The 60,538-nt window shown below is 48.4% G+C and overlaps 4 protein-coding genes across 11 annotated transcripts; 3 read left to right on the plus strand and 1 right to left on the minus strand.

Moving 5' to 3' along the window:
* Window positions 1-364: 364 nt before the first annotated feature.
* On the plus strand, window positions 365-23,752 carry MVP (major vault protein). Its single transcript, XM_060255448.1, has 17 exons — window positions 365-435; window positions 1,045-1,210; window positions 3,611-3,806; window positions 4,558-4,681; window positions 4,763-4,894; window positions 4,978-5,072; window positions 7,107-7,343; window positions 11,109-11,234; window positions 11,325-11,483; window positions 13,256-13,494; window positions 16,481-16,678; window positions 17,813-17,948; window positions 18,650-18,861; window positions 20,127-20,243; window positions 20,329-20,455; window positions 23,039-23,227; window positions 23,405-23,752. Exons 2-17 carry the CDS (start codon window positions 1,089-1,091, stop codon window positions 23,525-23,527), a joined length of 2,532 nt encoding a protein of 843 aa, XP_060111431.1. The 5' UTR covers window positions 365-435; window positions 1,045-1,088; the 3' UTR covers window positions 23,528-23,752.
* A 4,592-nt stretch (window positions 23,753-28,344) lies between these two features.
* TLCD3B (TLC domain containing 3B) lies at window positions 28,345-39,519 on the minus strand. 3 transcript variants are annotated; one of them, XM_060255535.1, is made up of 7 exons: window positions 38,670-39,519; window positions 38,005-38,111; window positions 36,569-36,687; window positions 33,602-33,685; window positions 30,142-30,373; window positions 29,926-30,021; window positions 28,345-29,714 (listed from the first exon to the last, which is right to left on the minus strand). In XM_060255535.1, exons 2-7 carry the CDS (start codon window positions 38,032-38,034, stop codon window positions 29,397-29,399), a joined length of 879 nt encoding a protein of 292 aa, XP_060111518.1. In that variant the 5' UTR covers window positions 38,035-38,111; window positions 38,670-39,519; the 3' UTR covers window positions 28,345-29,396. The 3 variants fall into 3 exon arrangements, with proteins under 3 accessions (XP_060111518.1, XP_060111519.1, XP_060111520.1); XM_060255536.1 differs by having other exon boundaries at window positions 39,309-39,486; XM_060255537.1 differs by lacking the exons at window positions 36,569-36,687; window positions 38,005-38,111; window positions 38,670-39,519 and adding an exon at window positions 35,002-35,537.
* LOC132583845 (uncharacterized) lies at window positions 36,538-44,529 on the plus strand. Of its 6 annotated transcripts, none has more exons than XM_060255544.1 (5): window positions 36,538-36,655; window positions 40,718-40,794; window positions 41,271-41,408; window positions 42,879-43,025; window positions 44,150-44,529. In XM_060255544.1, the coding sequence occupies exons 2-5, from the start codon at window positions 40,789-40,791 to the stop codon at window positions 44,273-44,275; spliced, it is 417 nt and encodes a 138-aa protein (XP_060111527.1). In that variant the 5' UTR covers window positions 36,538-36,655; window positions 40,718-40,788; the 3' UTR covers window positions 44,276-44,529. The 6 variants fall into 6 exon arrangements, with proteins under 6 accessions (XP_060111527.1, XP_060111522.1, XP_060111526.1 ...); XM_060255539.1 differs by lacking the exon at window positions 36,538-36,655 and adding an exon at window positions 39,355-39,517; XM_060255543.1 differs by lacking the exon at window positions 36,538-36,655 and adding an exon at window positions 39,443-39,675.
* Window positions 44,530-48,781: 4,252 nt separating this feature from the next.
* Window positions 48,782-51,846, plus strand: LOC132584149 (crk-like protein). The gene is made up of 3 exons (XM_060255952.1): window positions 48,782-49,651; window positions 49,914-50,369; window positions 51,120-51,846. Exons 1-3 carry the CDS (start codon window positions 49,478-49,480, stop codon window positions 51,243-51,245), a joined length of 756 nt encoding a protein of 251 aa, XP_060111935.1. The 5' UTR covers window positions 48,782-49,477; the 3' UTR covers window positions 51,246-51,846.
* Window positions 51,847-60,538: the final 8,692 nt, after the last annotated feature.

Raw genomic sequence — 60,538 nt, forward strand, 5'->3', positions numbered from 1 at the left:
GATAAGCGCCTCCTCTCGATTTCTTTCTTGTTGCTTTCCTGTCCAGCAACACCTTCCCAGTCATAAGGAGGAGGGGGCATGCCATTATGCTAGTTTAACCACACCACCTCCTGCGACGGCTGCGAAGGCGCTCTAAAAATACACGTAATAACCAGCTCCTCTTCCAGACTTGGGGGCGGATGATTTGTCCCTGGTTTGATAACCCCACCCGTCTTTTAAGCGGCGCGATCCCTTTTTCGCCAACCCTTTTCACTTTAACAGCCTCCCCGCCACTCTCGATTTCGCTCCTCCTCTGCCAGGAACTGTGCGCTGCTGGGGTTTTCCCTGGCAGCCTATTTAACTCTTCAAAAAACCTCAACAAGCTGCCTGCCTGGTAAGTTTTCCCTTCCGTTGATCAGCGACCGACCCCTTTCCTCGATCGGAACGGACAATCCAGTGAGTCCTCGACCCTCAGACCCTTTTCATCCTCTGATTGTGGAAGATGCGCAAGCGATCGAGAAAACCCGGAGAGCTCAGATTTGCAAGGAGTTGCAAGGGGGGCGGGGGAGAGAGGGAAGGATTTTAGTACAACACTGAGAAATGTAGTCGTGGTTTTCCTGCGTCAGAGATCGAGGTCCATTTCCCTTTCTCGAAGGCTGTGATTTTTGCACTTTCCCGCAAAATGTGGGCCTGCCGGCAGGGGATCCTCACTGTTCTAAACCTTTAATGCGCGTAGTCCTCATGGGCTGGGCTACTAGCCACAAGTTTCCTTGCCATTGCCTCCGATATCCTGATTCTGCAGTGTGGGATTGGGTGGGGCCTTTGCCTAGCCGCTATGGGGCGTGGGCCGGATTAGCTTCTGGTTAAAACTCAACCTGCCCGATTGGTTTGCTCTGTTTGTTGAAGGCTCAAGTGTAAAAAGGCGCAAATAGTTGCCAGTGGTAGATACAAAAGGTGTCAACAGATTTCATTCTAGTTCTGGCCCTGCCGGTTGTCGGGGGTGGGGAAGGAGGATGAGTCAGAGAAAGCCCTCCTCCAGCGGTGACCTCTTCCCCGTGTTTTCAGAGTTCTGAACATTTGCGTGACTCTCTTCCTCCTCTGGAGACAAAATGGCAGCTGAATCTATAATCCGGATCCCACCCTATCACTACATCCACGTCTTGGACCAGAACTCGAATGTGACTCGAGTGGAAATGGGTCCCAAGACCTATATACGGCAGGACAATGAAAGGTGAGCGGGAGGGGAGGGGGCCTGAAGGGTGGGGACCCAGAGGAAGCCTTGCAAATAGGGTTGCCAGGCCCCCATGGCTGTCAGCAGGGGATGGGTTCCCAACTCCAGGCTGGGAAACTTGAAGATCTGGGGTTGGAGCCTGGGAAGGACAGGGACCTCAGTGGGGTACAGTGCCATAAAGCCCACCCTCCAGAGCATCCATTTTCTCCAGGGACACTGATCTCTGTAGTCTGAATTAGTTGTAATTCCAGGGGATTCCCAGGTCCCAACTGGAGTATGGTATCTCTATGTTGCTAGGTCTGAGTTGGGAAATACCTGGAGACTTTGGGGGTGGGTCTGGGACAGGGTGGGGTTTGGGGAGGGGCTTCAGCAGGGCTTTTTTGCAGAAAAGGCCTAGCAGGAACTCATTTGCATATTCAGCCACACCCTCAGATGTCACCATTTTTTCACGGAGGGGTTTTTTATGGAAAAAGTCAAACAGGAACTTGTTTGCATGTTAGGGCACACACTCCATGCCAAGCCAGCCGGAACTGTGTTCCTGCTCAAAAAAACAGCGGGGGGGGGCTCAGAATGGTACAATGCTGTAGACTAGAATCCACCCTTCAAAGCAGCCATTTTCTCCAGGGGAGCTTATCTCTGTCCCTTGGAGATCAGTTGTAAAAGCGAGAGATATCCAGACCCCATCTGGAGGCTGGCAACCCTAGAGAAGTGCAATGGATGCCCAGCAGGGTCTGAGCCTCAGCCTAATTTTGGGCCCTTTGCCCCATGGCTAGTAGAGAGCAAAGGGAAGCCAGGACACTGTTACTGCTCTTGCCTGGAAGTTTTCTCCCATGGCCAAATGCACCTTCTCTTTCTTCTTTTTATTTCTTGAGCATGCATTCCTTCTGACCAGGTTTTCCCTCCTTGAAACTATCTTCACAGTGCTGATATTTATTCAGTACATTTTTTTAATCCCACCTTTCCCTCCCAAGCATTGTGGATGGCTATGCGTGGTCCCTCCCCTCTTGTATTTTTCCTCACACCAACCCTGTGAGGTAGGCTAGGCAGAGAGTTACTCGGCTGGGATTCGTGGCAGAGTGGGGTTTTGAATCTTGATCTCCCAGATTCTAGTTTACCACCCTAACGGCTACACCTGCACCCCTGTAGCTTCTTAGCAGGAGTTTCCTAGAGCAGCAGTTCCCAGACTTACTGGTAAGGTGAAACAAAGGTCCAGATTTACCTGGTGTGGTGACCCAGCCAGGGCTGGCTGAATGTTTCCTGGGCAAACTATGATCTTAGCACCTGTCTGGTTCAGCATTCCTTTTTCTGCAGCGGCTGTCCAATAAACATTGCATAACATCCAATAAACATTGCACAAAAGGGTGCGGCCGGCCATACTATGAACCCCAAGCAAGCTGCATTTCAACACGCACAGCCTGTGCATATGGAGGTTTACCTTCCAGCTTTTGACTACCTCTAATCCCACCTCAGATTCTCAGAAGCTCACTCTAGTAACTGGCGGGACACTTCTTACTCGAACAGCAATATATGCAGTGAAGAAGAAAAAAATACTAGTTAATGTATGACATGATGATACTGTTTCCAGGGCCAGATTTTGGTTTCCAAAACCAGTGAAGGGCAATGGAAAGGGCAGGGAGTGGCCATTAGTGAGGATTGGCCCATGACCCACTTGTAGAGGCATGGGTCATTTTGGGTCCCAACCAACAGAGAAAGACTGTCTTAGAGCAAAGGTCCCCAACCTTTTCGGCACCAGGGACCGGTTTTGTGGAAGACAATTTTTTCACGGACGGGGGGGGGGGGGCGGGGATGATAGTTTCAGAAAGATACAATTGTGCACATTATTTCTGTTAGTTTGGTATAATGGTTAAGTGTGCTGACTCTTATCTGGGAGAACCAGGTTTGATTTCCCACGCCTTCACTTGCAGCTGCTGGAATGGCCTTGGATCAGCCATAGCTCTTCGCAGAGTTGTTCTTGAAAGGGCAGCTTCTGGGAGACTCTCTCAGCCCCACCCACCTCACAGGGTGTCTGTTGTGGGGAAGGAAGATAAAGGAGATTGTGAGCCACTCTGAGAATCGAAGTACAGGCAGGATATAAATCCAATGTCATTGTCTTCTTATTACTATTACTATATTGTAATATATAATGAAATAATTATACAACTCAAGGCCCGGTAGCTAACAGCTACAGACCAGGACTGGTCCACGGCCCAGGGGTTGGGGATCCCTGTCTTAGAGAAAAGCACTTTACTACCAGTGTTTTCAGGACTTCTCAGGAAGGACATAAATCCACCCTGGTAGAGATCTACTGCCCTGGAGCTAAGATCTACTTCTCCCAGCTAAAGGGAATCTACAAGCCTGAGAAACTAGTTGCACCTTTGTTCATTTTCCCTCCCTTTTCAGGATTGTCTTTACCCCCAAGAAGATGGTGATGGTCCCTCCACGCCATTACTGTATCATCGTCAATCCGGTGGTTTGGGGAGAGGATAACGCAGTCCAGTTCGATGCGGTGGGGCAAGTGCGACTCAGACATGCTGACCTGGAGATCCGACTGGCCCAGGACCCTTTCCCTTTGTATCCAGGAGAGGAGCTACAACAGGTAAGGGTAGAGTTTGAGTTCAGTGGGACCGTTAAGAACTTAAGATCAGGTGTGGTCAACCTTGCTTAATGTAAGAGCCACATAGAATAAATGTCAAATGTTTGAGAACCACAAGACATGAATGTCAGATGTTGGAAGGCAGGTAGGCAGGAAAGCAAATAGATTGGGAGGTGGAGGTGGAAAGAAAGCAACATTAACTTAAAGAAAGTCGCCCTGAGCCCATCAGGGGAGGGTGGGATATAAATATAATAAAATAAATAAATAAAAATAAATAAATAAACAAACTTTAAATGCTTTCTCCAAGCTGGCTGATTTGGGCAGTGGGGGCTTCAAGAGCCATACAATATATGTGAAAAATCCACATGTGACTCCTGAGCCGCAGTTTGTCCACCTCTGTTTAAGACTAACAAAGTTTTATTCATGGTATAAGCTTGAAAAAGCTCTGTACAACTGCAGGGTCCTTGCACCATGCTGACTTGCCAGGGTGGCCCTAGACTGTCTGGCAGTCTAGGCAAGGCTAACGTCTGGTGTCCTTCCCGCATTGATAGTCATCAAGTCACATGGGGGCACCCAGTTTGGCACCCCCAGAAGGCTGGCACCCTAGGCAATCATCTAGTTCGCCTAGTGGCAGGGCTAGCCCTGTCGGCCTGTGTGTGCCTAGAGATTTCTGGTTGTCCACTGGAGTGGACTCCTGGGATTGCTGCCTCCAGGACCTCCTTTGCCTGACATCTCCACCACTCTCCCTCTCTAGAGCGTTACACCTCTGCAGATCGTCTTGGCTAATACGGCCCTCCATCTCAGAGCTCTTCTGGACTTTGAAGATGACCGGGATGGGAAACACATTGCTGGTGACGAATGGCTCTTTGAAGGACCTGGTAGGCAGCGATCAGTTCCTTTTCTGCCCAGTGCGATTGGAGGCCTGGTCTGCTCTCATCACGTGCCTCTTTTGTTCACAGGCACCTACATCCCCCGCAAAGAGGCCGAGGTTGTGCAGACCATCCAGGCTACCATCATTCGGTCCAACCAAGCCATAAAACTTCAGGCCCGCAAGGAGTGTGTCGACAGAGAAGGAAACAGACGTGTGACAGGTACCGTCTCTGTCTCTTCCACAGCCGCCAGAGGGCTCTTTTTCTGTCTCTGATAGATCCTCCTCTTTCCCTTTTCTTGGCAGGTGAGGAGTGGCTGGTCAAACGGGTTGGAGCTTATTTGCCTGGAGTCTTTGAGGAAGTGGTTGACATTGTGGATGCTGTCGTGCTGACGGAGAAGGTGAGCGTCTTGTTTGCTGCCTCTAGTGGCGGGTGGAAGAAGTCCTCTTTAGGGAGTGTCCCAGGGGACTCTTCTTTTTTTAAAATCAATTTTATTAATATAAACAAAATAAGTTACAGGAATTACCAAAACATCAGTTTGGTTATTGCTTCATAATCCCAAGTGAGGAAGAATACAAAAAAGGGATAATACAACAAAGCTAAATCAAAATATTGGTAAATCTACATTGGAATAAAACCATTAACAAAATATTAATAAATCATAATACTTAATCCCATACGATGAATCTATAATTCAGTCCTCAAATTACAAAACTATGAAATGTTGTCTGAGCACTTCGGACTCCTTGGCTGCTCTGCTTATAATTGATTGCACATTGGCAAGTTGGGAATAACTTCTTTCTTTCCTAAAGCAACATACAAGTAAATTCAAGGTGAGTAGCCATGCTAGTCTGTAGCAGTAAAATAAAACAGGAATCTGGTGACATCTTTTGAGACTTACTGAACTTATTTCAGCATAAGCTTTTGTAAGTCAGAGTGCACTTCATCCGTTACACTGACATTTTAGTCCATTGCAACAATTAGTTTATATACCCAATTCATTTGCAAAATTCTGTGTTAATTCTACTTTGCCTATTGAACAGTTTTGCTCCCACCTACTCTTACAGTGCAAACCTAAATAGACTTGTACCCTTCTAAGCCTACTGCATTTATAAGGGCGTAACTCTGTTTACAATTGCACTATAAACTCTTTGGATTGGATCAAGGTTTTTATACCAGCCATTTTTTGTAACGTTTCCCCCCACCCATCAGTCCTCTCCTGTGTAGATTAGATCCAGCCAGTTTTTTCATTCAGTCTCCCAGTTTCTCTCCACACTACAGATCTTTTCCCATATGGCTGTTGTTTATGATCCCCAGCATAGCCTCTTTTTATTTTTTTGAGAGGTCAAAGTGAATCTCTCCTTAGTTCTTCACCAGCAGAAAAGCTGATTGTATCCAACTCTGTATATAGAGGAATGTGTGCTTTATGTGTCTAATGAGCTCTGACTCTTAAAACCTTACTGTGGAATAAATGCCACTGGGCTCACGTTTTATTTTGCTGCATTAACATTTTTGTAAAGGGAATAGACTGTCGTAAAATGGAATCGTTTGGGCGAATCCTGTTACAAAGGGGCATGGGTTATAGTTTATGGGACTGTTTATTGTATTCATGTCTTGTTTTTACTGCCTTGTTTTCTAATTTCTGTCATTTGGTTTTTGCATTTCTTATGCTGAATCTTAATCTGATCTTGTTCCATTCCCTTCTAACGTTGCATTCCCATTTGATGTCTCATGCTGTTCCTGCTGCGTTTTGCAAGCTGCCTTGAGTCTCAGTGAGAAAGGGGGACTACAAATAAATAGTAAAGAAATGTGGGCTTTTTCCCTCAGACTTAACAAACTAGAAAGATAACAATATGTAAGAGGAGGGGATGGTAAAGGCAGAAGAGGGAGATCTGAAGCTGCCAGCCTGAACAAAGGGAATGTTTGTTCGTATCCTGTTGGGGGTCAAGGCTGATCTTCCTTGTGATTTATAGAAAGGTGTTCTTATTTGAATGGACAGATGGGAACTCTTTTGTAGCCTTTGGGTGGTGAGGAAGGTGCCCTTCCCCTTGCCTTAGCCATCCCTGGGCAAATGGCAGTTCCTTTTTCCAGCGAGGAGGTGGGTTGGAAGAAAAGTCCCAGCAGCTTCCACTGGGCCTAGGTCAGCCTTCATCTTGAGATGGAGTTCTTCATACAGGATACTTGCCAACATTTGGATCCCCAGAAGTGACCTCTTTATAACCAGTGCTCTTGCATGGAGCCTGGTGTTTGCAAAGGTCTCTGAACATGCTGCTGTCATGAGCGCTCACTGAAGATCTCTGTGTTGTAGCAGCGATTTCCAGTCTGTGCATTGCAAGGATCCTGCAGATTGAATGTTTGACTCTCTGAGGAAGAACCTCAGTAGGGGGGTTCCTGCGCTTTAACATCCTTCCTTTGCCATATCTCTTCCTCGAAGAAAGCGCTACATCTCCGGGCCACCAAGACATTCAAGGACTCCCGGGGAGTGGCGAGGAAGACGGGGGAAGAGTGGCTGGTCACCATGGCTGACACGGAGGCCCACATCCCCGATGTTTACGAGGAAGTGCTGGGCATTGTTGACATCACCACCCTGAACAGCTGCCAGTACTGTGTGGTTTGTGACCCGGTGGACTCCAACGGCAAGCCACAACTCGGGCAGAAGAAGGTGATCAAGGTAGGTCTGTGCCCGGGCCCAGGTGTGCAGCAGGCTGGCTGGGCACCCTGGCTGAGCTGCCAAAAGTGTCACAGCAATCTTATCCCCACCATTCTAGTAGATCTACTTACACTTCCCTGGTGCCTTCATTTACATATGTTTGGCAGCAGGCCTGGGAGATACTGTTAGCAGCTTCTGTAGCACCCTGGTTCTTCATCCAGGAATTCTGTCTGCCTTAACAGGTCAGCCATAGAGTTCTTTGCATTGCCAAGGAGTCTGGAGCATATTCTAGGTGTGTCATTAATTCATGCAAAGGGATCTTGCCGAGACATGGTCTGTTATGGCTGTGTCTTCAGGAGATGATTTGTAGTGGCAGGCAAGCCCCCTGTTGGGAGAGCTTCTCTGCCACTGCCAGTCCTTCTCTAAGGATCCACAGAACACCATTTGAAAGGCAGTCTTGTAGCCTGAGTGCTTGGAAGGGAGACCTCCTTGGAATACCAGCAGTCAGGAGGCTTGGGCAGGCTCTATTCAGTCACCTCTCTGCATATGCTCCAGGCCCCCGGTACAGGTCAGTCACCAGAGGTGACCATGACTCTCAGTTGTGCACACGCAGGCACATGCACATACAAAATACCAAAAAAGAAAAGCGGTCTTGTAGACGATGCATCTATTCCCATCTGTGTGGAGATGGGCTACACTTGCACCCAGAACAAGGTCTCCATTTTACTGGAGGAAGGGGTGCCATTATTTTGTGCATGTGGCAACTGGATCTTTCCCACAGGTATGTAAACCTTAGTGCCAGTTGTAATGCACAGCTGCTGGATGAGTTCATGCCACATTTATTGTAATGTCTTCCTTAGCATTGGAGCATTTTGCTCAGCCATATTGGAGGGTGAAATTCCTTACCTACTTGAGGGGTCCAAGCCATCATCTCTGCATCCCCAAAACACCCTTCAGGCTTGGGGTAGGATCCTTGGAGCCCCCACCTGCTGCCCGTAACCCCCCCTGCCCCCTCCAAGCCTCCTTCATGCGTGCCATTGCTGGATTTCCAAAGGCCTCTCTTAGGGCAGAACAGCTGCCCCGTGTCCCTGCCTGCTGAAAGCGGTCTGTCATTGAGTCTCCTCTCTTTCCGCTGACCGAAGGCAGCTGTCGCCACTACCCTTGACACCCTTCTCTGCCTGGGGCAAGTGTTTCTCTGCATTCTTGGGGTTTGGGTGGGGAGGACCAGTGAGCGGGCTTCTAGTGTCCTGGCCCCACAGATGGACCTCCTGATGGTTCCTGGGGTTTTTTGGCCACTGTGCGACACAGAGTGTTGAACTGGAAGGGCCACTGGCCTGATCTAACACGGCTTCTCTTATGTTCTTCCTTGGCTGCCACCACTAGCCTTTCCATGTCCCTTGTGTGCTTTTACAAACACACTGTTTTTTAAACGTGAAGTGTTCTCAAAATCAGTCCATGGCAAAATGTTAAACAATGCACAGGTTGCCAAAACACATAAAGGCTCTTGAGGGAGGCCCTGGAAGGTGGGGGGGCTACCTCCTACACTCACTTTAATGGCATTTGGAAGCCAGAGGCAGGAGGGCTCCCAGCTGGGGCTGGCCCCGGGCACCCTGGAGGGGTGCCCAGCTGCTTCCTGCTTTCCTTCTGGATGGCCCTGTTGAATGCTGTTGGAAGCTGGTGGGGGAGGGGGCGTCAGCTGGAGCTGGATTCAGTCTCCACAGAGCCCCGCTGGGCTGCTTCTTGCCCTGCCTTTTGCTCGCTGGTGATGTTTGGGTCTCTAATGTTGGTAGGTGTACCTTCTGCGATTAAGGGTTTATCTCTGTCCAGCTATGGAAGTGGAATCCCAGAAATGCAGCATTACAGGGAGATGTATGTTATCAGCTAACCCTGTATATTTTTTGTCCGTGTGCCAGAGGCAAAGATTTCAAGTGAGCCCTGTATGTTCCAGAGCTGGTCTGGTTCTAGGAACTTTGGGCAGACAGTGCTCAGGAGACCCTCCTCCCCTCCTGTGCCCACCACCAGGACCCTTGCTTACATTCTCCATTCTTTGTTCCCACATACCACCACCTTTTTGTTGCATGCTCCTGCCTGTCTGCTCTTGGCCTCTCCCACCACCTGTGCTTGCAGCCACCAACATGCCCATTCCTCGGTAGTGCTAGGCAGGGATTTTTTTTGTAGCAGGAACGCCTTTGCATATTAGGCCACACACCCCTGATGTAGTCAATCCTCCAAGAGCTTACAGGGCTCTTCTTACAGGGCCTACTGTAAGCTCTAGAAGGATTGGCTACATCAGGGGTGTGTGACCTAATATAGAAAGGAGTTCCTGCTACCAAAAAAAGCCCTGGTGCTGGGCAGTGGACATGGCTGGGAATGGCACTGCTGTGACTGTGCAGAGCGCCACTCGCACCACCTGCACCCTCTTTCCTGGGCAGCCAGGAGCATAGCAGGTGGAGGGCCTGTGAGCAAGGGTGGGGGGACGGAAGGGAAGGCAGGTAGCAGAGAATGTGGGTGGGTGGGCAGGGGTCAGTGGCAGTGGGCCCTGGAGGAAACCCTGGCACCTGCTGGCCTTGTCCCAGATTGTCAGTTCCTTGCTTAGCAGATGGCTCTTGGATTTGCCTCCAGAATTTGGCCCCTGAAAACATCCCTTCCTTTCCATGCACAATCAGTGGAGGGAGACCCTCATCTGCCCCTCACAACACTGCCCCTCTGCTGTGCTCTTGCAATCTGTGAACACAGTTCTAACTGGCATTTCTCCGTGGAGCCAAAGAGAGGCTGTACCTCTGAGGCGAAAGAACTGTTTGAGAATGTTCTGAAAGTGTTGTCTGTACTCAGCCTGTATTGTGGTTATATTGAAGAGAGGGATATTATTTATTTAGATGAGTTCTGGGCTGTGCTTTTCATTTAAAAAGAAATGCTCAAAATAGGTTATGAAATTAAAGCATAACAATACAAGAATTTTATGTCAATCTGAAAGAACTTCTGAGGTCCTGCTTTTGCTGCCTTTTGGTTCCACGGTTGGCGATGACTGGAGACAGGGCCTTTTTCTGTGGTGGCACCCAGCCAGTCTCAAATATTCATTTGGCACCGTTTATGGGTTTTTTTACATGCCATGTCTTATTTTCTTGAACAGTTGATGGGTTGTGTGTGCATACACCTTGCTATCTTGTGGTTGTTATGTTTTTGCACTGCCTCTTTCGGATAGCTTATATTTCATTGTGGTCATATGCCAACCTGGTAGCAGAAAGGAGAGGTATGAATATTTCAGGTACCCAGAGTGCATAGCTCAGGGAAGATCCCAGGGGCTTTCCAAGGTGTCCAGTTAATTGTTTTTCCTGACTGGAAGTGCTTGCTTATGTTTATGGCCCTGGGTCTCCTAGATGGGAAGGGACTGTTTGAATGACTACATTCAAACAGGCTGTTTGTTAATAGCTATTTTGGGTCCATGTCCCTTGTAGGGGCATATATGCACACATCAATACTCCCTCTAAGCTATAGAGTCTTGTGAGCAAAAATGCTACTTCATGAGCTATTGGCATGAAATTTGTGAGTTCTGGGGCCAGTTTTCTTGAGCCAAGAAAATGTGTGAGCTAGAGACTAAAATACTGTGAGCTAGCTCACACTAACTCAGTTTAGAGAGAATATTGGCGCACATATAGAGCAAGTCAATGAACATAAGGAAGAGGGAACCAGGAGAAATGCAGAATTTCAAAATGCCAAAATACAGACACACTCTCCCAGGCTAACGTCTTGAGCCTCACTTGTGTGTTTCTCACATCTGCTTTGCAGGGGGAGATGTCATTGTTCCTGCAGCCTGGAGAATGGCTGGAGAAAGGGATCCAGGACACTTATATCCTCTCGGAAGATGAGGGGCTCTTGCTCCGTGCGCTTCGACCCTTTGAAGACGAGAACGAGGTTAGACCTGAGGGCTACGTTGGGTGGGGAAGGGGGAAAGGTGAGCTCTCCCAGGAAAGCACTGGAATATTTCTCTCTTTGCCTCCTTAGGATGGGGAGGAAGTGACTCGCAAACCAGGTGACCGCTGGCTGATCCAGGGGCCTCTGGAGTATGTGCCACCTGCAGAGGTGGAAGTGCTGGAACGGCGCCATGCCATCCCGCTGGCAGAGAATGAGGGCATTTACGTGCGGGATATCAAGACTGGGAAGGTGAGCAGAGCAGGTGGTGCAGCCACTTGGTGGCATGGCTCTCATCCTGTGCAGCAGAAACACTTTTGGGAATGAAAAAAAGACTTCCAAGGACACCTCTAACAAAAGTTGGATCCTGACAGTTCTTTCCAGCTGATCTCTCCCACTTTTTCTTCTCACAGACCACATCTTGTGTCATTTTTCTGCATGTTGAGTCTGGCAATCCCTGGCACAGATCCCAGTAGGCAGCCCTGTTGGTCTGAAGCAATAGAACAAAGCAGTAGACAACTTAGTTGGTCTTAAAGGTGCACTTGTCTACTGCTTTGTTGAGTCCCTGGCACAGTAGCTTTTTCTTGTCAGTAGAACAGCTGGTAGCTCCAATCCAAAGAGTCAGAGCTTCCCTGACCCGACTGTAAGTATGCCCACTTAGATCTGTGAAAAGTAGAGTGTGGTTTCTAGTCAGGAACTTCCCAGGTCAAACTAGGCAAGATGCTGGCAGATCTTGAATTCTTTAAGTCTAAGCTGACATACATCAGACAGGCACTCCATGCATCTGATGAAGTGTGGTCTGACTCTTGAAAGCTTATGCTGGAATAAAGTTAGTTGAGGGAGGAGTTTCTCAACATGGATGACATGGAGCCCACCAGCATCTTTCCTGGGGCCTGCCAAATGTTTTTAGAAAGAGGGTGGGGTTAGGTGGGCCTTTAGCCCAGCAGGGCTTCTGATTGGTCACTGAAGATTTTATTGGCTTTGCAGATTTTGAAAGATGTTTTGGCAGCAGCTGCCACTACAGCTCAAGGATCTGTGACTGGAGGGAAGCTGTGGCAGCCATTTTATGGCTGGCTCCACCTCCTCTTGGCAGCCATTTTGTGGCTGCGCCAACCATACTGTGTCAGAATTCCAAAGGTGCCTGCAGCTCGGAAATGTTGGGGACCTCTCATTTAAGGTACCGTGGGACACTTGTTTAATTTTGTTGGAGTTCTGTGTTTAGAGCTCTGTCATGGCTTTTTTAAAAAAACCAACAACCAAGCAGGAACCAAATTTGAATAAAGAAAGTGAATGTTTAACCACACTGTTTTCTAGAGCTGAAACAGCTTGAGGGAACTGCTGCTTTCTCTGTTGAGCCATGCACTGGGTTGGATCCCATCATCCTTTTTGCTCAATTGCCTGACCCACATGCCTTTTGTCCGTGCAGGTCCCATGATCTACTGCAAGGGCTGCCAGGCCAAGTGAGGGAGGCTTCCCGTAGGCACCCCATGGCAGGAGGGCTTGCCACATAGCACTTTCATGTCATTTCTGAGGGAAACCTGGAAGTGACATTGGGTAGCTCTAGGAATCAACAGAGAATGGGAGCTCGGGAAGCAGGACGTAGGAAGAGTACATGGTTTTACGTATGCTATGACATCACTTCCGGGGAAAACTCTGGAGTAGATGGGCATGACGTTGGATCTGTCCATGCCATTCTTACGTTGCGGGTTTTCTAAGCGTGCAGCATGGCTTGCTTATTGCAGTCACCCAAGACCCTGGCTCTGCAGTCGACTCTTGCAGCACACACCTGACCACTTGTGCTCTGGAATGGAAAAAATTCTTTAGTGGGGGCTCGCAAGTGGGTCAGCTCTGAGAACTGTAAAGACAGCTTCCCTTGAGAAAGCAGTTGTTTCAGGCTGTCATGGTAACTTGCTGGCCGTGGGAACCCTATTTTGTGTGTGTGTGTATACCAATCTTTTGGTGTGGAGGCTCAGCAAAACCCTCAGTCTTTCTCTCTCTCTCTCTCCTCTCCCTCCCCCACCCAGGTCCGAGCTGTGATTGGCCACACTTATATGCTAACTCAGGACGAGGAGCTGTGGGAAAAGGAGCTTCCTCCCCATGTAGAGGCCTTGCTGGGCTTGGGGAGGGACCCATCTGTGGATCGCTCCAGGGAAGCCTCTGAAGGGGGCAGTGGGGCACCCCGTGATCAGACCCGGGTGGTGACCTATCGTGTCCCTCACAATGCAGCAGTGCAAGTGTATGACTACAAGGAGCGTAAATCCAGGTGAGAGGACTGGCAAGACCATGGATGGGAGGGTTGCCAACTTTCAGGTGGCACCTGGAGATTTCCTGCTATTACAGTGGATCTCTAGATGACCAAGATCAGTTCCTCTACATAAAATGGCTGCTTTGGGGAGTGGACTCTAAGGCATTGTACCATGCTGACCTCCCTCCCCTCCCCAAACCCCACCTTCCTCAGGCTCCACCCCAAACCTATTTCCCCAACCTAGAGCTGGCAACCCTAGTGAATGGGTTTCCTTGACTGTGTTGAGGCAGCAGATCAGAGGGTGGGGCCCAGGTGGGGAGAGCCTAGGAAATACCTGGCCAGAGGAGCGGAATTTGCAGGAGGTGAGGCAGAGGGGGATTGTGACATCCAGTTACAGGGGAATCACTGTCCAATGGTGCTTCATTCAGTTTTGCAGACTTTCATGATTCTTGTAATGAAACCCCAAATTTGCAATGGGATATAGTCCTATGAACTTTCTTGCTTCACAGTACTTACCTATGAGAGTGTGTAAGGATCGGTTTCTGTGTAAACTGCAATTTGTATGAATTCTGGATTTGTAATATTTTGAAATAATCATGCATGTTGACAATTGGTTAGTGGTTTATTGAGTTTGGTAGAGGCTGGTATTCACAGAACTGTGTGTTTTCCTACTTGTTGGCAACCCTAGGTCTGAAGTGGAGAGCCAGTTTGGAGTAGTGGTAAAGTGCACGGACTCTCGTTTGGGAGAACCTGGTTTGATTCCCCACTCCTCCACCTGCAGCTACTGGAATGGCATTGGGTTAGCCATAGCTCTTTTAGGAGTTGTCCTTGAAAGGGCAGCTGCTGTGAGAGCTCTCTCAGCCCCACCCCTTCACAGGGTGTCTGTTGTTGGGGGAGAAGATATAGGAGATTGCAAGCCGCTCAGAGTCTCTGGTTCAGAGAGAAGGATAGGGTATAAATCTGCAGTCTTCTGCCGCTGCCACCTCAGGACTCATTGTCTCCTGGTGCTGGGTGTGAAGAGCAGGCCAAAGAGGGGATAGAGTCTGAAAGGAGGGGCAGGGAAAGGCAATACATTGAAGGAAAGATTTCCTTGAAATAAGAAGCACCAGCCCTTCCGGCTGCCTGGAATTTATGGCCTGCAGTTGGCAGGAAACCTTTCCTATCGGTCTCAGATCCCTGGAGAAGCTGCTGGTGGTGGTTACTCAGCGTCAGCATTTAGGAAAATGTACACTCATGCTCCAAAGAGAAGAGCTGACACCGAAGGCAGCTCATATGACTAAGTCGTGCTCAAATTGGTGCCCTGTTTCACTGCGGGAAGAAGCCAGTTATGGAGGCCTCGTGTGAGGCCAGTGTTTTGTGTAGGCTTTTGAAGGGTTTTTTCCAGCTTCCAAAACATTATTTTCCAGCTTCCAAACCATGGTGTAATTGCACACTCAATGATGATCTAGTTAAAACAAGCCTCTACAAGCTTCTGAACAGAACTGATTTTCAGAAAGTGGCTGAGTGAGAATCCAATTTCCCTGCTTCTGGGACTCCAGGAGGGAGGCAACCATATGCCACCATTTCCAGGAACAGGGTTACCAGGTCCTAGAAATGTCTGGAGACTTTGAGGGGTGGAGCCAGTAGACTTTGGGGGTGGAGCCAAGAGCAAGGGTGTGACAAGCATAATTGAACTCCCAAGGGAGTTCTGGCCATCACATTTAAGGGGATCGCATGCCTTTTAAATGCTTTCTCTCCATCTGGAAATAATGGATGGGGCACCTTCTTTTGGGGTTCATAGAATTGAACCCCTTGGTCCGATCTTTTTGAAACTTGGGGGGTGTTTTAAGGAGAGGCACCAGATGCTATGCTGAAAATCTGGTGCCTCTACCTCAAGCAACAGCCTCCCCAGAGTCCCAAATACCCATAGATCAATTTTCCATTATACCCTATGGGAATCAGACTCCATAGGGAATAATGGAGTGTCCAGCAGACATTTCCCTACCCCCCACCCCGCTTTCTGATGACACAGAAGTGGGGGGAGGACCTCCAAACTGGGAGAACCCCTGCCCCCAACTGGGAATTGGCAGCCCTCCTGGGGAGAGAGTTCTGATGCTCTGGGGTGGTGGGTGGTGGTTGAGAGACCCCAAACTGACCAGAGATGATGGATGCTGGTTAGTGAGAACTGCTGTATGAATTATCTTGACAATGTTGCACTTTTATGTTGAGTCTCTCTTGGAAGAAGTGATCAACGAAACAAGAGATTAGTCGATTCCTTTTATGGGACTAGGGACTACTACCATAATTGTCCCTTGACGGAATGCTTTAAAATGACAAACCTTTGAATGAACGTTCTGAAAGAACTATGGGAGTTTTTATCCCTTTACTCAGCATTCCTTGTGGATTTATAAAAGCAGGAAATGTTTAGTGAAGGTTTCTGCTCTTTATTGTGGGCTGTAATTGTATTGTTAGATTGGAATACATCTTATGAGATGCTTTGACATATATTTGAAAAATCATTATATAATTCTATACAGCCTGCATAGTACTTTTCATTATTTGGGTTTATGATACCTATTGGGAGGGTTTTTTTTCCAGGGGAACATGGCAGAACAGAGTTCTGGAACCTCTTGGTGGAAAAATATTTAAAGTTCATGAGGGGTACCCATGTGTTTCTCCTTCATTTCCTTCACTTCTGGTACCTCTTTTTCCAGAAAAAACTCTTGGTATTGTGTAGCACAGCCTCCAGGTGGGCCCTGGGCTTCTATCTACAAAGATCAGTTCCCCTGCTTCAGAGGGCAAACTCTATGATACATTATAGATTTTTAGGTGAAATCCCTCCTCAAGTCCACCCCTCTAAGGCAATGTGTCCAAATTTCCAGGAATTCCCTAGGCTGGAGTTGGCAACCCTAATTATGAAACCTGTAACAGGAGCTTCATGGGACAATCTTAAGTGCTGGGGAGGTTCAGCAGGTGTGTGTGGGGGGATCTCCAGCCTAAGAGTCAGTGCCTCTCTTCTTTTCAGGGTGGTTTTTGGACCAGAATTGGTGCTTCTGGCCCCAGATGAGCAGTTCACAGTTCTGAGTCTGTCCGGAGGGCGGCCTAAGCGGCCCCATGCCCGCCGTGCCATCTGCCTCCTCCTGGGGCCTGACTTCTGCACTGACATCGTCACCATTGAGACAGCTGACCATGCCCGCCTTCAGCTCCAGCTGGCCTACAACTGGTGAGTGTCTGGAGGTTAGAGACCACAACTGGGCGTTGGGGGGGGAATAAGAGGGGGGACTGCAGTGGGGTAGGGTGTAGTGGCAATCTGTGCAGAAAGGTGGAGAATCTCTTGTCAAAGAATGACATCATAGTTAATGTATGCAAATCAAGCAGATTTATGCACTCTTGAATACTCTGCATGCCTCGTTCTGCCAGCATGGTGTAGTGGTTAAGAGCAGTAGGCTCTAGTCTGGAGAGCTGGGTTTGATTCCCCCCTGCCCGCCTCCATGTGACGCCTGCTGGGTGACCTTGGAGGCAAGTCTCTGTTCTCTCAGAGCTCTCTCAGCCCCACCCACCTTACAAGGTGCCTATTGTGGGGAGAGGAAGGGAAAGGCAATTGCGAGCTGCTTGCTTTGAGGCTTCTCGGGGTGGAGAATTTTCTTCTTATACATTCCAACGTATTGAATTTGTAATATATGGGGGTAACGAGGAGTTGGCGGGGAGGGGAGCAGGCATGGCAGAAGAAATTTGGCTCAGGGGAATCAAAGAAGTTGGAAATGGCAACATAAGCAAGGAAGATGAAGTGTTCTGCTGGATTCTATGGCCCCATCCCCAAATGACTGGAAGTCCTGCTCAAGAAAGATAGAGACTGGGGCATAAGCAGCCACAGAGTGGTCTTAACCAACGGGCAACAGGGGCAGCTGCCCTGAGCCCCTTCTCACAGCCCCACCCCATAAAGCAGGGGAGAGCAGCAGAAGCGCAGACTCCTGCCACAGCTTGGACCTTCCCCGTTTGGGGCTCGGGCAGGTGGCTTCCAATGGAGGTGTGGCCATGATGCTCAGAGCCCCAGAATCACTGAGGCTGCCCCTTTGTGCAAGAGGTCCTAAGCAATACGCCCTCTAAGCTTTGCAGTCCTGCGAGCAAAAATTCTACTTTGTGAGCTACTGGCATTAAGGTTGTGAGCTACTGCATAAATTAGTTTGCTCTGGGGCCATTTTTCCTGAGCTAAGACAAAAATGTGCGAGCTGGAGGGTAAAAACCTATGAGCTAGCTCACGCTAACTCAGCTTAGAGAGAACATTGGTCTTGGGTAAGCACCAGTTCTGCTTGAGAGTGACCATGGGGGTCTTAAATTCTTCTCTTCCCCCCCCCAGGCATTTTGAGCTCCCTGCTGCTGCTGAGGCCTCCCGCCTCTTTAGTGTTCCAGATTTCGTAGGTGATACTTGTAAGACGTTGGCCTCCCGCATCCGGGGGGCTGTGGCTGCTGTCACATTTGATGACTTCCATAAAGTGAGTTGCAAGTTCCGCTTTTCTCTCTGCCTCCTTCTCCTGCAGAATGTAGCTTGGCAACTCTCGCCTACCTTGGTCCTGGCCAGGTTGCACAGCTGGGAGTGGGCAGCAGTGTTGTGCCCCCCGCCAGGGGATACTACTGGAAGTTCTGCATCAGCTTGGCCTTGTAGGCAATTCCTCTGAGCTGAGGAACAGCCTTTATCACATGGGAGATGGATGGGTAAGTGGCAGGGTAGCCAAGTCTGGGTTGGGAAATTCCTGGAGATTTCATGCTGGAGCCTGGGGAGGGGCCTCAGCGGGGTATAATGCCCCACACTCCACCTTCAAAAGCAGCTATTTCCTCCAGAGGAACTGATTTCTGAAGTCTGGAGATCAGTTTTAATTCATCTGGAGTCTGGCACCCCTGAGAGGTGATATCTGTCTTCCTCAGCCTAGTGGGTCAGACCAGTGGCTCATGAAAGCTCATCCCCTGCCACAAATTTTGTTAGTCTTTAAGGTGCTACTTTACTCTGCCCGGTGAATATTGTTAGGGGCTGGCCACGACACAACTTGTTAGAAGGGGAACTATTTTTCATTTTTTCCGGAAAATAGCATTAGTGGTGCTGGCCATCATTAAAGCCGCCATTAGCTTTGGCATGTTTGCGCCAATGAGCAGCGCCTGGAATCTGTGGCAGCCCACTGACTGTAACCAATGTCCCCAGAACTCCAACCGCCTCATCAGCGCGGCCGTGTTTGGCTTTGATGCCGAAGGGAAGCTGCGAGGCTCCCTGCGCTTTGCCCCCAATGGCCTCATCATTAGCAGCATCGACATCCAGAGCGTGGAGCCCGTGGACCAGAGGACCAGAGATGCCCTGCAGCGCAGCGTCCAGCTGGCCATCGAGATTACCACCAACTCTCAGGAGGCTGCGGCTCGGTATGGATTTGTTCTGGGTGGGAAGAGGGGGCAAGTCCACAAGGACGGCACATAATCAGACGGTTCCTTGGACTTTTTTCCCTGGGCTCTAGTGGCCCTCTCTCCTCTTCTGTTGGCATTAGCATCCGTGTCCCTGATCTCTTCCCTCTGCTGCCTAATCCCAGAACATTGCACACAGCCAGTCTCCTTCTGGAATTATTGGGAATTGATCCTCCCCCTGCCCTGAGTTGTGCGTTCTTAGCACTTTAACTAGGAGGGAAAAACTGGGCCAAATAAAATGTCAGCTCCGTGGCCTGCATTGATTGTGCAAGACAACTATACTTAAGTTTTTTTGGGGGGTGGGGGGGTGGGAATAATTTTTTCTCATCGGTTACAAGAACAGATATAAAAAGTCAAAGGAACTATGCAACCTCAGGGTCTTTGGGTTGAGTTATGGGGGAACATCTCTAACTGGCCTTCTTGATATTTTAACAGGGCTTTTTTTTGTTGTTTAAAAAAAAAAAAGCCCAGCAGGAGCTCAGCAGGGCTCCGGGAAGCCCCATCGCTGCCTTTCCGGCTCTGCCTTCTTTCTTTCCTTTTTTTGAGCCGGAGTGCTGGCCAAGCCAGCTGGGGCAGCACTCCAGTGTGCTCCAGCTCAAAAAAAAGCCCTGCACTTTAGTTTCTGAAAAGCAGCATGAAGGCCTGGGTTGGAGAACACTTGATCTGTTCTGCAGCATACCACTTTCCCTGATAGAAATTGCTTTCCTGCCCCTAAGCTGCTGCTGTTTATTTAGTTCCTTTGTAGCCCACCAGCAATAGGGGAGACAAGACAGGAACAACAAAGGTACCCATGTAGTGCATCCCCTCCCAAGGCAGCTCGATTTCTGTCAAGAAAATGGCAAGGCAGGGTTTAAGAGTACTGCAGCTGTATCCAAATCCTTTCTTTCCTCCTGCAGTATGGAGGCTTTCCAGCACTGAAGGGCTGAGCTGTCTTATGTTTTGACCTTCAGTTGTCCCTCTCCCTCTCCCCCCCTCCCCGTCTGGCTTCCAAGTCTCTTGGCCCCATTAAAGTATTGCTTTCCAAACTTCCAGCACTGCTCGGAGTCTGCTCCTATTGATTTTCTCTTCTCTGACTTCCCAAACTCTGAGATTGCAAGCGCCACCCCCCAAAAAAACCATCCAGCCCCATCTCTCTCCTGAGGGCCACCCTCTAGTGATCAGACATGGAGGAATCTCTTTCAGCTTCCATCCTCCAATTTTGGATCCCCTCTTCTCTTGTGTCCCAGGCACGAAGCCGAGCGACTGGAGCAAGAAGCGCGGGGACGCTTGGAGCGGCAGAAGATCCTTGACCAGGCTGAGGCAGAACGGGCCCGGAAGGAGCTTCTGGAGCTGGAAGCTTTGAGGTGGGGAGGGATGGAAGCTGGTGGGGCAGGTGGGGTCCACTCGGCACCAGGCAGCATCCGCCCTCGTTCTCTCTCCTCCCTGCAGCACGGCGGTCGAGAGCACCGGGGCAGCCAAGGCTGAGGCCCAGTCCCGAGCAGAGGCAGCCCGGATTGAGGGCGAAGGTGCGGTCCAGCAGGCCAGGCTCAAGGCAGAGGCCACGGCCATTGAGACGGTGAGTCTGACTGTCCCTTCTCGTGTCCTTTGCTGGTCTTGCCTCCTGCGCAGCTCTTTTTTTCTGATTTACTTTTATACTCCCATTTTTCTCCCCAATGGGGGACCCAAAGCAGCTGATAGCAGTCCCCTCTTCTCCATTTTACCCACAACAGCCCTGTGAGGTAGGTTAGGCTACAAGTGTGTGGTTGGCTCACGGTCATCCAGAAAGCTTCTATGGCAGTGGGAATTCAAACCTGGGTCTCTCAACTCATAGCCTGGCACTCTTAACCACCACACCCTGCTAGCTCTGAGCCTGTGCCTGCTTCTGCCATCTCAGGCTGAGACAAAAAGACTAGGAAACAGGGTGAAGGAAATCAACATCCTCTTTAAAAAAAATTTGTGGTAATTGCTGTCCTTTCCCCAAATCACTAAGTCTTGTTTATTCTCCTCCTTTCTGTTTTGCAGTCCTCAAGTATCTTTTAATTGTGCCTCTGTTTCAATAGCAGTTTTGTCAAGGGCACAAACTTCGCTGGATCTGATCCTTAATCCATCCAGTCCAATATCCTCAGTTCTCACAGTGGCCAACCAGATGCTCTGAAAGGCTCACAAGTAGGGCCCAGAGGCCAAAGCCTCTGTTATCCTCTCCCCCTAAACTGGTTTTCAGGACTGTGCTGCTTTTGACAATGCAGGTTCCATTTAGCCATCGTCATGGATACAAGGCCTATCAATAGCCATCCTTTAGGAATTTGTCTGATTCCTTTTTCAAGTGGCCATCACCCCCTGCTGCAGCAGGGACTTCTGCAAGTTAATTTCCCTTTCAACTGTGCCTTTTTCCTACTAGAGACTATTGTGAGTCCTAGTTTATAAGCAAAGTTCTTGCATGTTCCTCTGTTTGGAGCTATGTGGCCTTCAGGTGGTGTAAATGCAATTGCTGTACATGTTATTGTTAAAACAGGGGACTCAAATGTGTGGCCTGGGAGCTGGATCAGGCCTCAGAGGGTTCTTATCAGGCCTGCGAATAAGTCTGGTTTCTTCTCCCTCTCTCTTGCTTCCTTCTATGTCACAGCTTGCTTTGTCAGGCTTGCTCAATTGCACAGGAGCTACAGAGCAAAGTCCCTTTTCCTTCTTCTGGCTGTGGCTCTTCCCCCTCCTCATCCCCTGGGGAAGGAGGGAAAGAGCCAGAGCTTCCTTTGCTCAGTTCCCTCAATCACACGGGAGAGATGTGAAATTTTTAATTGTGTTTGTTGGTGTCCCTTATAAAGTTTATATCTCAGCTACTTTTATAACAGACATAGCCCGGCCTGACAAGGTCTCATTTATGTCAGATCCTGCCCCCATAACAAATGAGTTCGACTCCCCTGACTTAAAAGACTCCTTGCCTTTCATTAGCTTTTGAAGACCCACGCCTTAGGTCAAGACTATCACACCAGCTTCAGTGCTGGGCACAGTGAACTCTTATAACATTCTGTGGGTCCCAGCAGCTTCCTCAGTCTTTGGGGCTGACGGGTACAGGAAGGCTCTTGCGGTCTTCTTCATGTAGTTCTGTGTTCTTGAATTGGATGGGCTTCCTAAAGTTTGATGCCAGTCAGTGTCTCCCATGATACATTTGAAAGTATTTTCATAGAATCATAGAGTTGGAAGGGACCTCCAGGGTCATCTAATCCAGCCCCCTACACAATACAGGAAATTCACAAATACCTCTGCCTCCCACACACCCCCAGTGACCCCCGTTCCATGCCTTTTGATTTAATTTCAACCTGTTGGTTCTGGTCTGACCTTCCGGGGCAACAGAAAACAATTCTGCACTATCCTCTATATGACAGCGCTTCAAGTACTTGAAGATGATAATCATATCACCTCTGAGTCGTCTCCTCTCGAGGCTAAACATACATCCTTCAACCTTTCGTCTTAGGACTTTGTCTCCAGACCCCTCACCATCTTCGTTGGCCTCCACTAGACGCATTCTAGCGTGTCTATATCTTTCTTAAATTGTGGTGCCCAAAACTGAGCACAATACTCTAGAAGAGGTCTACCTAGAGCGGACTAAAGCAATACCATCACTTCACGTGATGTGGACACCATGCTTCTGTTGATACAGCCCAAAATCGCATTGGCCTTTTTAGCTACTGCATCACACTGTTGGCTCATGTTCAGAATATGGTCTACCCTGACTTCTAGATCCTTTTCACACATACCACTGCCAAGACAAGTCTCTCCTATCCTATAATTTTGCATTTGATTTTTTTCCTACTTGATGGAGAACTTTACAATTATCCCTGTTAAAATTAATTTTATTTTAGCCCAGTTTTCCAGTCTGTCAAGATTGTCCTGTACCTGACTTTGCCTTCTACTGTATTTGTAATTTTGACCCCTTGAACATGTGAAGTTGCCTTATACCAAACCAGACTATCGGCCCATCAAGTTTAGTACGGTCTACTCAGGTCGGCAGCAGTCTCAGGGGAAGGTCTTTCCCATCACCCACCACTTGATCCTTTCCGATGGAGATGCCAGAGATTGGGCCCAGGGTGCTAGGCAGATGCTCCGCCACTCAGCTACAGCTCCCCACCTCCCTCACTCCCTCTTCTCCCATCAATCCTCACAGGCATCAGAACTACAACGCCTGGCTAAAGCTCGGGAACAGGAGCTTGGCTTCTCCAAGGCTCAGACTGACCTGGATGTGGCCCGTGCTGAAGCTTTGGCTGCTGTCGAAGTGAAGAAATTTGAGGCTGTGATCCAGGCAATGGGGGCCGGCACCATCCGTGACATTGCTGTGGCTGGGCCAGAGATGCAGGTGAGAAGGCTGGGGGAAGGTGGAGGTGGTTCTTTTGCAAAGGGCCATAGCAGAGGGGTGAAGGGATGAGCGGGCCAAGCAGATCTGATGGCTTCTAGTCCTGGGGAGCGTGAAATGTTGTTGAGGGATGGGCTTTTTTGAGACAGTGACGGGATTCTCAATTTCTCTTTCTCGCAGGCAAAACTGCTCCAGGGCTTGGGTATCCAGTCCACACTCATCACGGATGGTTCCTCCCCGATTAACCTTTTCACAGCTGCCGGAGGACTGTTGGGGATCCTTCCCAAGCCTTCCACAGCCTGACAGGTGCCGGAAATACATACCTCTCCACCAGGCTTCGGAGTGCCTTAGGGATTGCTGGGGCTGGGGCGAGTCTTCCTTCCCAGTTGGGCTGCCCTTGAATGTGCCTTCACTTGAGCCTTATATTCTGTTTTCTTCTGTAATATGAAAATCATGTATTTTTTTCTCCTCGTGTTGCTTGCTTAAAGAAAGCCAAAGAATAGTTTACAATAAAGTCATCTGCAATTTCTTGCCTCGTCTTTTTTACAGGTGGTTGCTTTTTTTTCTGGGAATGTTTTAAAGGAGGGAGAAAAACTGGGATGAAGGGGGAGGTGCGTATATTGTGAGGTCATAGAATGTTGGCAAGGCCAAGAAAGCAGCAATGCTGAGTCAAGGGGAACTTCTGCTGCTCCGTCTCCTGTCCTTTTTTACAAGTTTCACTAGGGTGGCCCTGAATGACCCCCGAGAAGTGACAGGTGAGCACAGGTCCTCCTGAACTACTCCCTCCAAGTACATGTGGCCCATCACTCAACTCCACCTGCACCCTGAATAGCAAAACTCAACCACTTGCAGGAGACCTCATTTGGCACTAACAGATTGTTTGGTTACAACTGAACTTCATCCTGGGCGTGTTCGGGTATGGACTGTTTAAACTGTCATGGCTTCCAACTAAGGAATCCTGGAAACTGTATTTTTTAAGAGGGAAAGAGGGGACTAGAGATTTGTGACTGGGAGTTGACAGCATCCTCACAAAACTGTTTATGGGGTCTGTGAAAACCCTTGGAAAGGGCAAAAGTCTTTTGAAATTTAGTTTTAGACAAGTGGGAGACCCATAAAGACTTGTGGGAGCTGTTCTACTTTCCCCTCCCATGAAAACCTCACAGCCTTGCCCTTTCCTTTCCACCTACTAGCCAAACCACCTTAATCTGCCCCCCCCCCCAATCTTCACCTGTCCTTCCCTTGCCAGTTTGGTGTAGTGGTTAAGTGTGTGGACTCTTATCTGGGAGAACCGGGTTTGATTCCCCACTCCTCCACCTGCACCTACTGGAATGGCCTTGGGTTAGCCATAACTCTGGCAGAAGTTGTCCTTGAAAGGGCAGCTGCTGTGAGAGCCCTCTCAGCCCCACCTACCTCACAGGATGTCTGTTGTGGGGGAGGAAGGTAAAGGAGATTGTGAGCCACTCAGACTCTGAAATTCGGAGTGGAGGGCGGGATATAAATCCAATATCATTATCATCCCTTCTTCTGGCAGCCTCTTAACTGGGAAAACTATGGCCCAGTGCATGTGGGACATCTGAAGGGAATGAGGGAGTACACATCATTTCCCCCATATCCCCATCTCTGCACTCTTTTTTCCCTTCTCCTGGCAGCCCCCATATTCTCACAGTTCTCTGCTTCCTTCTTTCATTTCCCCCCACCACCAACCCACCTACCTTTTATCTGCCCCCCCCCCCCCCAGTCTTTGGCTATATTGCTATTTATGCCCTGTCTTTATCTACAGTGGGGACCCAAAGCACCTTACATCATTCTCCTCCCTTCCGTTTTATCCTCACTGCAACCCTGTGTTTAGTCCGAGAACCTGTGATGGGCTCAATGCCACCAAGTTTGCTTCCATGGCAGAGTGGGGATTTGAAACCCACTGGTCTGAAACTCTTAATTACTGGACCACCCTGGCTGTCATGAGGTGGCTGCTCTTAAACAGAATCAATCTACCAGGCCCTGGGTGAGTAATGCAAATGCCCAGCAATATTGCAGTTGCACTGAGGACAGTCATTTCTTAAAGCTACAGGTATGGCCTGTATGGGGGGGGGGGAGGTGATAGTATCCATTTTTTCCCTTAGATTTCAGGGTGCTCCTCCCCAAATCTAGGGCTTTTTCAGGTTAGCAGAAAGATCTGTTTTGTCTAGCCATGGCTCCAATCTCTGGATTTATATATCCAAAGATGTGGCCATGTTGAGAATTAGATCTTGAGTTTGAATGATAAAGGCACTGGGGGACGGGGAGTCTCTTGCCTTCATGGCATCCTATAGATTCCCAGTACATTATACCTCATCCAGAACTTATAACACCTACATTCATCTTGCAGTTTGTGCTGCACAGAGAAACATCTTCCCATGTCCTTCCCTTTCACCCAGTCCAATGACTGTGGGATGTCTGCTCAACAGCACAGGGGAGCGGTGGGCATGCCGTGCTTTCCTATGGAAGGCCCTGTGTCGCTGCCAAGCCACTGCAATGGAACTTCCAGAGGGTGGGTTTCCCCAGGTTTTTGTCCAGTCCCCACAGCAACCATTCCCTTTGTCCCACTGGGGGGTAGGGGCTTTGCCCAGGGTTCTTTGGAACTAGTAAACTGCATACTGACATGTTAACTACTGATCTTTTTTTAAAAAAAAAACACTCCCCAAGCTGCTTCAGTGGCACAGTGGAGACAATGGGGAAAAGAGAAAATCTCGACTATCCCCAATATACATGCTACCCTGCCTACCTTTATCACCATCTTTCCTGAAACGTTGCAGCAGAGCAAGTTTGGGAGGAAAAACTTTCTCCAGTAGAACACGGCACTTGAGCCTGAAAGATTCTACAAACCCTAATGATGTTACCAGCCGTGAAAACCTGAAATCTTTGATAAGTTTGGGAAGTATTGCAGGAAGCAACCAGAATGGTGTAGAGAAGAATCTCAATCTTTATGTAGGGAGGGGAGGATAGAGAAAAATGCCTCCTATGCTGTAAACATAGTTTATTTCACTAAGGCTTTTGATAAGGTTCCACATTCTATTCTTGTTGGCAAGTTGGTAAAATGTGGCTTGGATCGTATTACTGTTAGGTGGATCTGTAACTGGTTGACAGATTGCACCCAGTGTGTTTGTTAATGGTTCTTCATCCTCTTGGAAAGATTAGTGACAAGGAATCTGTCTTGGGATGGGACCTGTTTTGTCTAGTATCTTTATAAATGATTTGGATGAAAGAATAGAGGGAGGGGTTATCAGATTTGCAGATAATACCAAATTGGGAGGGACAGCAAACACAGTAGAAGACAGGCATCATTATACAAGATGATCTTGACAGGCTGGAAAACTGAGCTAAAACAAATGAATTTTAAACTAGGATAAACATAACGTTCTGCATTTAGGTAGGAAAAATCAAATGCATCATTATAGGATGGGGGAGAATTGTCTTGGTAGTAGGTACATGTGAAAAGGATCTAGGGGTCTTAGTGGACCATACACTGAACATGAGTCAGCAGTGTGATGCAGCTGGTAACTAAAAAGGCCAATGTGATTTTGGGCTGTATCAAACAGTAGTGTCCAGATGCAAAGTGATGGTACCACTTTGCTCTGGTTAGATCTTACCTAGAGTATTGTGTTCAGTTTTGGGCACTACAATTTAAGGATATAGACAAGCTGGAACATGTCCAGAAAAGGGCAACGAAGATGGTGAGGGGTTTGGAGACCAAGTCCTACGAGGAAAGGCTGAAGGAGCTAAGTATGTTTAGCCTGGAGGGCAAATGTCTGAGAGCTGATATGATCACCATCTTCAAGTACTTGAAGGGCTGTCATATAGAGGATGGTGCAGAGTTGTCTTCTGTGGCCCCAGAACCAGTGGGCTGAAATTAAATCAGAAGTTTTCAACCAAATGTTAGGAAGGGCTTTCTGTTAGAGTGGTTCTTCAGTGCAACAGGCTTCTCTCAGTGAGGAAGGCTTTCTGGTTTCTTGGGTCTGCAGCGCCTGAAGAACCCAAACAGGCCAAGGAAATAAAGCCCTCTCCATCACACCCATCGCTTTGGTTCGATTATCCGGACTCCGATAAAGAGAAGATCCTTGCTGCTTACAAGCTGATTGGAGAAGAGCCTGTGTTCATCACCCCAAGTGAGATGTGGTCCCTCCCACAGGAAACTCGGCTGCCCTGCTCCTCTTTCTGAAGGAGGAACTTTGGGGGTGGGGGAGCCAACCTGTGGTCAAGGAGCTCCCACAAGAAATCTGCCCCCCCCCCCACAATTGTCCTTTGCAGGCACCTTCCCTCAGCAGTTGCGGTTTATCCTGGTTGGGTCCATCCTGCTCATCCTTCTGTTCTTCCTCTACCAGATCTGCACTAAAGTGTACGTGTGTCGTGGTGGCCCTTCCTTGCATGTTGTGCTGCAAGCATATTCCCCTCCCCCAGCTGCCTTTGGAGGTGATGGTTCCCTTCCACACTCCCCCCCCCCATGCACACTGATCTCCCTTCTTTTTTTAGGATTGGCAAAAAGGGGTCTGCCTAAAAAGACGTCGGAAGATCAGAGTTTTGTTCCGTGGTCAGCCTTTTGCCTCCTCCTGGTAATCGCACCTGTACAATAAAACACTAATGGAGTGCGAGAACTGCGATCAGAGGAAAAGTCAGGACACTTGGGATTGTGAGAGACAGTTATGGAGAAAGCTTGCAAGCTTTAGCAGCTGGTAGACCCTGATTCAGAATTTGGGTGTGTGTGTTGCTCACAGGGCTACTTCCAAGTTTTGAGGGGCCCTGGACCGAGAGTTCCCAAAGAGCTCCTCTCCCCTCTTCCAGATGCCCCCCCAAAGATGTCATTCTTCCCTCTAGCCCACCTCTATGTCCTTCCCCTGCCCACTTGCGACTCTCCCCCACTGCCTGCGCTCACAGCTGCTTGCAGCCTTCCCGAGTGGTGCTGGGCAGGGCGTGCAGCTGGCAGCTGGGTGGAGCTTTGGCAAATCAGTGAGTGGGGAGGAGTCAGCAGCAGTAGGCACTGCCAGAAGTCCTGGCACCAGATGCCCCAATTTTTTGGGTGGGGGGAGAGTTGCACGGAAAGCTTGGCAGGGGAAAGGGCAAGAAAGACGCATCACGTGGCCCTCGGCTGGCATTAGATAAAGGCTCCTTTAATACTTTGCAGATTTCAGGTTATAAATACAGCCCGCCCATCCCCTATTTACAGCTGGATCCCCTGCCCGGTGGAGTGGGGATTTCTAGGAAGGAAAAGTGAAAGGGGGGGGGGGGCGTGTTGTGCGCTGAACTGAGGAGAAGGTGGCAAGGGGGCAGGTGCTCCCCTACTTGGTTATTGCTCGTTGGGGGGCTGACGGTGGTTAGGAAGCACCCCTCTGGTCACCTTCCCATTTCAAGGGTGTGCAATTGGGGATGTTTCTGGCGGGTGGCACCCCGGTAATACTGCAGATTACTTGCTATTCAAGCAGCACCCAAAAAAAGCCTTGGGTTTTTATTTTTGTCTTGATTGGGCATCCTATGAAAATTCCTAAGCACCTTGAATAATACTGGGGAATACTGTTGTGTCTATGGTTAATAGCAGAGAATGTCCCCTTGGTCTATCTGCCCCCACTGTATGACTAGCATGACCCCATGCCGATGACTGGAGTTCTCTCTTCTCGCCTCCACTCAGATCATCCTGGGGCTGGCCTCGTGGGTATGATGCAAACAACTGGGAATACTTCAAATAAAACGTTTTGGGTTTTTCGTTCATTTGTTTGGCTTGGCAGAACCTCCCCACCCCCCAGAATCCCTTTGTTTTGTTTCACAGCCCCAAAGAAACTTCAACTGTACCCTGGTTCTTGGCCTTTTAAAAACCCTCCTGGCCTGAAAGTCTCCCTGCAAGAGAGATCCCATGTGTTCTCCTTTGGCTTGGGACCCTAGCCTCACCACTCACCCCCAAGGGACTTCTAAATTGCGTATAATGAGGGTTGCCTTTGGCAACAGAATTCTGTAAGAAACCAGGGGACTTCCGGCCTGCACTGCTGTGTCCTCGGAATACTTCGCTCCAGCCCCCTTTCCAAATCCCATTTGGCCTAGGAGCCCACTCCCCCAAATACTCCAGTCCCTCCCACATCCCCAATAAATAAATAAGTTAGAGGAAAACATGTTCTGTCCGTCTCTGGCTGAGGTGAGGAGGGGGCAGTGATCAGTCCAGCACCTGTGCCTCTTCTGGCCGGTGCCCGTTTCGCAAGGCCTGCTCCTTCGCGGCGCTCCGGGCGCGGGAAAAGACGCGGAAGGCTCCACGGCAGATGAGACCGAACCAGTAAACCTGGGGTGCCATGAGGATCGCTGATCCCAGGTTGTACTCGGCGGGGATGGAGAAGGGCACGCGGTAGAGGGGAATCCCAACATACTTCCCGTATACCCAGTACATGTAGGGGAAGAGCAGGATCCGGCAGCAGAAGAACGTCACCAGCATGATGACCCCGTTGACCTTATGCAGAAGAGTGTGCTGCTGCTTGTACTGTGAGGGGGGGGATGAAGAAGGCCAAGAGAGTGGATCAGGCAGCCTCTTTTATTACCACCCTCTTTCCTCCGCCAGTTTTCCTTTTAGCAAGATGGAAGGCCTGGCTCTTGCAGGCCAGGCGCTGCTTTGCTTCCCAGAAGAAACCACCTCGCCCCACCGGACCACACTCTTTCCCCAGGAAACCCACAGAATGTGGATGTGGACTTACCAGAATGAGGACCTTGCCAAGGCAGACGAAAGGGGTGCTGAGTTCAGCCATTAGCATGCAGCCCAGGAAGAAGTCGCCTTTGCCCTGGCGCCAGAGCTGCAGTGGAAGACATGGGAGAGGAGTGACCTTTCTGGGGAGTGGCTTCCAAGGACAGAGCGCCTCCCACCTCATGACCCATGCCTTCCCAGCGGCTCCCCACTCACCACAGACACTCACCACAGACACAGGGAAGCAAACCAGCACCATGAAGAGGTGATGGACCACCATGAGGAACTCCTTGTGTAAGTAGGTGCGGGTGACGGTGCGCAGCGATCGTTTCCCAACTGCCCCTGAGGCTGCCTCGTGCCCCTTGACCCGGTACTTGTGCCAGTGGCACATGAACATGGCATAGATGTCGTAGATGAAGTAGGGAACAGCAAACTGTGTGTAGGTTGCTGTCAGCCAGTGCCTGCAAGGGAAGGGAAAGGCACGTGAGTAGAACTGAGTTATGGGAGAGTTCCGGCAAGGTACTCAACCATCATATGAATGCAAAAAAGTCCAGCTGAATAAGACAGGTGGTCCACCTGGGTCAGCATCCTGCATCACCCAACAGTTGACCAAGTGCCCTGAAGGGCCAACAAAGAGAAGGCCCCATCTGGGAACAGGCTGAAGGTCATGAACAATTATTCTCTCTTCTCTTCATGCTCAGAAATCTACTGTCTCTGAATGTAGAGGCTCCCTTAGTCACCACACCATCTCTTGAATGAATCTATCCAGTCCTTTTTCTAAACTCATCTCTGTCAATGCCCATCGCTGCATACATGGGCAGTGAATGCCACAATTTAAGAATTATTTCCTCCCATGCAAAATCTGTTGTGCGCCAACATCACTGGCTGTCCATGATGGCTGTTCCTATGGGAAAGGGAGAATTTTCTGTCTGCTTACTTCAACCCTCTTGCATGCATTAAGAACCCTCAACCCTCCTGCTATTTTCTCCAACTATTTGTGAGAGAATAATGGCATTGTAAATTGATCTTAGCGCCATCTGAAAGTGTCTTTTTTCCCTGTTTCAATTCTTTGGGTTTTAAATTGTATAGAATGTCTGCCACTAACTGCCCTGAGCTCTGTGAATTCAGAGAAAAGCAGTTGATAAATCAAAATTTAAAATAAATATAAATAAATACCACTGCCCCAGTCACCTTTCTTCTAAACTGGAAAGCTCCAGGCCCTTTTGTCTTTTCTAACAGAAAAGATGCTTTCACCTGCACCTTTCCCAGCCCTGCCATATCTTTCCAAAGATACAGCGACCAGAACTGCATGCAATATTCTCAATCAGGCCATATCACAGACCAATATGGGGGGCATGACTATTCTGGCTGTTTTGTTCTTCTGTCCCTTTTCTAATAATCCACAGCGTGGAGTTTGCCTCCCGGAGAAGTGGGATCTCCCCCCATCTTGGAACAAGCTGAAGGCCACAATCAATGAATATTGATGGCCTGCTGAACGCACTCCGCTTGGAAGGTCAACAAGAACGCTGTTCCTGCCTTGCCCTGTTCCCCATCAATGCCCCTTGGGCTTGGACCACAATATACGGCTCCAGCAGCGCTGGGCTCCCCTTCCCTCCCAACCCACACCAAGCGCAGCTGCCATTAGATCATGGGCTGTGATCATCCCCTTCCCTGCCCTGTCCTGCCACCAGCTCTCTGAAAGAGGCAGCCATCATCCAGCACAACAACCAACCCAGTCAAGGCATCCTTCAATCAACAGGAAGTTTAGGTTTATTTGTGGCTGACCTGAAACCTTGTTTCAAAGCTGGGGCAGGGGGGAGCTGTTATAAAAAAATCAATAGGATAAACTCTAAAGGATTTACAGGTTTAATTCTGTTCCTTTGCTGGTGAGAAGAAGTGAAAAGTCTGGGACTCCCAGAGGCACTTCTGGCCTTGATCCATGTGTCTCCCCCCCCCCCTCCCACAAGCAACCAGGCTGAGTCAGACACAAACCGAGTGCTGTTTCTTCAAACAGGGGCTGTGACTTCCTGCCACATCCTGACCAAGTTCTCTTTGCCCTCCTCCCTCCCCTTCTTCGCTGCAGCTAGCCTGGGCATTTGTGCTGACAACAGGCCCTGCTCTGCAGGCAAGGTGATTCAGCCAAATGCCAGGGAAGCCAGCTAGATACTGCAGTGCTAAGCAGGACTCAGCAGCCTACATGGACTTTATGGGGTGCCTGGAAATGGGAGAGCAAAGGAGCCAGCAGGATTTGGGGGGCATTTCATTTGTGTGTGTAAGTGGGGGAGGTCCCAGTGGAGGGACCGTAAGTATGATGTCATTTGTTGTTCCTGCCATTGGGGGAGAGGGGGTTAATTAAGGACATACTTGAGCATCATTGAAAGATGGCCAAGGAAACCTCCCATCACTTCCCAGAAAGCCTTTCTGATTCCAAGCATCAAGAGCTCATGGACACCTTTTGCAAGAATGGACAAAACTTAACTGGGATTCATTCCGACATCGGCAAGAGAACTGAGTAGTCCTGCCTCCCAAACCCCACGCTCTAGCCAATCAGAGCTCACTCCTGGAGAACCCAAAAATCCAGCCTCCAGAATAGACTTCACACACTTTGAGCCCACTCCCTTTTCAGGAAGCTCAGGAATCCGTCATCACTGGATGCCCAATAAAGCTAATTGTGGGTGCAAAGACCTCAAATCAGCAGTGGAAACAGCTGTTGCTTTGGTCTAATCCCCTGCCCTGCTCCATCCTGTGAGGGAATTAACACACATGGCCCATCGAGAGTCTCTCGGGGGAAGGGAATAATCCCCGCTAAACTCATTAGAGTGAAAGGAAACAATCTTGATGACGAAGCCAGGATGGGCTGCCTGAATGGTGAGAGAGACAGGCAGCCTGGCTCTTGGACGCACACCCTCCACAGTCCCACCCCCTCCTCAGAGAGCTCCGGCGCTTTTAAACGTCCTGCTTGCCCTGCAGAGCTGCCCTCCTGCCAAATCAGTTTCTGCAGAGGCTTGGGCCTGGCGGCTCTCCCGGAATCCAACAGGACTGCCAAAATTCTTTCCCTGCGCTCACTTCAAAAAACTCACTGGGAAACCTTAGCTCACCTCCCCCATAGACCGCTGCGTGGGCACTTGGGACATCTGGGTAAAGGGGGCTGTCCATGGTGCTGACACAAGAAAGAGTGCTGAGTTTTTGCAGTACCATGGACAGCATCATGCCTTGGATAGGCCAATAAGCCTTCGCGGCTACAGTTACCTTGCCCTGCTCCCAACAGCGCCCCCGTAGGGAGCCCTCTTCACAGGCAGCATTCCTTTCCTCTACCCCACCCCTTGCCCTAATAGCCTCTATGCAGGACAGAAACAGCAGGATGCTTTCTCACACAGACAAGCCACTGGCCCCCCTAGCGCCTCCTGCAGGCGAAACCAGTGCACTGCCCAGCAGCTTCCTCTTCCCAATATCGAACTGCCCTACCCTCTGCTGCACATCTGCCTTTGACATGTCACTGTCATCCAGTTCTAAATTTGGTGCCCGTCCCAGTGTGGGTGTCAGGTTTCTCACTAGTGTGACCTTGCCAACACACTGCTGGGATGGATACTGAAACCCAAGGTTTGGAAAGGGCGGGTGCGGCGAGGGGGAATGGGACAGAGGCACTGCACTGCAGCGTTGCCCTGGCATGTAGGCAAAGGCTGACTTACTGGTCGTTGATAATGTGCTTGCAGGACGAGGAGACGATGTAGCCGACTGTAGAAGCCATGATGGCCTGCACAGAGGACACCAGCCTGTAGAGTGGGGAGAAAGGGGGAACAGAAACAAGTTGAATGGGCTGATTCTCCCACTCACCCATCTTCACAGAACCCACCTGTCAGCTGTTCCCAGTCTGAACTCTGCAGCTGAAATCAGCAGACCCCCCCCCCCCCCACATTGCCCCACAGAGCCTAGCTTGTGTCATGTCAGCCCTCTCCTCCAAAGCATCACTTCCATCTGTAGCCCTTTTCCCTCTGCGCACCTACAGGACATTAGAGGGGATGGGCAACAATTCTGTGGGGAGCTGGAAGGCTGGGAGGCCCACCTGCCCCTTGACCCTGCCGCGCAACATCACGTGATTGCCAGAGACTGCCAGCACAGAAGTGTCCGGAGAAACATTCTAAGGGATGAGAGGAGCCAGGCATCTCATTGGTCCTCCCAGTGAACCCCTCCCCTGAACTAATTCTCGATACTCCCAGGCATGGCCCAGCTGATTGCCCTGATCCCCAGGACATCTTTCCAAACCCTAACCCTAAAAAAGAGTCCAGTTGCACCTTATAGAAGAACAAAATTTGTGAGTCACTGCTCACTTCTTCAGATTTCATGAAAGCTCCTCCCCTGCTACAAATTTTGTTAAGTCTTTAAGGTGCAACTAGACTCTTAACTCTTTTCTGCTGTTACAGATGAACACGGCATCCCGTCTTGACCTAGTCCTAAAGTTCACACGCTTCAGTTTGTGGCCCCAAATATCCCAGGCAAAAGGAAAACCTACGGGGGTAATGGCTAGCATTGGTTGTCCTCATAGGTGAGTGGCAACTTATCATCCTGGTCCGGCCCCTGCTCAACCCTTTGCTGTAAATTAATAAGCCTCAATCTCTCCCAGAGGACTCGGGAGTTCTGGCTCACAGCCCCACTGTAATCCACCAGACCATACTTGCCCAGAGAATCGAGAGCTCCCTGGCTTCTGGCCTCTCCTGACTTGTTAGTAACCCTTAAAAGGCCAAACAAACAGTGAGGAGGAGCAGTTTGCAGCATGCTGTACCCCACTCCGATCAGACCCTGGAGATCCCGGCCCCCGGCCTCTTCTCCTTCTTGGACCCACCGAGCCTCGTTATGGCAAGCGACTTCACAGCCCTTCCTCTTTACTGCAACATACACCACTCCCCTTTCCGAGGAGTCTCAACTGCCATCCCCTTTGCCAGAGCCCCAGGAAAGGGCTGCTTTCTCCCCTTCCCCTCTGAAACAACAAAGAGGATTCCTACCCTCCCCCTACACCTGAGGCCTGCTGACCACCCGCCCGCCCGCTGCTCCTGGATCCTGGGCTGCGTCTTTTCTCTGCATCCCTGGTTACCTGGCGGAGACGATGACCGCGTCGGCCTCCTCCCATCGCAGCCACGGCAGCCACTTGAGGCCGTTCTTGGACAACAAGAAAAGGCCAGGGAAGACAATGCCCCCTGCTATCAAGGCGTGAAACATCTCGCTTCAGGCTGCAGGGTTGGGGAGGGGAGGGGGGGCAGCGCAGATGGGGAGGGTCAGCGGGGCCACCCTCGGGGAAGGCTCATGGTTCTCTGAGGGGGGTGAGGGGGGATGGAGAGGGAAGGGGGGGATGGCGGCGTGGCGGGTTGGTCCCAAGCAGAGCTGCTGTGACAGACAGAGAGAGAGACAGAGCCGAGGGAGGGAGGGAGGGAGGGGGAGCGGGGGAGCAGCTGTCAGCACAGTGCGGGAGGAACTTAAAGAGACAGCGGCCTGGGGTGTGCAGGCAGCGGCAGGACTGGCAAAGTGGGCTGGATCAGCTGGGAGAGTAGTAAAAGCTGAGGACACGGCACAGCGAGGGGGCTGTGGGTCAGGGCTGAAATGCATTGTGGGGGAGGAAGAGAAAGGGAGGGGGGAGGGCCTGGTTGCAGGTCGAGGCTCAGCACGGTGGATAGATAGTGAATCAAATCGGAGCGGGTGGGTAGGAGGGAGGTCAGGGCTTGGGACTGCAATGAAATCAAGCCATTCTGACACTTAAAAATCCTCCCTCCCGGAGTTTCCCTGACCTGAAAGCTTTGCCTGTTTTAAATGGGAAGCAGCAGCTAATCAGACTGGGGAGGTCTCACCTGCTCTACAGCCATCTAACCGGGGAACAGAATTTAACTCTCAATGCTGGGGCATAATTCCTCCCCCCAACAATCTGTAAACCCCATCTTGCTGGGCAGGATGATTTGCCTAATCCCATAATCTGAGCCTAGTTTGTGAAGATCAGGTCAGTGTTATGCTGGAGAAGAGGTTTAATGATGGTGGGGTGGAGAAGCACAGTTAACCCTTTCCTTCCTGTGTATTAGGGCTAATCCTCCAATAAAACTCCACCTGCTGAGCAGGTGACCCTGATGTGACCTTTGATAGCTGGGGTGGGACAGAGGGTAGAAACTAAAGCAACAGTGACACCTTTTGGTTAAATATAAAAACTGCAACACGGTGGCTGCACAAAGTTTACCCTGCTTTTAAACCCAAGGGGCAGCCGTGTTGGTCTGAAGCAGCTGAACAAAGCAGGATTCAAGTTGCATCTTTAAGACCAACAAAGTTTTATTCAGAATGTAAGCTTTCATGTGCTCTCTCAGCCCCACCCACCTCACAGGGTGTCTGTTGTGGGGGAAGGAGATAAAGGAGATTGTAAGCCGTTCTGAGTCTCTGATTCAGAGAGAAGAGCGGGGTATAAATCTGTATTCTTCCTCTTCTTCTAAAAGGACACGGGGATCAGGTACACAGTATACCCCTCGTCCGAAGAAGAGTGCTTTTAGCACATGAAAGCTTACATTCTGAATAAAACTTTGTTGGTCTTAAAGGTGATACTTGACTCCTGCTTTGTTCAACTACTTTTAAACCCTCTGAGTGACTCTGCCCTCTCAGAAAACCCAGACGTCTGGGAGGCTTCTCACCTGGCAGATACGTAGACTGCATTGACTTCTTCGATTTTTCCAAAGTTAGTCAGAGAAAAACGCAGCATCCAGAAAAGCCAAGAATAGGTGAGTAAACCCAGGATGAATAAACTGTGTACCTAACAAAAGGGAAAGAATGGTACAAATTAAGAGATTCGCATTGCTCTATTGTCCCTCTAATCAGCCCTACTTCCTAGTTATGTATCTAGTCTTTTATTATAGTCAAATTCAGGGGTCATTTTGTAGATAAAGAGGTGCCAGAGCTCATTAGCACAATTCATTTGCATAACTTATTTGCATATGCCACACACACCCTGACATCATAAGGTATACTACATGATCTCAGCTCTGCATCTACCTGAAAATGCTTCTTGAATTACAATTGTCATAATAAAACCTTACTCCCATCATACTTTTAAAAATTACTTTTCCCTATGTGGCCACAGTGGCATGACGAAGATTTCCATTTGTCTGCTTGATATGTTTTGGTTATTTCCCCATTTTTTGTGGTGGAAATATTAGAAAGTTTGTCAAATCCTAGAATTCAGCAAAATTCTCACAGGGGGTTTGAACAATGGAGCCCAGAAGCAGGTATGGGGCGGGGAGGGTAAGAAAGAAATAGAACAATAAAATTTAGAGGTTCTGGAGCTCTGCTCCTGTGAGCTCCTGCTCAAAATGAGGCCTGGTCAAATTTATGGAAGAGAGACCTGAGGTTGTTACCCTTGATAGTAAATGGAATTTCCATGAATTGAAGAAACCATCTTTTGAGAACCTGATGCTGGGGACAAACTATAATAACCATGCTGTATTTTAAATCTTCCAAAAACTTCTTGACTAGAAACAGGATGCTGAACTAGACAGCTCTTTGACATGACATGATTTTTTAAAAAGAAAAACTCAATCAATTGTAAACAAAGTTTATTTTTCGGTAAATTGATTTTTAAAAGTCTTTTAAGAGCCAGTTTGGTGTAGTGGTTAAGTGCACATACTCTTATCTGGGAGAACCAGGTCTGATTCCTCACTCCTCCATGTGCAACTGCTGGAGTGACTCTGGGTCAGTCATAACTCTCTCAGAGCTATTCTCTCAAGAGCATTTTCTATCAGAGCTCTCTCAGCCCCACCAGGGTGTCTGTTGTGGGGAGGGGAAGGAAAAGGAGATTGTAAACTGCTCTGAGACTCCTTCCAGTAGTGAAGGGTGGGGTATAAATCCAATCTCTTATCTTCTTCTTTAAACTCACAGTTCCAGGAGTTTTGGATGCTATCACTATGGTTCTTGAGGTATTCTTTCCTGAGCTGTATTGCTAACCCCACATCTACTATTGGGCAAAAACTGAAACCTGATTTGCTTCAAAAAGAGTAATGTGAATACTTTTCAATGGTACCAGAATCAACAATGAATGAATTTGCTTATAGTAGCTCTCAGTCAATCAACCTACCTGTTCCACAGTCATCGTAATGTATAGCATAGGGGGTCAATTACACCAGGGCTGTCCTGTGCATCTGCCTCTATGGAGGGTTTGGTAAGCTGGGGAGAGATCTTTCCCTAAGGAAATTAAGATGTAATTGAGACCTCTGCAGATATTCTGCTTTAACAACAGCAAAGTGACCAAATCCAAATGATACAATCAATTAGTTCCTCAGAAAGGTAATAACTGAGGCACACACAAAACAACTCAGATATCATAATAAATATATGCAGGCATCTTTCTCGATACATTCTTTTAACATTTCAGTTCAATAGCACATCAAAATCAAATGCCTAAATAATTAGTATTAGATATGCTAATACACTAATATATAAGCATTTCTTAAGATTAATTCATCAACTGAGAACACTACATGTAATTTTTTGTTCTAACAGCTTTATGTTCAAACAAAGAGTACATTTGTGAAACCAAAGAATTTGGGCATGTACATCTGTGCTGCATTGTGGACATTTGTAGGTCTCTGCAGACTTGTCTTGCAAGAAAGTGCATCCATGGTAATTAGTACTTTCAGTAACACATAAAAGCATTACTCAAGATGCAAAAAAAAGCTGTTGAAGTGTTTGCTTCTAAATGGCAAATGAAGAATTACTTTGTAAAGATGTATATTTACTTACTAAATTATGACCATTTTGGGACAATCACTGCGGAGAACAAAGTTAATTGTACCCAATTAGCTGTCAGGATGGACCTGGCTGTGAACTAAACTGCAGCTGGTTAATATATTGAAATCTTGGCAGCTAAAAAAAATAACTTTATTCATTTAAAAGATATTCTCCCTTTTTGGCTTGTGCATTCAGTAGCTTAATACAACATGCACATAAATTTTATATGCAGTCATATCATATAAACTACATTAGTTTAAAACACGTGGCTAGACAAAGGCCACATCCAGTCACAAAAATTGTTTTAGGGAGAAATACCCCAAGCCTGACAACAAAGGAATCAGTTTTCCCCAAAAACAATCCCTTCTAAATAAAAACGAAGAGGAACATTGTCGATGAATTGGGAGGAGGGAAGAGGCATTTTGCGTAAATTAAACATTAGTTTAGTTTTGAAGAATCTGGATGAAGTAAAGCGAACTTTTTTTTTTAAAAAAATTGATATTAGCTCGAATGGCACATTATCTAAAATGGTGCTTTAATAACATTTCTCTCTGTGGTCAATTTGAATAAATCTGCATGCAGAAACTTTTGCCCTCTCCCCTCCCATGGAATTAATTAAAGGGGTGTTTCTTAATATAGTTAAACTATTACAGAATATATCTGCACGCTATGTGAATTAACTGCCTGTAATTCTCTCGCTTCTCGACCGTTGCGGAGAGAAAACGAGAGATTCCTGGTTTCCATGACAACGGCACCCCATAACCGTGCGTGCAAAGGAGCACTGCGCGCATGTGCAGCGCTGCAGCCCGGCTTCGATCTCCGTCCCCTCTCGTAGGCGCACGCAGTTGCGCGAACCGCGAGTGAGTAAACGAACGAGGCGCATGCGCACTAAACAGAAGACACGGGCCTCCCGAAACTCCCGTGAACTTTGCCGCACGACGGGTTTCCCCTTCCCCAAACTCTGATTGGTTGCGGCAATGAGCCAATGGCGTTTGCTTTGAAATAATCTCGTTGCTAGGTAGATTGTTTTGCTCGAGCCCTGGTTTGTGTAACGGGATGTGGGAGGTTAAAGCCTGACAGATAATATTTAGGCTCACGATGATAAAGGGCAGAGAGCTCGAGATAGAGCAATAGAGAAATTAACGGCCGGCAGTTATCTCTACAGAAGGGGAGGGGCACGGTTTAAGAGCCCGCAGTCTCGATTGGGCTCTGTCCCCTCTTTCTATGGATAAGAGAGCCTCCTTAGTGAGGTCTCTTCGGGTGCAGGCGCCGCATTTCCGGTGGAAAGCGAGTACTGAGGCGGGGGAGGGACGACAGCGCTGCACTCCGGCCAACGCTGCTCGGGCTCTTGTGAGGTGACGTAAAGCACTTCCGCTGGTCCTCCGCACCTTTCCGGTCGGCTAGGAATGTGACTTCCGCGGAATGATACCAGCGTATAAGTGAATTTTGGGCGCTAAACTGCCCCGTAGTGCCATTTCCGGCTATTGCCGAGGTCTCCAAGGCAACGGTGGGACGCATAGGCCTGAGACGCTCGGACCGTGTGGCTATGAATCGGAGGGATATATATTCCGGAGGGTGGAGTTCCCGCCCCTGATGGCCGTTAATACAGTTGCGTGGCCGATGAGTAGTATTCACGGGGCTTCTGGCTCCTTCGGTATTGGCAGGAAGCTACTCCAGGGATGCTCTTTGTGCAGCTGTGGGAAAAGGGGATTGAGGGACGTCTCCCCCAAATTAAGCTTCGTTTCATAAAGAAAACATGAGTTATCCTAGTGAGTCCTACATCAAGACGTACTTATAGCTGAAAACAACCGCTGCTGTTTTTATGGACCAGGTGTGCAGATTCGTACAGTATGGCTTAGATGGCTTTTTGAAGGCTGTATTGGGAAAGAGTTAATATATTTGGAAGTTTGATAAAGAAGGGGAGCTTAGCCTTGATGCGGGGTAAATCCTGGTGTCTTGCTGTAGTAGTAGGTTGTCATTTACTTGGGTGCATAACAGTGGGTGAAAGTAGAAGCATGGTTGCTATGCCATGTGAAAAAATGATTTCTCTCTTCTTCCAGGGTCATCAATGGAGCCTCCAAGGACTGAATCTTAGTCCCGCCCATGTTGAGGTCTTCTTTCCAATGTTAGAATGGCAGTAAGCAGATACACCACATTTCTTTTGTAGTGACACAGTACTTTTACATCACTAGTCAAATTCCCCTGTGACTCTTCTCCAACTGGGACTAATGAGGAATGAAATATTTTTAGAAATAACTGTAGGAAGACTTGGAAGCTAGATGTCCCAAACCAAATATTGTCACTCAGCAATGCAGATTGCTGTGGGAACATCTCATTGATGTCAAGCCATGATGTCAAGTCAGAGAATCTCATGTCTGGTGATTCCCTGATAATTTCCCTCGTTTGGCAAAAGCAGCAACCCTATGCTGGTCTACTCAGAAGTAAATCCTGTGTTATACAGTGGGATTTAATCACAGGAAAGTGTCCTTAGGATGTTAGCCAAAGTCAAATTGGGCTTGGGGGCTCAGCCACATAACTCCTTTCATTCCATTTTCCTCCTCTTTACCACTCCAAGCTGCCAACTTCCCCTCTCTGGCTTTCCCCACCCTACAGACTCCATCGCCGAACCCTCCGCCAGATCTCCCTTATGCCGCCACCTTGTTCATGCCCCTCCCTGGCATCGTCTTCTTGGCCGTTGGTTCCTATCTTCTGCTTTTGATCCTGGTCCTGGTCCTCCGACAGTGCCTGCTGGTAATTGGGGGGTGGGACAGAGACAGTACATTGTGGGAGCAGCAGTCCTCTGGTAGGGCAAGGAAACAATGGATGGATTTGTATTGCTAATTATGTGCCATAGGACTTGCCTTTCTCTATTTGATAGTTCCCAAAATACATAGCAGGAAACATATTCAAAGCCTTCATTTCATCACTGTGGACTTGGGTTTTCTTCAAGCTACATTTTGTAAATGTGCATTGGTACTGATCTGGAAGTGCTGGATTACCTCGTCAATCAATGACAACAGGGACAGAATTAAATCTTCACTGATTCTTTGTTTTAATTATACATTATTCTTACCTCAACTTGCTTTATTTATTTATTCCTGTAAATTTATCGTCCGCCCTTTTCCATAGAGGGCTCAAGGCTGATTCCAACATGGTAAAACAATTAAAACTAACAATAAACAATAAAACAGATAAATAATAAAACAGTCAAACAGTTAAAACAGATCAAAAATTAAAACAGTTAAACCTAAGCAGCATGGCTGGTGTGGACACATCAGTTGAGGCATATTTGTCACAGATTAGGTGTCCAAAAGATATCAACTGTATCAGCCCGATTTTGAGCAATCAGTGCAGGGAGGCCAATTAGATGGTGTAATAGGATAAGGACGTTTGCCTGCCTCAGCCATAGGCCTGGTGAAACAGCTCCGTCTTACAGGCCCTCCGGAATGGCAACAAATCCAGTAGGTCCTGAATCTCCATAGGGAGTTGATTCCACCAGGTTGGGGCCAGGGCCAAAAAAGCCCAGGCCCTGATCGAGGCAAGCCTTTGGACCAGGGATGGTCAAGAGAAGTTGACTGACTGAACATATGATCTCTGGGGCTCATATGGGGAGAGATGGTCCCGCAGATATGCCAGTCCCAGGCTGCGCAAGGCTTTAAATGCCAGTAGTAAAACCTTGAAGTGGATCTGGTACTCGATTGGTAGCCAGTGCAAACTGCGTGGCATTGGCCAACTGCTTGCCTGTATAGGCAATTCAGTCAGCAATCGTGCTGCCGCATTCTGCACCAGCTGGAGTTTCTGGATCAACCTCAAGGGCAAGCCTGCATACAGCGAGTTACAGTAGTCCAACCTGGAAGTGACTGTTGCATGGATCACTGTAGCTAAGTCCCGAGGGACCAGATAGGGTGCTAGTTGCTTGACCTTCCGAAGATGGTAAAAGGCAGATCGTGCAACAGCTGTGACCTGGGCCTCCATAGAGAGGGTAGCATCCAGTATCACGCCCAAGCTCCTCACCTTCTGAGCTGGCACAAGAGATGAGCCATCCAGGGTGGGGAGCTGGATGCCCTTTTGGTCCTAAATCCACAAAACAGCATAATAAAATGTGACACTAAGAGAAGCATGATTAAATAGACAACGTTTACTACAGAAATTGACAAAAACAAGATGCCAGTTTTGCAAGCACTGGGCCAACTCTGTGTTCTGTGTCTTCTCTCTTCTCAGTCCCGTGGCCTTTGTGCCAACTGCTGTTCGTGCCAAAAGGGGTCTTTGCCAAGTGTGTGCGAATGTTGTTTGGCCTGTGCAGAATCTTGTGACTGTGCCCTCCCTTCCCCAACTCACTGTCTGGATGACTGCTGCCGCTGCACTAACGTGAGTTCTTCTATCTCCCTTCTCCCCAGTAACTGCCTAGTTGTTCAGAAATATCCTTGAGGCAGTAGACAATATTGAAATCTCATGTTGAAAGGAGCTCCCAGGAACATGAAACCACGAGAAGTGGCATTGACTCAACTTCGAACATCTTACATGTTTTAGAAGAGTTTTTCATTATTTTTTTGTTTAAAACCAAAACAACATCTTTGCTTTCTGTTGCTGAGATTGCTTACTGGTAGCTTTTGGGCTGGATAGGGTTGGGAAGCATTTTAATGCAAAGTGGCCAGTAGAGAGCCTAGCCATCTAAGAAGGGATTTAGAGCACTTTTGAGTCTTGGGGACTGTTGTCTGGAGAACTGAGTGGCCCCTAATAGTACAGATGACAGGTGTAAGGAGTTGCACATTGTATGGCGGTTCACTGTGAGGGGATGCTTGCTAGTAACTGAGCTAGAAGCTACATTGAAGTTTTGAGATGGAGAGCAACTGGCCAAAGGTGACCAGGAAGAAAGGTGGTTTTTAAAATGGGGAGCTGTCAGCTCTTCTAAAAGCCCAGCCGGGAGTGGTTTTTCTCTTGTGGGTCTCTCATGTTGACTGAACAATAAATAAAACTGTAAGTTCTAAAACAGACGGCACAAGGTCCTGTTTAAGAAAGCATGCCAGTTGAATTACTTCAAGGAAACAGATTTTCTGAAACAGCAGAGGTTTTATTTACTAAAACCCTAAAATCATATATCGATCAAAACAACACTGGTTGTAACTTGGAAGAGAGAAACAGGGCAGTTGAGTGTGAATAGGAAAGAGGAAGCTCAGAGAGAGGCCCCCTTTTAAACCCATTTACTTCAATGGATATTTAGGATCGCAGTTTCTCTTTAGTGCTTGCCTTGAGCCTCTCTGGTGTTTCTCACCACCTTGGACATTTGGAGGCAGGATTGAAATGTTTTAAATAAATTATTTTGCCCCGGTACTCATATTTCTCCCATTGCTGCTACTGATCTTTGAATACATCCCACCCCACTGTGACTATTCAGTATTTGCTGCCAAATCCCTCTATTTTATGGAAGGAACATCTTGATGCAGGTGGTCTTGCAGGCTAACAGAGTATGGTTTTTCTTCTCTTCCTTGTAGGGTTGGGATGTGGGGACTTGCTCCACCCTCCCCAGCTGGTGTCCACTCTGTGACTGTGCCTGTGCCTACCAGCCCCCGGACTGTCAGAGCATCAATTGCATTTGCTTTGAGATCAAACTGCGATAAGGGGCTCTCAGTCTGAGAGTTACAGGAATTGTGTCCATGATTTAGGAACATGGGAGGTGCCTTTACTCTAGTGGTGGATCACACATGAGGAAGTCGCCTGCCTGGCAAAAATCAGCCTTCTTGATGCAAAGATTTTTGAAAGTTCTTTTGTCTTTTTCCTTCTGATACTTTTTGGGTTTTGTAATATGTGTTTGTAATTATTGGTTTTATAAAAGCGATTGTGTGTTTTTTAAAATAAAATGAATGATATATTCCTCTGTCTATCTTTAATGAGAATGGAAGGCGAGGCTATTTGATAGAATTGGGTGTTTGGAAAAGCCAAGCTATTTAAAATGAGTTTTCTCTCCTTTCCGAACTCACATCTGTATTTCAGGCTGGAAGGAACATAATGAGGATAGAGTCATTGCCAGCTGGCCTGAATGAGAACCAGCAGCCTGAAGGGGTGACATGGGGGGAATCAGCTCTCTTCCGGTATGTGAAACCAGGTGGTTAGGGAAAGGGAAGGAGACCTAGCAGGAATGGGGATGGGGTATGGATAACTTTGGGGGAGCAAAAAGATTTAACAGACATATAGAACACAAATGCAAAGACAGGAAAAACGCTACGTGATTAGAGACACCACTGTACAAACCGAGTGACATGATCACAGCTATGGATGACCCTACCCAGGGCTGATCTAATTGAGTCTACACATGTGGGCTTAGAACACGCTCTTCAGCGACAAAGCCCAAGAAAAGCATTCTAACCGGCACTGGGATTCTCAGGCTTGGTTTTCAAGGGCAGCAATGGCAATGGACAAAGATAGGGGGATAGACTGTGCCGGTGCCGCAATGGAACTCGTGTAAGAGGTCACTTGTTTCAGAGAATCGTAGAGTTGGAAAGAACCTCCAGGGTCATCTAGTCTAACCCCCTGCACAATGCAGGAAATTCACAAATAGCGCACACATACACCCCGGTGACCTCTGCTCTGTGCCCAGAAGATGGCAAAAATCTCCAGGATCCCTTGCCAAACTGACCTGGAGAAAAATTGCTGACTGACCCCAAAGTGTCAATCAGCATTTCCCTGTGTGTGTAAGAAAGGGCTGAAAGAACTAAGCATTGATGCAACCCTTCCCTCCTTTATTCAAGGTACATATGAAGCTGCCTTATACTGATCAGACCCTTGGTCCATCAAAGTCAGTATTGTCTTCTCAGACTGGCAGCGGCTCTCCAGGGTCTCAAGCTGAGGTTTTTCACACCTATTTGCCTGGACCCTTTTTTGGAGATGCCAGGGATTGAACCTGGGACTTTCTGCTTCCCAAGCAGATGCTCTACCACTGAGCCACCGTACCTCCTTCTCATGATCTGCCTAATTCAAAGAATAAGCATTGCTGTCATTACATAGCCTCTGCTTAAAAACTCCCAAGGAAGGAGAGCCCACCACCTCATGAGGAAGCCTGTTCCACTGAGGAACCGTTCTATCAGGAAGTTCTTCCTAATGCTTAGCTGGAAACTCTTGATTTAATTTCAGCCTGTTGGTTCTGGTCTAACCTAGGGTAACAGCACACAATTTTGCACCATCCTCTATCTGACAGCCCTTCAAGTACTTGAAGATGGTGATCATATCACCTCTCGGCCTCCTCCTTTCCAAGCTGAACATGCCTAGCTCCTTCAGCCTTTCCTCATAGGACCTGGTCTCCAGACCCCTCACCATCTTTGTTGCCCTCCATTGTTCCAGCTTGTCTATATCCTTAAATTGTGGTGCCCAATACTGAACACAATACTCTAACCAGAACAGAGTAAAGCGATACCATCACTTCACATGATCTGGACACTATGCTTCTGTTGATACAGCCCAAAATTCCATTTGCCTTTTTAGTCACCACATCACAGTGCTGACTCATGTTCAGTGTACAGTTCACTAAGAACCTAGATCCTTTTCACACCTACTACTGCCAAGACAAGTCTCCCTCATCTTATAATGATGCATTTAATTTTTCCTACCTAAATGCAGAACTTTACTTTTATCCCAGATAAATTTATTTTATGTTTTAGCCCAGTTTTCCAGCTTGTCGAGTTCATCCTGTATACTGACTCCATCTTCTATTGTATTTGCAACCCCTCCCAATTTAATATTCCTTCTGCATCACAGCTTGCTTTGCCAGGCTTGCTCAATTACACAGGAGCTATGGAGCAAAGCCTCTATTTTCTCCATTGGCTGAGTCTGGGGAGGAAGTGGGGGGAGGAGAGCTTGCTTTGCCAGGCTCTCTCAATCACACAGCAGAGCTACTGAGTCAAGCCTCTATTCCTTGTGTTGGCTGAGGCTCCTCAGAGCAAGAGTTGTCAGTTATCAGATAAATAAACAAAATACTGCAAAAGACCACCCTGGCCCCGACTTGGTGGAATCAGTTCCCTACAGAGATTCAAGCCCTTCTGGATTTGTCACCATTCTGGAGGGCCTGTAAAACGAAGCTGTTTCACCAGGCCTATGGTTGAGGCAAGCGGGCGTCCTCATCTTATTATACCACTAGCCTCCCAGCAATGATTGCCACCCTGACTGGGGCCGATACTGCTGACATCTTTGGGGAATCTAAGTTGCCTACGATAATTATGCCTTATGTGCTCACACCATCCAGGCCGTCCTAAATTAATTCTGATTTATTGTTTTAATTGTTTAATTGTACTGATGTTATATTGTTGGTTTTAATGGTTTTATTATGTTGGAATCCGCCCTGAGCCCATCATGGGAAAGGGCGGACTACAAATTTACGGAAATAAATAAATAAGAGTGCTACTGTTTTAAGCATGTTTTATTTTAAATTTTTTAAAAAATCTTTGTGTTTGTCTGTGTCCTTTATAAAGTTTATATCTCCATTACCTGGTATTACATTTTATTACACACATGACCCGGCCCAACAAGGTCTTAATTATGTCTGATCTGGCCCTCCTAACAAATGAGTTTGACATCCCTGCTCTCAAGCAGCCATTCTCTCCAGGGGAATTGATCTCTGTCATCTGGAGATCAATTGCATCTCCAGGATCTCCAGCCTGGGCCCACCTGGAGGATGGCAACCCTACTAGCAGTGTGTGCAGCAGGGAACATTAGGTGGTGGAGCGCTAGCAAGTGTGCAAGGAAGAGCAAAACTAATATTCAGAATAAAAAGATCATTTTCTCCATATCTGTCTCTGAAAGCATCACTTAAAAGGAAGTAATTATATATATAAAACCTTTTGAGAGGGATAAAACTAGCACAATGTTTTTCAAACTGATCTTTAGCTATGCCTGCAGGTAATAGGGGGAAGGGAATTTGGCAAGGAAAGGTTGTAATCTTGAGGGTGAATGAGTGAAGAAACATTTCTAGATTTCACTGAGTAAATTGACATATGCAAATAAGAAATGGTTGTTTTTTTAATCCTAAGGGGGAGGCACTAGTAATTAACGCAGTGCTGTAAGGTGGGACTCTTGAGTTTTCCATGGTTACCCTTAACACACACCCTTTATAAGTATTATATTGGGCGATTGTTGAATCCCTGATCACCTTGCTTTGAACAGCATCAGAACCTTGGGAGTGAAGAAGACACTTCCATCTTGCAATTGGGCGAGCTTGCCCATAATTAAGATGATGGCATTCCCTTCACTGTGGCTTCAAAGGCAGCTTTGCCAAGCCCTAAGATGGCTACCCACCCCTGGATGAAAGAGAGACGGGGGGGGGGGTGCGTCACTTTCCCATCAGCCCTTGTGCAGCTGCAGCCAGGGTTGCAGGCAGAGATTTGAGCGACAGGAGGGGAGGCTGGGCGCTGGAATTCTTGGGTTTGGGGGCTGGAGTGGGAGAAATGGCAAGTAGGATGCCTGGCTCCGCGGGGGAGGGAATAGGGGTTTAATAGGTTGTAATCGAGGGAGCTGGAAATCAAAAGCGTTGCGTTTCCCCGGGAGAAGCGGCGGTAGAAAAGCAGGACATGTGCAAACTATTGGGAAGAGGCTTTATTGTGGCGCTGTTGCGGAGTGGCACGTTGAAGAGCATTTGTAGGGTGCACAGCTGATTTGCTGGGTGCATTCCGTTTGAGAGGGGGGGGAGGTTGCCGAGCAGAGTTGAAGGGGCTGCAATGCAGCGTTGGGGTGTCGCGTGAGGATACTGGGGCGGTGGAGCTTGAGACGTAATGGGGCGAGGGGTTGCATTCTGTTAGGGGGTGCCGTTTTACATTGGGGTGGGGGATCGGCGAGAAGGTTTTTTTTGGGGGGGGGGGCGGATGAGTTGGATGATCGGAATTTCGGGAAGTTGATTATTTTATGGATTCTTTCTAGGGCATATACCTATGAGTTCGACGGTGTATCATTTAAGGGCTTTGCAATTCTGTAGAAGGTATTTTTAAAAATTGTATGGGTCTGTGCATAGAATCATTTGAGAAACATTAGGGTGTGAGCGGGATAGCTCTCCCCAGATCGTTGCTCAAGAAAACACACTGCGTGCCCCATGCCATTTGAAAGGGCCTGGTTTTCAGTGACATCGTCTCCCTTTGCTAGGATCTCTTTGGTAAATGGATGGGCGTGTGGGGAGTGAATTCACCAGACGCAGCCCTTAATGTTGTAGGTAATTCCTGATGCCTGAGGATTTCTAAAAAGCTGTATTTATTCCCCAGGTGGATATTCCCGTGGAATGATTTGATTGCATGGTACATTGATGGCTACTTGGCAGAATTTTGACTTTTGAGTACCTGTTTAGCTTTTAATGGAGTAGATCGTTGAGGAAAAACTGTGCTATAATTCTTGAAGCTCTGTATTATATTGAAGATGGAGGGGGATTTAGGGGCCACATAAATCTATGTGGCACCCCGTTAATTTCAATGCTTGTCTTTTAGACTGTTGGAAGTTTTGTGTTCCTGAGAGGTTTCTTTCAAGTTGTAATTATTGGGGAAGGGGGGCTCATTCTGGTTACTTCAGGCATGTGAAGAATCTTGGGAGTTAGGCAATACCAAGGAAATATGTTTATTTTGGGGTGGAGTTAGACAATGTCAGGGAAATACTTTTAGTTGGGATGGGGTGGCTTATTTAACAACTGCGTGGACTTTGAGGGAATCAGCATCTGCTGAAGAGAAGCTGTGCTTTAAACTTTCAACTGGCTGGTTTTCTAGTCCACAAGAATTGTGCTTAAGCACTGGGGGCATCTGGATCAGTTTTCTCAAAAGTTGTGCTGTGGAAAGGAGGGGTGGTTCTTCCACCACCTGATGCTCCTCCAAGCCATGTCGGCTTTTGGGGATGCTCACGAGTGGTACATGGGTGCTCTGAGCCGGCAGGAAGCAGCTGCATGTCTCCAGGGACACCGCCACGGAACCTTCCTGGTGCGGGACAGTACCACGTGCCCCGGTGACTATGTGCTGTCCGTCAGCGAGAACTCCAAGGTGAGTTCGGAGCCTTTGTGAGGAAAAGAGGCTTTTTAGGAGGCAATTCAAGAGAATGGGTGGGGTTGCACATGAGAATGTGCGTTTTGAGTTTACAGCAGGCCCTGGAATAAGAGCCCTGTAAGCTCGTGGAGGATTGACTACATCAGGGGAGTGTGGCCTAATATGCAAAGGAGCGCCTGCTAAAAAAAAAGCCCTGATTTTGAGACTTGAGCATTATAGCATAATGATAATGAATTCTCTGCCATTTTCTCTCCTGCAGGTCTCTCACTACATCATAAACAGCCTTCCTGGGCGTCTCCGGATCGGGGAGCATGAATTTGATGGCTTCCCAGCTCTGCTTGATTTCTACCGCCTCCACTACCTGGACACTACCACCCTGGTAGCCCCTGTGGGTCGGGTGGTGGCCCCTGCCTCTGCTCAGCCCCCTCCCGCTGGCGAGTGGGTGCGTGCTCTCTATGACTTCGTCGGCCGCGACCAGGAAGACCTCCCATTCTCCAAAGGGGAGCCTCTGAGGGTACTGGCCAAGCCTGAAGAGCAATGGTGGACGGCGCAGCGGGCAGATGGGCGTGTGGGTATGATTCCTGTGCCATATGTCCAACCCTGCCCATATGCTCACCCCAGCAGCCATGGTGCCCCTCGCCATGCTCCAGTCATCGCAAGAGCGGTGCAACGAAGGGTGCCGGGGGCCAATGACAAGACAGCCCTGGCCTTTGAGGCGAGTACTGAGAATCACACTAGATTTTTTCAGAATCCAGAAAGTTAGGGCCATTGCCAAAGGGGGAGGTATGCTGGATAGGTCTGAATTTGCAGTAAAGGTAGGTGCTGGCTTTCCTCACACCCCTGTACAAAAATCCTGAATGGGTCTTACAAATTTAACCTAATTTTGTCAAAATATTTGAAGTGGTGTGGCTGCCTTTGCAGAATTGTTGGTGGATGATTGCAAATCTGAATGCTCGTGAAACGGTGGAAGGATGGAGAGAAGGAGGTGGACCTAGTGCATTCGCTGGGACAAAGGGGGAAATTATTTAAACCTACCTGGAATGCAAAAGGCCCATGCACTCTCTTATTAGACTCTTCCCCCTCCTCTGAAACCACCCTTACTGGTTAACAACATGCTCTCTGTGATCATGAATGTTAGGAACTTTAAAATCAAACAAATAGGGGCAATTGGTTTTTGTCACTCCTAGCCATCAGATAACGCGGAAGAGATAACATTCCTAGGTAGGAATATTGGTCCATCATAGATCTGATACAGCCCAATAGCTTGATCCTTGTCCAAAATGCCAATGAAGGGTGAGGATGAGACGGTGCAGCCGATTGGGTGAAGGTGTGTACAGAAGGGATTGTATGAGAAAAGATGATAGGCAGTCCGCCTGAGTCGGGGGGGGGGGGCAGGATGAGGGGCTGGGGTTGGGGAAATTACCCTCTGCTTTCTAACCCCCGGCATCTCATTGGTGCTCCACAGGTGGGCGACCTCATTGCAGTTACCAAGATGAACGTCAATGGCCAATGGGAGGGGGAGCTGAATGGGCGCCGCGGCCACTTTCCATTCACCCACGTCAAGGTCCTCGACCCTGAGGAAGCCAGCTGAGTGCATTTGGTGTAACCCTTGAACTTTTTTATTTCCCCTGAGGAGGTCACAATGCCTGAACTCTGACCCACACCTGTGAGCTTCTGGCCATCTTGAAACCCATACTTCCTGACACAAAACCCTTGAATTTCGACCTTCCCTCGTGGATGTTACAGAGCATTGGTTCATTGACGCTCAGCTGCTGGGATACTGAGAGCTTCTACCACAAACTCCTTCTAAAGATGGCTCCTTGACTCACTCACTGTTCTTACATGCTGTGATAGTTGACCTTTCAAACATTGACCTTTTATAGATTATGTCATAGTTGTTCGCTAGGAACTCTGACCCTTTCGGCCTTGTGATTTGAAACTTGGTTATGTGCCCTTGAATCTCGCAGTTCGAAATCCTATGACCTGCCCCCATAAGCTCTGAGCCCTTACTGCTGCTCCTTTGGGCTTTGGTTGTTGACCTCTTTTACTTCTTTGTGTAATTTTGTTTTTGTTGTCATTGTTGTCTTTGCTCGCATGGGGCAGGGAGAGTGCTTGGCTTTGTGGAGGACGGGAATCCCCCCCACTTGTTTGTTCCAAACTGCCTTGTTAATTAAAAGTTTCCTGCTAAGCTATTCTGTGCCGTTATTTACTCATTCTGGGGAAAGGGGGCAACGGGTGAATGTGGGAGAAGAGGGGTAGTGTTGCTATGGTAACCAGCATCATAATCCAGGCCTAGAGCGTCACCATGGTAAACTGGATCCAAGCCTGTTGCTGTAGGCAGCAGGAAGACTCAAAGCTGTTAGTACCAAGGCCTCTTTGGGGCTTCTTGGTTCCCACCTGTGGTTTCAATGGGGTTTCTGCATTTCGTTTTTCATCTTATATCAGCAGCAGCTATGGAATAGGTAATGGCATAAGGTTGCCAACTCTGTTTAGGGAAATTCCTGGAAATTTGAGAGAAAATCCTAAGGAAGGCAGGGAGCTCTGCAGGATATAGATTCTGCCCTCCCAGTTTTCTTCAGAGATCAGTTGTAATTCTGAGAAATCTCCAGGAGCCACCTGAAGGATGGCAACTCTATTAGGGCAGCATATTACCGAGTATGCTGATTTTTTGAATATTCCTACCCAACTGTCCTCCTTTGGCTGGTAGAACCCCACCATTCTTACCTTGATATGTTGTTTAACAGGATTATTAGTATAATCAGAATTTCCGAGTTTCCAATATCATGCTGTTAGAATGATAGATTTGTATGGTACGGTAAAATTAGGTTTTGTTTGAATACAAGTGTGTTATAAATATGAGAAAGGCACAAGTGTGTATTATATAATTATAATGCTGGTTCAGCAAGTGGTGGCAATGCTTAACAACATCTGGACCCACATGGTGTTCACTCACTTTTCTTTCACCATCAGGGCCCCAGAATAAGGCAACCCACAGACAAGGTGGGGGTTTCTGTATACTTGTGGGAAGGAGTCACACAGAAAAATGTGACTTTCCAAATTGGAAAAAGCCCACACACCCTGTGACTTGATGAAAACAGAATATGCTGTAAAAGTGTGGTATGTTGAAGGTCGAGGGGTGGGGTAGAGAAGAAGGGATAGGGAAAGTGGCCTATTTAAGCATCTAAGCACTTAAGAGTGACCTGGAGGGGAAGATTTCAACAGCAGGGAAGTCGCCAAATAAATGTATTCCTGCTATCAATCCTTTTGAGCCCCCGTTGTGAGGTTATCAAAACAAATTATGTTTTCATGTGCAACAGTGAAATGTTGGCTTCCTCAAAATTCTGCCATATCAGACTCCACCCATATCCAAGAAAGCATGCTTGTCATGCCAGTGCTTGTTCACCCCAGGGGCACTAATTTTGCATAATATAAAACAAGAATACCTTTTTTTAAATCTGAAGAATCTTTGGAGGAGGTGCCCGCCCCATGTGGACAAGGAGTCTGTACAAAAATGGTTGGATTCTAAGCAGGGCTTTCTATGATCAGGAACACGGTTCCGGCTGGCTTGGCATTAGGAGATGTGGCCTAATATGCAAATGAGTTCCTGCTGGGCTTTTTCTATAAAAAGGTTCTGATTCTAAGTCTTATAACAATCCACTTGGATTCTTATTGATACAACCAGCCCCTTTCCTCTCCTCCCCTCCGGCAGGGAATGTATGTTAAATTTTTAATCTCTGTCGTTATTGTGATCTGGGTGAGAATGTGACTGACATATTTATTCATCTCATTGTGGTGGATTAGCCTCAAGACCTACCCGCTCTCCCAAAACTCTCTCCAGCCCTTACATTTCAAGAATCTACTCTATGCTCTATAACAGGGTGGCCAAACTGCAGCTCGGGAGCCAAGTGTGGCTTTTACACATATTGTGTGGTTCTCGAAGCCCCCACCGCCCTGTCATCTGGCTTGGAGAAGGCATTTCTCTCTTTAAATCACTACTCCAAGCCAGCCAGCAGCTTGGACAGTGCATTTAAAGTCAAAGTTGCTTTCTTTCTACCTCTCCCTCCCCATCTGCCTTCCATCCTTGAGGCTCTCAAACATCTGACATTTATTACATGATTCTTATGTTAAGCAAGTTTGGCCACCCCTGACTTCTATAAAAATCAGTCCCGCCCTCCAGTGACATCCCCCCACCCCCGACGTCTTACAACACAAAAAGCCTTTGAGAGCTGAGTTGTAGTTCCTCCTGGGGAACAGCAGGTGGCACTAGGAGACTTGAGATTTCGGGGCAGAACCTGAAACCAGTTGGCCCCCCTTTTCAAGACCATTAATTTGAAGGCTCTTCAAGATGGAAGGGGGGGGGAAGTAATCTCACCCGGCGTTCCTATTGGGTGGGAAATGGCAGGTTACGGGGGCATTATGCTGGCAGTCACAAAAGGTCGATCCACTGGATCTTCAGGCGAAGTTGGGCCTCAAAGCAGGGAAATGTTCTGGGGTTGCAACAGACAGAGCCGCCTTTAGGGTCGGGGAGTCCCACAACGCTCTCAGCCCGAGGCCCCGTGACCAGGCCTGTTCCTTGCACTGCAGGGAATGTCAGGGGCCTCGTGTTTCACATTCCCAGACCCCGAGGCCCAAATTTAGCCTGCCGCGCAAAAGGCCAGGGGTCGGAGAGAAGGTTAGAGCGGCCCCCTCCCGCCCACCGGCCCGTTTTTATAGCCCCGCTCGCTGCCTTGGCTTCTGCCAGTCACCCAGCAGCCCTCCGGAGCCGCCGTGTCTGCCAGAGCCCCCCCGCCGCTACATCCACGGTACGCGGGAGCCGGAGAGGCAGATGCGGTCGGGGTGGGTTGGAGAGTCCCTTTTGGAGGACGGCCGCTCTGGTTTTAGAGGGGGGGCGGGATCCGCAGTTCAAGAGAGACGATTGGCAGAGCAGGAGAATCGGAGGGGTGGGGGCGCAGGAGAATTACCCTTTTGGGTAGGGAAGCGGCTTGTCTGTGAAACGGGAGTGCATTTGGCCGAATTGTGCTTTTAATTTTTTGCAAGCTTATTAAAAAATAACTATGTTTCTGTGTCGGAATGCTAGCGGAAACTGATGCTGGGGCCCAGAAATGGACCTTCTCTTTAAAAGCCTAACTCGCTGTGCTTTGACAGACTTGCAGTTTTAAAGGCTTTTAAAATAAACACTGGTGTTCATTCCTCCCCGCCCCAGCTGTTTCTGCCCTTTGGTGAGGCCTAAAAGTCTTGTTTTTGGTGGCCTAAGAAGATTTCTGGGTGCCCCCGCCCTGGCTCCCCCCCCCCACCTCTCCGACACAGCTGTTTCCTCCACCTCCCTGTCATGACTTGCGAAAGTCTTGCGCGGTTGCTACTAGTGACTGGAGGAAATGCTGCTCTCCTGATCGGCTGGTATTTGGGGCAGAGGAGCAGAAAGCGGGTGGCTGTCTCAATTCTTCCTCTGTTGCTTGCCCAATCTGGCCTTGCTAAGTTTCGGTGTGCGCCAGCCACACCTGCCTATTTCTTGTCCCCTAAACTGGGGTTGTCAAAACGGTGACATGGCCTTGCCTAGACTTCTTCCCCCGCCTTTTATCTGCTGTGTGCAAGGCAGTTTTCCTAAGTGGAATGAGCTAACTAGAGCACCACCTTTTTTTACAGGAATGCTAGTTGCTTTTAAACTGAGTTGATTTTTGCCTCCTGCTTTGCATTCTGCAGTACAGATTTTTTTTTTTACACCTTCCACAATTTTTTTAAAAACACCACTAGGGAACACTTCTGAGATAGGACTGCAAGCCTCTCTATGGGAAGGAGTGTGTCCTTTTTTTGTATACTAAGCATCAGCTCACTATGCATTACTGTTGGCTTTTTTTGGAGGGAGGCTACTCAAATTCTGCACATTTCACTGTGATGTGGTAGTTCAGTGCACACATAGGGGTATATTGGCTCCTTGCTTTGGCTGTTTTTTTCCATTGCCCTCCAGTTAAGGATGACCGTTTGTTTGGGGGAAGGGGATATTGTGTTTTTAACAATAGCGCACCATGTAGAAGCTTCCATAAAGCTTTTTCCTATTAGGGAGATGAAGTGGTGAAAAAAAGCTTCCCATTATGGGTCTCTGCTTGGCAGGTGGTTTTTAAGAGATGGAGGAGGAACCCTTCCAGGAAAACAAACTGGCAATCTGGACCCTGTCTGTTCTCCTCTGCCTTGTTAAATGGTGGGACTGGCAATTTTATCGGGAGAGGTGTGATATTTTAAGACTTTCTCAAAGCAGTGTGAGTTTTGCAGGATTTTTTCTCCCCTTAGAGGTGAATGGGAAAAATAGTGTGATATAACAGAGATGATCACCCTCAGGAGACTAGGGTTGGTTCATAGACCCTGCAGAATAAGCACCATCTCTCCTGTGCCAAGAGCTGAACACCCCACCCCACCCCCCCGCCTCTTCCTTTAACAAATGGACATGCAGAAACCCAAGAGGTAATGATCTCCCCGCCAGCGAAGTAATGGGAATAGATTGACCATTTAATAGTTGCATGACCGGTTGTCATTTAGAGCAGCAACGCTTAGGCGGGAAGAGGGTGGCTTTGTTTGATGCAAGGGCTGGATGCCGGAAATGGAGGTTTAATTTAATTTATTTTTTCAATTTATATCCCGCCCTATCCCGCAAGCGAGCTCAGGGCGGCTTACAAAGGCTTGTGAATAACAGAAAAGTAGGGACACTCATCCGTGTTACGAACTGTAAATGAAAAAAAAAATCAGAGCAGACTGATAGGGTTGCGGGTCTCCAGGTGAGGTCTGGAGATCCTCTGGAGTTACAACTGATCTCCAGAGATCAGTTCTCCCTGGAGAAAATGGCTGCTGTGAAGGGCGAAGCCTACGATTTATGCCCAGCTGAGATCCCATTCAATCCCTAAATCTCCCGGAGTTGGCAACCCATCGATTTATACATGTCAAATACTCAAATACTTTTTGGGAAGGCTTTGGTGGACGGAGAAAGGGGGGGCAGCTTGTGAATGAAGAAGAGGAATGTGAAATGGATGCTGACCTTTCTCGCCTCTCAGGAGTTTTGGTTCTGGTCAAACAGCCCCCAAGTAACTCGACCTGCTTGTTTAAGGGGTTGGGGGGAGGGCAGCAGTGGTGAAAACTGCGGGCTTCCCTGGCGGCCCCCCGCGGGCCTGGCTACGTGCTTTCCTGCACACCGACCAGTGACTCAGCTGTTACCGTAATCAATCCAAGAGAAGCTCCGTTAGGATTTTGCGGGGTAGGGCTAGGAAGCTTTTGATTTGAGGGACCACCAGGCAAAGATGGGACAGGTTTGGAATCCGACTGTCACCCTTCCTCACAGGTGGCTGGCCTGCCTCTGCCGTCATCAATCAAACCGTGGCTGGCCTTTCACTTCCCAGGCGTTAGGGTGTTATATAACCCAGCTTGCCTTGCTGCCAGGAAGGGGGAGGGGAGGGGGAGACAGTGTCCATTTGTTGTCTTCACACAAACACGCAGAGGCCATCTTTCCACCCCAGCACCTCCGGATAGGTGTCTCCCGATGCGTTCCGGCCCCAGTCTTTGCCTTGTATACATTAAATTCATCTTCCTTGGTTTTCTGCTTACAGTTTCTACTGCAGATTGCTGTCCATACTTTGCAATAAACATGCATTGAGAAAGCTGTGCGTGGAGAAGTATTCTCTTGCCGCTCTTTAACCGCCTTGATTGCAAAATAGAATAATTATTAAATGAGGGGGGGTGGAGGTGCAATCTGTCTGTTTTAAGTGGTTTCAAATTGTGCACTTTAAGTGTAGGGTGGTTAGTTCCACATGAAGGCAGATAGAATTTGCGCTTAATTTCTCACATGGGAAGGTCTAGTTCACTCCAGTCTTCTACCCCTCCCCCCAACCCAACCCAGATGAGTGGAGAGACATCTGGTTTTTCAGGAGCCAGCAAAGGCATTCAGTGCATGCTCAGATGCACTGTTGGTGAGGACATAATGGGAGCAGAGCTGAGTGGAAACCAATTTGAGGCAAAAGCCCTGGCTGAAATCATTCTGGATAGAATCCAAAATAGTTCAGGTGGTTTGACTAGGCAGCCAACTACAGAGGCACTGTTGCCTCTAAGGGTATGTGTTTCTGTTCAGGATTCCCAGCCTTATCTCCTAGCTACCTGTGACCTTTTTTGCCCTGTGGCTTCACTGTTTACAGGTACAGGAAGAGTTTAAAGCACCCTCCCCTTCCCACCCAGATATGCAATGAATCCTGCCAGCAGGCAGCTCCTTTGCTAAATAACTGAGTAGGCCAGCTGCTTCAGCTGGTGCTCTTTATCAGCCAGCACTCTGATCTCTCAACATCTCTCCTTGGAGGCTGAAGTGCACTGATTTTAATGACACCTCTTTCCAGCCAAAAGGGCACAGTTTCTCCATCAGATATCTCAGACAACCTGTTTTCCTCGCCTTCCCCCTTCCCTCTCTGAAAATAAATTTTCCCTTTCCTCCATTGCACTAAGTTTCCCTTATCTGTCTGTGGGGTGCCCCCGCCCACCTGCCGGCCAGCCAGCCAATGCCACACCACTTATTTCTTGCGCACCATCCTCTCACTGTGTGCCTGGCTCTTTTTGCAGCTAAGCCCAACCCCCACCCCCACCCTACCCTCAGAATGGGGGATCCAGAAATAGCTTGGTGTCCTTCAGAAAAGGACAGAGAAGCTGGAGAAGGGGAGATTGGGTATCCCCTTGAAAGGTCAATTCTGCAACTGGAGAGGGTGTAAGGGAGAAAGACCCTTGGAGCCAGGAATCTGGCTTATTCCCTTCTTTCCCCAAGAGTGGGGAGGTGAGTTGTAGGTAGGGGTGCTGGGTCACAAAAAAATCCCTAAAGCAAGATTTTATATGGCCCTTCTTACCTCATATTGCTTAACACAGAACTCTTCACTCTAATTGCTCTTCTGGTATCAGCTCTTTTTAAAAGAATTGTAAAAGGGTGCCTTTCACTATCTTTTAATTCCCTGCATGTGTCCCCATAGAGATTCAAATCCATATTAATTATCGCACTGAAGGAATCCAGATTTTGTGGAGCAGGCTTGTGAATTCACATGGAGCTGTCTTATATGGAGTCCGAATATTGGTCCAGCAGGGTCAATACTGTTTACTCAGAGTGGCAGTGGCTCTCCAGGGTCTCAGGCAGAAAAAGGTCCTTCATGTCTCTGATTGCCTGGTCCATTTTAACTAGAGATGCCAGGGATTAGAACCTGAGACTTTCTGCATGCAAAGCAGAACCTTTTCCACTGACCTACAGCTCCTTCCCAAATTGGGGTTGGTGGATATCAAGGTGGAGATCCTTGGGACAATGAGAGGAGGAGGATGGGGGGGGGGATGGGAAGCTCTGTGTGAAATTACAGTGGGGGAAGGGACTACCCCCCCCCCTCTCGCCTTCTAGGATTCCATACACTGGGAAGGATGAAAGCAGCCTCACTTTCCTTCCACCTGCAACTGACTGTCCACATTCTCTGCCTCCTAGAGACTGCTCAGGCCTCACCAGAACGGTTTTAGCCAAGCAGGTCCTTTTTATTTTGGCTGACGTAGAAGTGCTATTTTTTTCGGCACCGGCCTATGCAGAAATCACAGTCGTGGGTGGTTTGCTGTTCTCATTTTGGACACAGGGCCCAGCCACCTCATTATTATTGCAAGCCAGCCTTTATACCATGTTTATGTTAACATGGCCGATTTTATTTCCCTTCTTGCTCCAGTATCTCCATCAGCGACATCTTTCTTCCGCCTCATCCTATCATTTATATACGTACCCACCCACACCCACCCCCGCTCTCCACCCATTCCAATCTTTCACAGGCTCCTTCCCCTTAATTTTTAGCTAAGTCATGTTTGATCCTGTTGTGCAGTCCACTCCTGCATACTCCTGCAAGTCCTATGGAGTCCCACCTTGTTTAGACACCCCCCCCATGCATAATACTAAGTTTTGATTTGGTTACGCAGTCGCTGGCCAGGCCGCGTGAATCAAACCCCTTTATTTCCATATTGTGTGACTCAACGAAGAGGGAAAGAATTCCTTCAGTTCCTTATATTTAAATAAATACCTCCCGCTATTTGGAGGGGGGGGGGGGAGAAGGAGGACTCGGCCTCTTTAACTGCTCCCCGCCTCCTCCTCCTCTTGTGTGAGTCAATTTCACACCCTTTTCCGCCCGGCCGAGCTACATGACGTTCGATTTTGGAACGCTGGGCTCCTGAACGTTCCGCTGCGGCTCTTCACTCGCCTCGCGCGCATCCCAGAACTTGGTGGCTGTTGCCAGGAGGGGAACCAGGGCCGATATTTTCTCTCCCACCGCCCGCAACTAAGGTGAGAAAGATGAGCTGTCCGGTCTTGCTCTGCAGCAGACGGGGAGGTTCTCGGAAAGCAACAAGGGAAAGCCTGTAGGTGGTTAAAATATTTTCCCCTCGTTTGTAAAAACTGCAGATATAATTGCTGTAGGAGGCAGAAGTAAAATGGGAGACGGTAAAATATAAGTGGGGGAAGGGAAGAGAAAGCCACGCCGGCGTGGGAGTGGAAGGGATGTGTGTGTGAGAGAGAAAGAGAAGCTAGCCACGTGGTGAAGTTAAACGTGCAATTGTTGCATGGGGTAGAGAGAAGATTCTACCAGGAAGGAAGACATTTTTATAGTTTCCCGTTAAAAACTGTCCTTTCGTCTTCCACATTTCCACTTTTCTGCCGAATCCTTGTTTCTCCTGTTCTCAAGAGACCCCAGGGCTGGGAGGGGGAGGAGAGAGCGTGGTGCATTGAAGGCGATTTTATTTACTTCGCCTGCCTGGGCACCAGGGGCCTTGGGGGCCGAGGGGAAAGCCCTCTGCCCTTGAAACGTCCTTGGCCTGATGTCTGTTCACCATACGCAGCAGCCTGTCCTGCCTGCAGTT

Source organism: Heteronotia binoei, chromosome 15, assembly GCF_032191835.1.
Source record: "Heteronotia binoei isolate CCM8104 ecotype False Entrance Well chromosome 15, APGP_CSIRO_Hbin_v1, whole genome shotgun sequence".
NCBI classification, from domain to species: Eukaryota; Metazoa; Chordata; class Lepidosauria; order Squamata; family Gekkonidae; genus Heteronotia; species Heteronotia binoei.

Coding starts and splice junctions, on each gene's coding strand:
- MVP (XM_060255448.1), top strand. CDS start 1,089: ATGGCAGCTGAATCTATAATCCGGATCCCACCCTATCACTACATCCAC. Junction 7,344..11,108: donor GGCAGAAGAAGGTGATCAAG/GTAGGTCTGTGC, acceptor TCTGCTTTGCAG/GGGGAGATGTCATTGTTCCT. Junction 20,456..23,038: donor AGGCCACGGCCATTGAGACG/GTGAGTCTGACT, acceptor CAATCCTCACAG/GCATCAGAACTACAACGCCT.
- TLCD3B (XM_060255535.1), bottom strand. CDS start 38,034: ATGCTATACATTACGATGACTGTGGAACAG. Junction 33,686..36,568: donor GCAGTCTACGTATCTGCCAG/GTGAGAAGCCTC, acceptor CCCACTCTACAG/GCTGGTGTCCTCTGTGCAGG. Junction 30,022..30,141: donor TTTGCTTCCCTGTGTCTGTG/GTGAGTGTCTGT, acceptor CTTCCACTGCAG/CTCTGGCGCCAGGGCAAAGG.
- LOC132583845 (XM_060255544.1), top strand. Junction 41,409..42,878: donor TCCTCCGACAGTGCCTGCTG/GTAATTGGGGGG, acceptor CTCTCTTCTCAG/TCCCGTGGCCTTTGTGCCAA. Junction 43,026..44,149: donor ACTGCTGCCGCTGCACTAAC/GTGAGTTCTTCT, acceptor TCTTCCTTGTAG/GGTTGGGATGTGGGGACTTG.
- LOC132584149 (XM_060255952.1), top strand. CDS start 49,478: ATGCTCCTCCAAGCCATGTCGGCTTTTGGGGATGCTCACGAGTGGTAC. Junction 49,652..49,913: donor CCGTCAGCGAGAACTCCAAG/GTGAGTTCGGAG, acceptor TCTCTCCTGCAG/GTCTCTCACTACATCATAAA. Junction 50,370..51,119: donor AGACAGCCCTGGCCTTTGAG/GCGAGTACTGAG, acceptor GGTGCTCCACAG/GTGGGCGACCTCATTGCAGT.